Source organism: Rhipicephalus microplus, chromosome 4 (assembly GCF_043290135.1).
Source record: "Rhipicephalus microplus isolate Deutch F79 chromosome 4, USDA_Rmic, whole genome shotgun sequence".
Lineage (NCBI taxonomy): Eukaryota > Metazoa > Arthropoda > Arachnida > Ixodida > Ixodidae > Rhipicephalus > Rhipicephalus microplus.
Genome location: NC_134703.1, coordinates 137,993,623 through 138,065,711, shown reverse-complemented (window position 1 = coordinate 138,065,711; position 72,089 = coordinate 137,993,623). Strand labels below are relative to the sequence as shown.

Genomic DNA, 72,089 nt, shown 5'->3' with positions numbered 1-72,089 from the left:
ACAATGTTGAAGTATACGTTGACGTTGTAGTTTCTTGGTTTCGCCGACTTGCTTGTGGTGTGACATTGATCGTGCTGTGTCAGGATTTTTAGCAAATCCTTCGCAGGCTTCTACGACGTGAACCAATGCAGATGTTTCCGGTACAAAACAATGTGTGGGGTTTCGTGCACTTGAATCTTCTGTATTCATAAATCGTTCATTGTTGGTGGTTGCCTGAAGATTACTTGTGTCATCAGAAGTCGCACCTCTGCTTTTGTTTTCATTGTTGGCAGTAAGGTTGTATACTGGATTCACGTCACTTCGATCTTGTAATTGATTAACACTAGACGCTTCTGCAGAAGACTTTCCTTCACAAGATGCTGATTGTGAATGCTTCTGTCTTTGAGGCACTGCTGAGCTGAATGCCAAGTCAGTTTGCAAAGTACGCATGCGGCATGAAGTCTTAAATGCATCTCGGTCATTAATAGCGGATTCAATTCTTTTATGCAGCAGTGAGTTGAGCATTGGTGATATATCTGCGGATGAGGAACCAGGTGGAAGGTTGGGAACACGACCACGTGGTCTTTCCGTGAGCATGTGGCTAACTTCACCTGATGGGAATTGTAAATTCATGCTCTGTACTCGAGTGCGTGAAGGCTGCTTATGACTGCGATGACTGAGTTTGAATGCACTGAGAGTGCGTGTGCTAATCGAATCTTCATTATAGTCTTGAAACCAGATGATCATTCCTTCTTTTATCTTTTGCCAAGACTCGTCGTTGTCGAATATGTGGGTAAGGTAAAACTTAAATGCCTCACCGGTGACATAGTCGCTGAAGTTCGTAACCATCTCCCGTTCCGACCAAGATGCAGCGGCGGCATGGAGCTCGAACAGGTTGAACCAGTCCTGTACGGGTCCGTCGTCCGCTGATCCGGTGTACTTAGGGATGTCAAGGTCTTCTGATGCTGCTGTCATGATACTTGGTGGTCTTGGTGGTCCGCGTTCGGTCACTGCGTCTCGCTGAGGTCTTCGATGATGATGGCCGGGCGATGAAGTGGTTGCGAGGTCTTCATCCTGCCGACTCGTGTGACGCTATGATGACTGGGTGACGTGGCCTGGCGCAGACCCCATGTTTATTCCCAAAAGCACTTCTTCCTCCTCGGCTTCTACCAATCATCACTTCATACGTCACATATATATATATATATATATATATATATATATATATATATATATATATATATATATATATATATATATATATATATATACCAGCCGCATCAAATGTCTTTTTGGCGAAATGATTCAGCTGCTGTTGGCAGACAGTAGGCTACTTTTTCTACCATAGACGATACGCAAAATATTAGCAAATGTTATCAGTGAGCAGATTTCACTGTATAGGCATATTTTAATTAGTGCATTAACAGCGAATATGCTGACCTTTGCTTAAATTGAATATGTGCTCAGTCCATAGAGAGACTGAACAGTATTGGTAAATGTCGGATAGTATAAAGATAGTGCAGTATTGTGAAGTATTGAGAAATATCAACTACTTCAAATAATGTGATATGTTTGCCAATATTCGTTTAAAAAGCCGTGGTGAAGCGTCCCGGAGATTCAAGTAGAGAGAAGACCGAAATATATTCTCCAGTAACGAATATTCAAAGGTCTCGAAGTAATGGTAAATGTCAGCTTGTGACATCATGACAACGCATTGGCAAATGGTAGTGAGTGAAATCATGGCAAAGTGTTGACCTAGGATGGTGGGCGGAAAGGTCGCAAATTGTTGGCAATGGTGGGTTGATTGAAGGACAGCCAACTATATTCATATATGGCTTTGAGAGCAAACATGGCTACGTAATGACAAAGAATAATTAGTAGTACCAAATGATGAATAGCGATTATTTACTAATAGGTGTTTGGCAATGACTGTTAATGGCTCTTCGCTGTTTTGAAAACATATTGTCATTGAACGCAAATTTGTAGTGTCTCCCAGTGATACTTTAAATTGTTTTAGTTGTAGGAAGCGGTAAAAAAACAGCTAATACCGTAACGTTATCGACATAATCACACATACTGACCTGCTAAATTAACCAAAAAGATGTGATCTGTTAAATCGTTTTGACACCTTTTCCGGCCGCCACAAGCACTCGCTATTCGCGCGCCATCCCACTGCAAAAGTGGTGTCCTGGCGCTGGCAGTAGCTATACGTTATGGAGAAGCATTTTTCCTTGGCCTTGAAACCGCGGAAGGGCAGCGCAGAGGAAGCGTTAGCTTTTTTTTTTTTCTACCTCTCCTGTGAAGGGTGTTTCCCCACACGCCCTTCTCCTCGGGCTCATCGGGAATGACGATGAGGCCCACCGTCGATCGAACCTGCTGTGCGTGCGTGAGCAGAACCTCGCCTCCGGCGGTTTCAGCCGGCGTGATGCGTCCGTTTGGCGATGTGGTAACAATGGCGGTAACGGTGATGCACAAAAGAAAAGGATAAGCAAACTGTGAAACAGCCGCGGCCAAACTAACAAGAGGAGGCGCTGGTGGCCGGCTGATGCGCCAACCGGCGTAGCTTTTCTAACGCGTCACGTCAGCCGTTCCCATGTGCAGGCGTGGAGGTGTTGCGTCAGTCAGTACTGAAGTAATCAGCGCCACCGCCTGCCGTCGGACAGGCACCACTGTACCGGTCAGCATTCGCAGTGCAGTGGAAGAGAGAGAGAGAAAATTGAAAGGGCGCTACTAGCGTCCTATAGCTTTAACGGGGTACGGACGCCCAAGCGAGCATGTGCCGACTGCACGCGTGCCTTTCTGCCTACGCCACCTTGTTCGATGGCACTTACCTAACATTGCACTGGCGGCAAAAGGAAACGCCTGCTTTGCATTCCTCGTTTACACAAATTGTTCATTCATTTACATGGGTCCCTTCCTCTCCAAACTTGACCCTCTTCCCAAACTCTACAGCACCTCCCCGCTGTTCTCGGAGGTCCGTCTATGTATCTCGCTAGCCGAGCAGAAACGGCCAGAAAGGCGCCACGACCTTGTAATGAAATACCTTGTAATGAAGGACTCTGCTTATGCGGACAAGGGCTTGTTATCCACTGCTACTATTCACTAGTTCAGTAAGAGTTAGTAATTGTCGCTATCTCACTGTTGTTTTACGTTACTTCCAGTAAATGTTGTGTAAAATGTCCATAAAGCGATGGTTAAAGGTTTTGCCCCTGCTTTCATAAGCATGAAGGCAGCGGCGTATGTTAACGAATATGCCTTACGTAGCCAATATTGAGGTTCAGAATAATGTTTCAAAAAGAAAGAAAATATTTTTAAAAAGCTGAAGGATACGCTGAGTAGATGATTTCCGGCTTAAGGGACAAAAACGTTGTGAATTAGAAAAAATGCAGCTAGACCAGAGAAATAATTAGGTTATATAGTGAGTTTGTGAATAAATAGAAAAAAAGCCCTCAGGATGTGGAACAGAATACAGAAAAGCTTTCGTTCGGAAGTGTATGTGTAAGTGTATCGGTGAGGAAATCTGCAAGTTTTGCTTCTCATCTGTGATTCTAGATCAGCGTCAGAATGCACGCGTGGACCACTCTTTTGAGTTGCGAAGGATATGCAATAAGAAAAGCGATATTAGGAGGCTCTGGTGAATGTGCTGCATTCGAATGCATTTCCCAGAGACAAGGGGTGAGGCTCTCCTTACACATGTTGGGTGGACAAGACTCGATCATGCCTCTCGCATTGCTTTTTGTTCAATCAGCCACGTAACTACTTCTGAGAGAACAGGCATGTGCGTGCAACATTTTCTATTTCCGTTCTCCTTGCATGGTCCCCATCGTTCATTCGCGTCTTGTCGGACGAGCTCATTGCGTGGATGCACAGGTTTCGAAAGAACAAGTAGAAAACAGAAATGAGCGATTACGACAGAATAATACTGCAGGGGCACATGTACATGATTATCTGCTGATATCTTAACGCATAAGGAATAAACTAATAGGAATGTGAGCGAGGAGCATAGATGCTTTTTGTCTTTGTTGTCATTATTCGTATCAAACGCAGTAAGAATACACGTTAAAGAACAATTATTTCTGCGCGTATTCTTTGCAGAACTCAGGTATGAGTATAAGGCACAACGTATAGTCGCAGTCCCGGAGATAATATTTATTTACCCTTGAGGTTCTTCAATGTGAATCTGGTGCTATGCATACGGATGATGTTGCATTTCCTCCATCAAAATAATGCCACCGTGGGCGATTGTGTGGACGTTTTCTTCGTAAAGTGGCTTTTTATTTTCTAAGCTGATACATGAAACAACATCGGAGAACTAGAAACTGGTTGTGCGGCGGGCTATCGGATAGTCGAACGCGAAGCGTAAAAGAGGTCAGTTTGCAGGAATTCCTGTGTCAGCATCGGCATCGGCCTCATTGGTCGTTAGCAAAAATAATAATTTGATCATGACTGCGCAATAAAGAAAGACGGAAACTGAAGAAAAATAAACGTTTTCGGGTCTGAGTAGCAATTGAACACTGGCCATCAGCGTGTCAGTAAGGTGTTCAGCCACAGACGCGTGCTAGTACTTGAATACACTTCTAAAAAATGGCAGCATATTCACGGAGTGTATGATGGATAGTGGGGAGATGCATCCGTCCGCCCATTCGTTCTTGCTTCCGTCCGTCCATGCGTGCGTCTGTGTGGCCGCCCGTGCGTCCATCCGCCCGTCCGTGCGTGCGCCTGTTCGTGCGTCCGCACGTTCATCTGTGCGTCCGTGCTTTCATCCATGCAACCGCTCCTGCGTCCATCTATGCGTCCATTCGTCCATGCAGCCATCAGTGCGTCCGTCCATGCATCTGTCTGTGTGTCCGTTCGTCCACCTATTCAACACTCTAAGTACCACCATCTCGCATCTTTTCATCATATATTTCTCATAGAGAAGCACCGCCATCCAGCGGACATCCCAAGGACTGAACGAGAGGAGGCACACGCACACTTTCTTACGGCTTGCGCTTCGTGTGTACTTCCCACCTTTAACCACCTCAAGTTCATGGTATGTACTAGTTGACTGTATTCATGGCACTGCGGCCCAACGCTCGCTAAACTTTTCTAAAACTTAGGAGGTTAGGCCCAGCGAGTATAACGTAGCAACCCTTTCTTGTCTTCTGTGCCTTGTTGAACAATAAAAAATTCGCAGCGTGCGTGTTAACTAAAAGCCAAATTCCGCTGTCTCTCATTCCCCCTTAGCAGCCATTGGCATTTACATTGAACACTATCTTTTATTGTTCAACAAAGCACACAAGATATCTCCCACCGGTACCACCTTGCAGGTCAAAATGTTATACTTGTTACACACTACTACAACGGCTACGAGGGGCTAACAAGTGCCGGTATAAAGAGCTTCGCGCCTAAAATTAAATGACGGTCATGTAACAGGTGAGGTCTCTTTAATGCATGTAATATTACGTGGCAGAAGCGTTGAATAGCCCCATATTTCAAAACATTCCGAAGACATGATGAGAGGATGTTTTAAAGGCCCAGGAATTACAAAGCGTTTACACTTACTTATGATCACCAGAAAAACCATCAAGAACGTGAGCAGCTGTGTTGGTTCTTGTATTGACTTGAAGATTCGCAAAGAAATAATAAAAAGTCACATCTTTGCCACAAAGGTAAAGCAATGAACGCGATAGCAACAAATTGGAAAGTCAGACACAGAATGGAAAGCAGAACGAAACATGCCCCGCGTTCCTCACGCACAAATGACGCACGAAACACGCTCTCAAGTGCAGATGCACTCGAATGAGCGTCTCAGTTGTTACTTCGTTGTGTCTGAAAATCACGCGCTTTTCGCAAACGGGGACTGCAATGATTGCAGTGGCCTTTGTGCGCTCGGTAACTGCACCAGAATTGTTCCAGGTAGAGCCCGAGGCCAGCCAAGACTTATTATCCTCCTCTTCTCTCCACAGCGAGATGAGGGCCCGCGATGGAGCGTCACTCCCCTCCTTCAAGCGGGGCAAAACACGCGTTGGAGATTAGAATGCGCGCAGCGGCGCGATGTGGCGACGCGCGCTCACTGCGCCATCTTGCTGGTAATGCTGAGTGTGTGAGTGAGTGAGAATTTATTAGAAGGCAGAGAGGTCTGCCTGAGCTAGTTCGTTTTAGCCTGCTACTCTGTACAGGATATAAAGGAAGGAGGAAGGAAAGAGGGTTGAAGGATGATGATGGGGACAAGAAGAGGTGGTGCATATGTACAGTAGCCACTTAGTATAGCCCCCGACAGTCTATTATCTAGTCCAGTGCTTTTGATAAAGTCTAAAACAGCCTTTGAAGCAGTTTTTGACAATATATGGTCGTTCATTGCTGACAAAAAGTGGCTTTCGCTGACTGGCGTTTGTTCGACACTTGCCAACGTTGAAGTTAGCATTTTTCTTTGTGCCACGTACAGTGGGCAGTCACAAAATATATGGGCTAAAGTTTCGTGCACTTGGCAGCGCTCACCATTTGGGCTGTCCGCACGGTCGATTATAGTTGTGTGTGTTGACGAGTGAAGGCGACGCCCAGGCAAATTTGCTGCTGTGTATTAGCATGTCTTCGGCTGATTTTAGCTGGAAAAAGAAACGTCATAGTGGTTCACGCAATATTATCTCAGCCCTACCCATGTCACTGACCGGCAGCACGTGTTTGCTTGTCGAGGAACAAAAAACAAACCTTCATTACTCCCCTTTCTCTGACCCACGCTTCAGCCTAATGCCGCCAAAATGTAACAAGATACCCATGCCCTGCATATTATTGCGGTACAATCGATACATCGTAAAGGTATTTCGCTACTGAGATATAAATAACTTTTTTTGTCAAATGTATTTCAACCCAATTTTGACCGTGCACTGTGCGATGTCAGTGCACGCAGAACAGAGCAGTACCGTGATACAAACACGATAGTTCCCCCCGAGATGACCATGAGCAGTGACAAGTGGTAGAGAGCAGTGGTAAGCGATAGCTAGCCGTAGAAACAGTGAAGGACGTGCTCCTCAATGGCTCAACGGTTAACCCCTCACACTCACGATTAAAAGGACCCAAGTTCGATTCCGTGCGCCGTAGTATATTTTAGTTTTTTTATTCTTTCTTGCATTTTCATATATATAATACGTATACATATATGGTGAGTGACGTATACATATATGGTGAGTGACTGGCGGCAAAATCCAGCCGAGAGTGTCGATATAATTGCCATCGCAATATTAAAATAAATATAGAACACTTTGAAATGGCCAATGCTACACGCACTGTCGTTCATTCTCTCACGGCTTGGTTGAAGCACCCCTCGTGAACTGCATAGAGGCTAACAATTCAGAAGGCGAGGCTCACGAGGCCAGATTACACCAATGCATTTCACTATTGAAGACGAGGCTAGCTGAAACGTTGATAGATAGATAGATAGATAGATAGATAGATAGATAGATAGATAGATAGATAGATAGATAGATAGATAGAGTGGGGTTCAACGTCCCAAAATCACCATATGATTATGAGACGCGCCATAATGGAGGGCTCCGGAAATTTAGACCACCTGGGTTTAACGTGCACCCAAATCTGAGCACACGGGCCAACAACATTTACGCCTCCATCAGAAATGCAGCCACGCTGCCCGGGTTTCGATCCCGCTACCTGCGGGTCAGCAGCCGAGTACCTTAGCCACTAGACCACCGCGGCGGGGCGCCCTTCAACCTTTTGCATACAAATGTTGCTTCATACGAGGTACTACTGACATGGCGATCCTGTGCTTTGTAGTCTTGGCGGCTATCACGAAAGAAGCAGGTTCGATTCAGACGAAGTTTTTAAAAGCGAACAATTTTTTAGCGAACTTCGGTGACTTTGAGCGTATCTATCTATCTATCTATCTATCTATCTATCTATCTATCTATCTATCTATCTATCTATCTATCTATCTATCTATCTATCTATCTATCTATCTAGCCGCTTACGTTTGGGTGCTATTGTGGTCAACCCCTTGGCGTAAACCAAAATTAGCATGGGAGGGTAAGATGGTTTGGCCTATATGACGCGCTGCTCAAGACCTCAATAACATCAGAATCCTGACACGTTCGTCATCAAACACGTCCCGCCAGACAGTGGCCCATACGCACGGGCGGGTATGTGCCGCTGGTATGCAGGTATGTGCCACAGGTGATTGTCACTTAGTATCTACCCAGGAACGAAGAGAACACACATGGGTAATTTTAACGTGCGAGCGTTTAGAAATAACTGAAATCGGTAACGTCTACCCTACGAATGCAAAGAACCAATGTCAGGGTCCCAGATGGAAGCCAACCCAAGCATTCTGCGTGGCAATGAAGCATTTTACCACAGACCTACGCCAGGTCTCGGAACTACTTTTCAAATAGACGTTAATCTTCGCGAAATGTCAATAGTGGTTGCAGTCCTGCCCACACAATTTTTCCAACATTACACATGTGCTCCTTTCATACATCCGTCACGTTGGGTTAACGTCAATTATGGTAAGTTGCCATGCGCTGAAGTTGATTTATGTGGCAGTGTTCAGGCCCAGCATCCTCGCGAGCATCAGCGCTTCATATCAGCTTCTGGTGTTGCTAATACGTATGTTCCAATTGGCATCGTTGCATAAGTGCAAATAACGGGTTATATAAACATTTGCAAATCTTCAACATATGTCTGTGCGTGCAACGTTTCTTGATATATTTAGCGTCATTTCATGACGTGTCACACAATGAAAAAATTCCTACCCGGTCCCCTTCCCTCCGCATGCTTCGCATAACGTCGATTCTGTGGTACGTGGGATCTGCCGTATTTTTTTATGGACGAAATCTTAGAAGGCCGTACATGGTAGAGCATCAATGCACGTGGTGGTATGTGTTCTACATTATCCAAGAGCCCTCTGTTAGGCCGTCTCAAGTAAACTGAGCCACCTTGGAACATCAAATAAACATAAGAAACAACCTACCACACGAGGTAGTGGCTCACAAAGCTTCATATGATGATGTATGTCATCTCAAGGACAAGCTCCTGTACGTTTTTACAGCTTTTAAAATTACTCTACTCCGCTACATATGTGTGCACTGCAAAGTGGTATAGGTAGAAAACTTGTGCATTTATGTTACTTTTCCGAATCACTTCGAAAGCGCGCAAGTGTGTTTATTTTTCATTTTTGATGACTCAATTTTCTTCAAGTGCTTCAGGCCTTATCTACCACGCACTGCAGAGTGTTATTGGCTATTCAATATTTTTTATTTAAGTAGCAGACCATAATTTTCGCGCAGCTTTGCTGATTACTACATTAGCTTCACATATTATTCGGGAAGGTTATTGATGAAGAAGTTGAACAGCAAAGAAAAAAATATTTGTCATCGACGAACATCAACTGCAACAATCTTCCGTTACGACATCTTTACACCCAATAAGTACTTGTTTCTCAGATTTGAGTGCACGTTAAAGGTGCACCCCAGGTGGTCAAAATTTCCGGAGCCCTCCACTACGGCGTCTCTCATAATCATATAGTGGTTTTGGGACGTTAAACCCCACATATCAATCAATAAGTACTTGTTACCTGTCATGAAAATATCTATTCGCAATGAGTTTTAACAGACCTAATATCGTGAAGGCTTATTAAAGAGTGGAGCTAATGGCATCAGTTTTAACGTGGTAATTTCCAGATATTCTGGAATGACGGCGAGATTTCAGCTTTCACAGAAAAGTTATCAGCCGGTCCTCCCTTTTACAACGCCTGCGCCGTTGAGGTCATAAGATATCTCTTTGCTCTACTCCTCTTTGCTGAGAATCGCCGTCTTCACGTCTCTCCCCCTTTTTTCACGAATCTCAACTCGTTAGACTTGGCTTTCCTCTCACACAATTAGCCTTACACACGGCCTACATGTGGTCAGGCTTCGCTATCATATAGACAGTGTGGGTGACGAATTCCAAAGAATTTATTTCAGCCCTATAATGCTTTGATATTAACTGTCATAAAAGAAACATCGTCAGGACTGTACCTCATGTCGCCGAAAAATAGCCTTTCCAGCAATATGACATGATCTACGATTTCAAACGATTTTTGGAATTTCAGAACCATTTGCGGCAGAATAGATTGTCGTCATAAGCAGAACATATTTTGCCTGTCCTAACAAAGTTATAGTGTCACGATTGGCAATAAATCTAAATGTTCTTGGCGCTAAGACTAAATATTTTGGCTCAAGGATGCCACACATTCAAACAGGAACGTTTACCGTATTGGCTTAATATGGAAATAATACAAGATAATATTGACCTTTCTAACATTTCGTTCCAGCTTTATATAGTGGCTTAGCAGTCGCAGTCTTTGCTATATCGGAAATGACAACCGTCAGGAAAAAAACAAATCAACGTAGAAAACTTTGTCTACCAATACTTGTAGGCTTCTCCGAGGTGTGGCAACAAGTTCATCATCATCTCGGCCTCGGCGGACACATTTAGAAGAAGCCTACAAGCCAGAGGACCATGCACTCTGCGATGTCATTGCACGCAGGGCAGAGCAGTACCGCGATACAAAAGTACTGAGCTAGTGGCTCAGAGATACTTTTGGGTATATATATTTCTGTGTCGAAATAGATTTAAAATGTATTTGTATCGCAGTAGTGAAATACCTTTACGATGTATCGCTTGTACTACAATACTATGCAGGGCATTGGTATCTTGATACTTCTTATTTGGCAGCAATAGGCTGAGGCTTGGGTTGAACGGGGAGGGGGGGTGGGCTGGGCCGTAATGAAGTTTGTTTTTTGTGCCTCGACACGCAAACGCATGCCACCGGTCAGTGACCTGGACAGGGCTGGGATGATTTCGCGTGAAGCAAATAATAGCCAATGTGTTAAAGTGCACAACGCCACTGACGGCAGGATTGAGGAGCTATACGTTTGCCCACTTTTGCTGACGAAAGCCACAGTCTCTCAAGGCAAGTGTCGCACCTCTATCTTTATCGGGCGGCAAATCTTTTCAAAAGTCTTGAGTTGACGTCTAACCAACGTTGTTTAGGTGGTATCCTGTCTCAGAAGATCCTGTTGCTTAAGTAACCGTCTCTAATACACAGATCTTGAGCCTCGAATAAGTGCGTAATTTTTCTTGATATAATTTTTATGTTAGTTAGTGATTTATGTGATAATATTGATTTGCAAGTTTTAACCTGTTTAAACAACAATCTCAATTTTATACTGGGCTCATATAATGTTTTGTCGTTAGTGTTCCCGAAATCAAACAAGTATCTTAGCATTTGTAATATGGTGTCAGTATTCTTGTGTCTGTAATCCAAACTACTTTTTTCGTTTTCTTGCACAAATATTGGTAAAATACTGTCAGTGTCTGCATTTTAGGCGTTCAGTGCATTTATTTCAATATTTGTATTTTTAAATACGTTTTTGAGTACCTCTGCCCAGCCCTCAGCGAACGTTGAAGAAAACCAGATGGTCAAACTTTCCAAGGACCTCCGCTCCGGCATCTTTTATAACCATATCGTGATTTTGTGACGTGAAATCCCTGGTGATAATATTATTCCTATTAGCAAATCATTCATCTCCTGGCTGGCTAATGGGTATTAAATTTAAAATTTGTTTTCTGAGTTATTCTGCGGTAATGTGAGAAAAAACTGGCCAAGCTTGCACGAATCTTCGCCAGTTAATGTAGTACCGGCCACAGGCCCGCAGCGGCGACATGAAAACCAGTCGATGTGACAGGGCAAGAAGGACGAGCATTTATTTCCGACTCGGAAATGTATAGGAAAGTCAGACGAGATGAAGAATGAAAAAAAAAAATGGCAGCATATCCACGGAGTGAATGATGGAGAGTGGGGCGAAGCATCCGTCCGTTCAATCGTTCTTGCTTTCGTCCGTCCCTGCGTCCGTCTGTGTGACCGTCCGTGCCTCCATTCGCCCATCCGTGCGTGTGTCTGTGTGAGCGTCCGCACGTCCATCTGTGCGTCCGTCCCTGCGTTCGTCCATGCATCCGCCCCTGCGTCCGTCGATGCGTCCATCTGTCTGTGCAGCCATTCGTGTGCCCGTCCGTGCATCTGTCTGTGTGTCCGTTCGTCCACTTATTCAACACTGCAAGTACCATCATTTCACATCTTTTCATCATATATTCCTCATATAGAAGCACCACCATCCAGCGGTCATTCCAAGGACTGAACGAGGGGAGGCACACGCACACTTTCTTACGGCTGCGCTTCGTGTCTACTTCCCACCTTTAACCACCTCGAGTTCATGGTATATACTAGTTCACTGTATTCATGGCACTGCGGCTCCACGCTCGCTAAACCTTTCTAAAACCTAGGAGGTTGTGCCCAGCGAGTATAACGTAGCAACCCTTTCTTGTCAGATAGTGCTCAATGTACATGGCAATGGCTGCTAGGGGCAATGAGAGACAGGAGAATTCGGCTTTTAGGTAACATGCACGCTGCGAATTTTTTATTGTTCAACAACGCACAGAAGAAATCTCTCACCGACACCACCTTGGAGGTCAAACTGTAAGACTGGTTACACACTACGACTACTACTACGACTACGAGAGACGAATGGGTGCCGCTATAAGGAGCTTCGCCCCTAGAAGTTACAATGACGCATGCGCCAAGCGATGTCATTTGGCCTAACCTATCTGGGGCACTCCCACCCATTAGAGCTGTAGCGTTCCACGGGCTTTTTTGATTCTTGAGGACCAACGTGGCACAGGTAAGAGCGCTTTCAGAGAGGACATCAGCTTAGCATTTCGGCGTACCGTTTTCCAATTGGGGTTGTGCCTTGAGAGGTGGTTCTTCTGGAGCCGATGCTTCAATGCTTGCATCGATGTTGGATGAACATTTTCGTAATTGGTCGACATGACGTCAAACGACGCCGTTCTCCACAGCTACAGTGACGGGACGTGCACCACTCGTCCATTTTATTTCGCGCGGCGTCAACTACTTTCCTATACCGTATCTGCGCTCATAGACGGCCTCACCAGGGGCGAAGTACCAACTGGCGGACTCCACACCGGAATTATTCGACAATTTGAGGTTCCTGGGAGGAAAGCTGATTACAGTCTAGTATGCAAATGTTGGCCCAAAATTATTTCCGAAGGCGAAAACCCTGAAACCGGTGGCGAATCTTTGTAATTGCAAAGAATCCTTGACAGAGCCGCTCACAGTTTTACTTCGGGCATTCTCTTCAACCCATCGATCTTTAAATTTCGCACAACGCATTCAGCTAGTGCATTATTGGTGAGGGTAGTGAGGCGTGGTACGAATGTGCTCAATTCTATAATTAAGCAAAAATTGAGCAAATTCTGTCCCGGGGAAAAGCGCAATATTGTCGATTACTATGGTGCGCGGTCATCTAAACTGGCTGAACAAGGTTCACGATCCACCGTAGCAATATAGTGGTTGCTCGAGGTACAAAAATGGCTCCTATCAAATTGCTAGGTGATCTGCGCAACCACGACCACCTCTCCCGTAAAATTGGCCAACTGACGCCATTTCGTATCGGAGGCATGGCAAAGCTTGCACACTATTTCTGCATTATGAAGTAACCCTCTGAATGTCTCGGTTCAGGCGGGACCAACAAATGCTAGTTCTTGCCCTTGTCTTGACTGTGGGCGATCCCTGATGAGACTCGTGCAACACTTTCAATACGTTCTCACGCGCCGCTCTTGCTACCAATTCACGGTGGTCCAGAATAACATGTTCTTCTCGGCAGACAACTCATGTAGTCTTTTCTGGTATCCTGCCATTTCTCTGCTTTCATCCACGAGGGAGGGTCACCCTTCAGTGGCGTACCTGCGTCCTTTTTGTAAAACGCCATGCGTTTCAGTGAGTGTTTCAAGTATTTGGGAGACAGCACTGGCTGACCCAGCTAGTCAATGGCAAACACCATTTACGTGAGGTCTCCTGTTTTACTTTCGGGCTCCTGCAATGGTTGTGGTAAGTGTCTTGGGGCATGAGAGATTAGCATTTGTTTGCCAGGTTCACAGATGTGCTTGTACTTGTACGCCCCGAGCAAAAGTGCTCATATCTTAAGGCAGGCGGCAGCCATCACAGATTCATGGTCTGGCTCAGTAAATAAGGATAATCTATTGCGATCGTGAACTCCCGCTTCAAAAGGTATTTGCAGAACAGTGTCATGCCAAATACTAGGGCTAAATGTTCTTGCTCTTTTTGTGAGTACTTCTCTTCAACCGAACTGAGCACTTGGGAAAGAACTCAATTTCCCTGTGTACATTGTATATACTGTGAAAAAGCGTTGCACCGAAACCATAAGGGGAAGCGTCCAATTTCAACAAGGACTCCTGCTGAGGATCAAAGTAGGTTACCACTGGGGTCGAGCACGAAACCTTCTTTGCCTTCTGAATGGCCGCTTTTTCCCTTAGTTTGCCAAATCTGTTTTGCGCCTCTTTTAAGAACTTATACAAAGCTGCAAGCACACTGCAAAACATTTGACAGAAACGTATTGTGAAAAGTGGCAATTCCTAAAGAAAAATCTGCGCTTAGCAGAATCTCATGCCAACGGGGCTAGTCTAATGCGTCGACGTTCTTTTCGAGCGGATGTAGCACCTCGGCGTGAATACGATATCTAAGATATGACAATGATGATTCACAGAACCTGCACTTTCCAACACCAAGCTTGATGCCGTTCTCGCGGAATAGCTGCAACCCTGCTTAAAGATTCGCATTCTGATTGTTGTTGCTCTCGGATATCAACACTTCATCCAGATTTGCCTGTGTCCATTTTAGTTATTGCAGCTTCGATTCAGTCAGTCAGTCAGTGAGCAAACTTTATTTGGGTCCTAAGAAAATCTTTCAATGGAATATCACAGCAGCTCACGTGATGCCAAACGATGGTTTGTTGTAACAGACCAGCACCTTCGGTGTGTTTATCACTTGTGATTTCCGCAAGCTTCATCTAGCTCGAGCTGGTTGTGTAAGTGGCGAAGGTCTGACTTACCTAATCCCTTCGCTCCGCATGAGTTTGCAAAAATGTCGTCTATGACAGGCAACGGGTACTGATTAAACCTCGTATACCAGGTTTAAGGTGACCTTGAAGTCACCGCAAATGCGCACCATTTCGTCCTTCATTAAAACTCGAACAACGGGCGTTCCCCCTTCGAAATGATGTACTAGGGAAATTCACACTTTGAAATTGAAATTGACACGTAGTGACACTTTGAAATTGAGAATCAAAATGGTTTGTGAGTGCCAAAGGAATTTCGCTTCCCTTGAAGAACGTGTGGCTTGATCCGGTTTTGGTGTGAAAGTCGGGCTGGCGAATCTTCGATGGCGCCGGTGCCCGCAATGAAAAGGTCAGCGTTTTGATGGAGCGGCTTTGGAACAACCTCCCAGACTTCATTTGATATTGAAAGCAGCGGATTTACTTTGCGCATCTGGACGCGTTCATCTGTTAATTTTACAGGAGATCGCGACCGCAAACAGCGGCCATTGCAGTCGAAAACGGTCCAACTGCACTATTCTGCTACCTTCATAGAAAATGGGCAATGTTAATGCGCCAAAAGTGAAAGTTTTTCCAGATACCACGAAAGCTGAAGTTCTGACATTTGTATATAGCTGCAGCCACTGATTCCAATCGTTTCGTAGATGCTCCAAGGTTTATTTAAACTGGTAGCGTAATTTCCATTGAAGCCCATGGATACAGTAGTCGGCGGCTTGTTGCCACCGCCACCATCTACGTGAGAAGGAGACAACTAACAGCAAAAAACAAACAAAAAACAAAACTGAAATATGATGTTGCAACCGGACGCGCTAGCGAAGTCGCGCATTTTTCCTACCTGGTGGGAAAGTAAAATTTTTCTTAATTGCTGACTTGCTACGTGTTTTTATCATTACGCGATTTTATTGCGCCTCAATTGTGTCTCGCTGATTGCATGCGAGAGAGAAAAGAAACAAAAATAACAATGATAGAGGAAGCAAAGTAGTCTTGCTGGCCAAATAACGTACTTGCAATATGCACAAGAAACTTCGCAGAGGCAATTGTGAGACAAATGCTCACGAGCACAATAACGTAACTGTTCTAAAACTCACGTTGTCCAATCGTTGAAAAGTACTGAAGTGAGACAGCAGTTTTTAAAATATAGCTTTGGCAGCCGTAGACTACAGCGTCTTGTTGCTTAGCTTGTCGTGTTTACAGTCACCAAAGGCGAGGGCACGCCGACCGTGCGCCAGCGAAAGCAGTTGGCCGTCACGGGAGCGGCTGTCTACATATTCTGTGAGCTAGTTGAGCTATCAAATGCACATGAAAAACAAGTGAACTTCTGTACGTACGCACGAAAACACCACAGAAAAGTGAGCGATGTCTCTTTGACAACAGAAATGCGCCGAACCAAAGCATACGCCGACACAAGCTCTGATAGCATATTACCTGGATACCCCCCAAATCCGTTGGCCCATGTTACCTGACTGCCTGCATGTGCCCGCTGTTTTTGAACCCAAATAAAAGAAAAAATGGGCGCTTACACACATACCAAAGACCAGAGCTTTATTAAAGTAATGTGAATATTTATTGTAACAAATAAACTTAAAACTGCTGAAAATAAACGTCTAATTATTTTTTGTTTCCGCTATCACTCTCAAAAAGTGTGCCCAATGTGGCACAATATACTACCAAAACTTGGTACATAATTAAATACTTCAAGAAAATCGCCGCTTCAGGTAACCTATAAAGAAGCATTACGAGGGACACATCTCCTAACTGATTCTTTTCTATCTCATTGTTCCCACTTGCACATGAGAACCCAGGACGTCCTTTACTAGATTGGGCCTACTCACAATGCAGGCTGTAACAACCACGATTTCTTTATTGAAGTACTCTTTTATGGACACTGCACTTGTGCTTTTCTTGTGCACGTATCATTTTTTTTTACTTTTGAGAATTACGGTCGCTTCAACTATTACCTTCGGCTCACAAGATTCTGGTAATTACAACAAGGCATGTACATACGTACGTCCAAGTGCTCGTTATACGTGCTGCCCATAGTCCTTCATCGAAGGGCCATTCCGCATTCCATGTAAGAACCAATGTCTTACAAGAACAACTCGCCGTGTTAATACGGTTATGTTTTAGGCTATTTCTCACAGTTGCGACTAAGATGTTTCGGCGTATAGGCCATTGGGACCCACAAAGAGAACAAGTAAATTATGACTCGTCTCGTGCTGAGTTACACCTCTAAGCCAAGCAAGGCTGCTTCTCGTTTAGGAAGAAATAAATGTACTAGAATATAGTTCACCTCCTTCGCCCGTTCATAACGAACATATCCCGTGGTGCGACAAAAGACCTGTGGGTAGGTCTGTTGGCGCTTGCTTGCGGGCATGCAATAACCTGACGGCGATTCCCGGCTCCCTACATCAAACCTTAACTTATCCTATATGTCTGTAATAGTATACCCGCTCACAAGCATCTCAAGAGACACTCGTTTACGTTTCTTTCGCCATTCTTCCTTGATGCTCACCTCGAGCCCACAATTACACTTCTTTGGGAGACAATTGCCTGTACTCGATTAGTTCTTTCGCCTCCCGGCATGGCGCTGGCGACGCAGGCCGTGGGACAACCAACACTGCTGCACCACCACCGCGGGCGAGGTTGCATAATACCGCTGTAGACGCCACATACAGAGATCGTGACGAGTTGCCGTTCACGGCAACCTCACCGCTCCCGGCATAGTAATTACAAAGTGTATGCAGATTTCCCGGACAAATCGATTCGCCACGCGCCCGACGCGCTGACTGTGTTTAGAAGCTCGTCCTATGTATGTGTCGCCTCCGCAACACTTAACCGAGTCGTAGATGACGACGGCCGCTTGCGCAAGAATCTGTGCAAATGGAATCGATCCACCAGGGGATCTTCTGTTTATATATTGAACACTCCTACTTTTTCTTAGCCGCTGTGTATAAATTTGTAGGGCACAGCTCAGCCCTTACGTCGTGAAATAATAAGCGGTACTTGTCGTTTAGGCCTGCCTGTTTCCGCGATATATGAGAATTAAAAAAAAAAAAACACTGGGGAAAATTCTCAGCTATTAGGATACCTTGAATGGCGGTTGTTGTCTCCACGTGGAGCTCTATTTCGGTCTCTCCCGCAGATGCCCAGTGAATACTACCACATACATGCATACGCACGCGCAGACACATACGGGCATGTATGCACCACACTTTGGGAACTCGAATTAGCTACAGGCCTCTTGGATCGTATAAACACGTGGTTCAAGAAAACTCTGTCATACACCTCCTACTTTCTTTTCGCCAAAGCTGAGCTGTCAAAGCCAATCCGGCTTCCGGGTTAGTCTATATTTTTGTGGGAGAGGTAATGAAGCAGCCGAAGGGCGAGAGTAAGAACATTGTAGAAGGCGTGTAGGAAGGGAGATTAGAAGAGACGCTATCGAGGAACTCACCGAAGTTGTGTTGGCTGCCTAAAGTATCGATGAGCATCTGTGTGGGACAAGCTTGGTTGTGTACACGACGAGCGTTAAGTGAAGCAGTGGAGCACTTCAAGCTCTTAAAGTGGCACAGTGGTGGGGGAAGTGGAAGTTGAGGCATAAAGAAGAGCGAGAACTTGAGGTTCTTAATTAAGTCTGGCAGATAAAACTTTATTTTATTTATTTATTTACATATACCCTACAGGCCTCGCAGAGACATTTTGTAAGGGGGGTCAATACGAAATAAGTTAAATTTAGAATTATATCAAAAAGAAAAGTTGATATATAAAAGTAGGAACAATGTAGAATAACATAAAAACACTAAAAAGTAAAGTAAAATAATTTCTGGTACAGAAATGATCTATCATCTACTATCTTCTAGTCTAATAATTCATGTTAAATTAATTGAGCAATTCTAGTCAAATTATTTCTAGTACAACAAAACCTAAATACACAGTATCACTTTACTGATGAAATTGAATTTAAAAAAATGAGGTTGCAAAAATCAAAACAGAAAATCGACCAGCTCAGATTTATTAGAGAAATGGTTGATGAGATGCTCGTGAAATATGTTGTGATTTCACTGAAGGACATTGGTATTGGGAAGATCGTTCCACAGTCGTATGGCACGAGAGAGAGATGAGTAGTTAAAAGCATCAGTGTTGCCGTAGACGCGGCAGTAGCTGAAGTCATTGTTTAGTTCGTGCGATAACTGAAAGGGACGTATTAGATGTGGCAGTGATGATCGAGTGGCTTTAGCATATTTTTGAAAGAGGGACAAAAGGGCAATGTCACGGCTATTGTAAATGGGCGAAGTGAAAGCTCGTACTTTGGCTGCGTTACCCTAGACAAGATATTGTGAGTTCTCGTGATAAAACGACATGCCCTGTTCGTGATAGCTTCTCACTTCTGTATTAAATTTTTTATGAGTTGACAAAATGGGTGATTCGTTCTCTAACTGGGGTAGGACAAATGTTCGGTAGGCTTGCTTATGTATTGAGCTCGCATATTTGAAACAACAAATTGAGTACTCGACGCTTGCGACAAGTAAGCCTGTTCTTGATAAATGGCATGCCTTTTATGAAGATTCACATCGTCACCTGTCATTCTTGCCTACTTTCATGGTAGAGCGATTACGGCGTTCGGCTGCTGAAACCAAGTCTGTGGGTTAAATACCACTCGCTGCTGCCGCATTTCGAAGGAGGCAGAGTAATAGAGGGCCGCGTACTATGCCATGACAGGACACGTTAAAGTGTACTAAATGATCCAAATTTACAGAGCCTTATATAACAGCATTTTAAATACGAAGCAGGTTACAGCGGAGTTCCATCCGGTGTGTGGTGTGACGACCCCAAGGGCGCATGTGCGATCGCTCCCCCTGTCTCGGTTCTCAGCGCTTCCCCTCCCTCTCCCGACTTGCCGGCAAAGGCAATGAAACGCTTCCTCGGCAGTGCGGCATCCACACCTCCATTCCGCATGCGTATCATCCTCCCCCTCTCTCTCTCTGCTCTCCTACGCTCCCCCATGAAGAGCGTTCCACGTTGCATGATACAAAGCGTGTCTGTTTTGTTCCTAGTCGTTGATCGTCGCTATTGTGGCATTCTAGATTTCCACGAGACGGAGCACGTCTGCTTCAGTTATCAAGAGATCCTGTTCGATGTATCTCGCGTGTGCGTTGATCAGCCGGCTGTTTAGTAGAGCTGTAGTCATGGTTACAGCCAGCGCTGGTAACCGGCAGCATTCATGGCAGTGGTCACCACTATCAAGTGATGGTCACCGACACCGTTAGACAGGTAGAGGTTCAGACTGCTGGTGGACTTGCTTAAGGTGACGTAGACGAGTTTTTGTGGGTGCCTCTCACAACTAGTTCTAAAGTTCGTTAGTGATAGCCTCGAGGCTGTTAAAACACAACTGATTAACGAACCAGAACAGGCCCTCCAGAGAATGGAGACCACGTTTAGTCACCGCATGGAAAAAAATTGATGCTGCAATTAATCACCTGTACGATATGGAAGCTCAATCATCACCAACCCGTAAGTATAAACAAAGCAAATCTGCCGCCGCTTCCTCTCAGCACACGGAGCAGGCGAACAGCTCACAATCGAGAGTTTCCACTCCGACAACGACCCAACATTGCGAATTCTAGTAATCAACAAAATCCCGAAAGAGCAGGTTTGCTTTCTCCATCCGGAAATCAAAAATCATCCGATATCAACATATGGCAGTGTAATTGTAGAAGCATCCGAAAAAAACACTCTCAATTGGCCGCCTACCTTCAACACTCCGCTGAACCACCTCATATAGTGGCTCTGCAGGAGACGGGTTCTGGCGATGTGCAGGATTCTAATGTACTCCCCACTATTTCGTATCTGTAACTCTTTACATTCTAGGCATCTGAAGACCTCCTGTAAGCACGCGTTAAGTAGCATTGGGGAGATCGTATCGACTTGTCTTACACCCTTGTTTATTGGTATTCAGTCGCTTTCATTACGGAGCACTATGTTGACAGTTCATCCACTGTAGATTTCTTCCAGGAGGTTCAAATATTATTCGTCGACACCCTGATTCCAGTGTGTATCAATAATTGCTGATATCTGTACTGAATCAAACGCCTTCTCGTAATCTATGAAGGCTATGTATACTGATTGGGTATATTCTTAGCATTTCTATTAAATATCTCAGGAGGCAGGAATTCAAGCCAAGTCCCGTATAGTTCTTACCATTAACTATATTTCACTGAAACGAGTTCGACATCTTAGTATGAGACGCCTCTCAATCCCTCTATCCTTTCACCATTCTTCTTATCTCTCTGTTTCGTGCAATTTTCAGCACGCCTCCCTGCTTGGAGCCCTGAAACCATGTGGCTTTACTAGCAGGCAGGTGGTCTAGCATTCATGTCCAACGCGGACCTCTCCTTGTTTCTTCCCGGCAGACTCCGCCGTGCTCGCAACCAAGCGCTTTCTGGGGATGTTGTCTGCGCCGTCTGGCTGGCGCTCACCGAGCGCGATGCCCAGGAGGCAGTCGTAGCTGACGTCAGAGAACACGCGCGACGTCACGATGGGCTTTCCTTTCCGCACTCTCGCCTTTGCCATCCATGAGGAAGAGAGACAAGGAAGGGGAGCTCTTACCAACTGCGCAAACAAAATGAAAAGCAGGGCTTTCCTTTCGTTCTTTCGTGAACAGTCTCTCACTTGCCACCCCTCTCTTGCTCGAATTGCACTGTAAGCGCGAGACAGTCTCTCACTTGCCACCCCTCTCTTGCTCGAATTGCACTGTAAGCGCGAGAGGGTGGCCTCTCGAGGTCGCTCGCGCTGTTGCTACGGCCACCCACAGCGCTCTGCGAGCCATGGGTCCGAAACCCTTCTCGACTGCTTTCGCTCTTACTGCGAACGTCCAACAAAAAAGCATCAAACTTACGTATCATTTACGTGTTCGCGCAGCATCGTGCTTCCGCTTTGCTCCTTCTTCCGCATCAGGGTTCCTTCAGCACGCCAGACGCGGAAGTGGCGCCAGCTCGCGCTTGTTTTCCGTGAGAGGTGAAAGAGACATATTTATATCTTTCCGCACTACCTCCTCCTTAACTTCCTTTCTTTCCACGATTTCATTCGATAGTCCCTCCTCTCGACCTCCTCACCGACCACACCTCTTCGTACTTTCTGATGTTTTTCGGTTTCTCCCCCCTTGGGCTCTCCTCTACGCAGGCTTCCCTCCTCTGGCTGCACGCTCCCTCTTTTTCTACAGAGAGATGACTGGTGCTTTCGTCGGTGGTCTTGTAGTAATGAGTGACCTTGAATGTAGCGAAAGGCGACCTTTAATACTCTCTCCCGAAATTGAAACATTGCTTAATAAGACGGTCTGCGGTGGCGCGCGCGCGCAGCGCGCGAACTAGTTGTGCCGTGTCCGCGCTCGTGTTCAGATTTAGCAGTGACGGACATTTTTCTCTTACTAAGTTTTGTGTAACCATCACATCAGAACACGTTAAATATTACTATAGCGGCGGCGTCGTATTGATCGACCACCTCTTATTTATGGCGTAAAAGCTTTTTTCCGTCCTGCCATCGGCCCTAATGCTTACCTGTACTGTCGCTCGCCCAATCAGGCATTTTAGCATAGCACCGAGCTTTAGTCCCTTAATGATCAACATTTTGGAGTCTTTATGGGAGTCGAACACCATAGTCACAACGGGTACCTTTGTTATCGATTGTAACAAGATCACTATCACCTTTCGCGCACGCCGCTCTATTGAAGAAGTATGAAAAAGGAGCCAGTCACAGCAGGATTATACCATGGTTTTAATCGCGTAGTCTGGTTGGAGTATGCAATGGCTCAAATGAAGGTCGGAGCATTCTCAGCTTCGCATTCTCACATACCTGTCTGAACATACTATCTCGTTTTAATATACTAACCTTGCATGCTCTCCTCGCTACGCCATTGTTCTGGGGTGAAGGGGCTGGTAATGCGAGATACCGAATCGGTATGGCATCTTAAGTTCACTCTGAGCATCGTAGTAAAAAAAAACGAGCCGGGCTTGTTCCTTGTTTTGTTTTTTTCGATTCTGTGATGTCACATGTGAAATTTTGCAGTAAATAGGCGTTTTTATTGAACCTATGTAACGTTTGCAGCACTTGGAGTGACGAGTGCTGTATAGAGTAATTCGAAGGAATGGCTGAGTGACAACGTTTATAGCGGCCATTTGTGATAAATTCTCACTTATTTTTTCGAACTGTCCTTAAGGCTGAAGTTTGTGTTTTCCATACAATTGCGCAAGAATAAAATCGCTCATGCGCAAAACACAACGTAGTGTAAGAAGGAAAGCAATACAAAACCCTAAAATATTTGAAACACCAGCAACACTACTGATTCTAAATAACAACTACATTCTCGTGAAAAAACAAGCTACTTAACACTTGAATCAAAACACCACGCGAGCAGAAACGAAATGGAGCTAGCTTCGTTGGGACACACAATACTTTAAGCGGTTGTGAGCTTGCTGGAGAGACACACATAGTTAACTCACGTGCCACTTGTCTCTCATACCCGATGTAGTGGTGTAAACCAAGAGGTCGTCTATGCTAGGTATTTCGTATTGCCTGTATTTGTTTAGAGAAGTATGATTTATCAACTGCCGAGCTAACAGCTTACACGAAAAGATGAACTAGTAAACTTGCATTGAAATAAAAGTACTTCATTAAGATATACGTTTGCCAAATGCACGCTTACGTGCGTAAAATGAAATTAGTGAATACCCACAACGTGGATCATGTTTACCAAAAGGTAATAGTTTAAATTTACTTAAAAGCACCTAAAAACTGCTTGGCAGACCCACCAATGGGGTTCGCTGTAAACTAAGTCGCACAACGGGCAAACTTCGTCCCCGTTACATATCGAACTATGGCACTGCTTTTTTTTTTCATTGTTTACATGGTGACAATAATGATTGAGACTGTCAAATATTATAATTATGCTCAGCCGAAAACGGGTCATAACACTATTACACGATACGTTCTCTGACACAAGTCAAACTTTGTGATGCATGCTGCCTGGTAGATTACAACGTTTCCCTTTTACTAGCCGAGATGCATGCATGCATTCTATATCTAGTCTTCACAACTATTTACGTTACATACATGCACTATTCCTTTTAGGCGCGAAGCTCCTTATAGAGGCACCCGTTCATCCCTCGTAGCCGTTGTAGAATGTCACAAGCATAACAATTTGACCTCCAAGGTGTTGCCGGTGAAAGATTTCTTCTGTGCATTGTTGAACAATATAAATAGTGCTCAATGTACATGCAATGGCTGCTAATGGTGAATGAGAGACAGGAGCATTCGGCTTTTAGTTAACGCACACGCTGCGATTTCCATTAGCAGCCATTGGCATGTACATTGAGCACTATCTGACAAGAAAGGGTTGCTACGTTATACTGGCTGGGTGTAACCTCCTTAGTTTTAGAAAGGTTTAGCGAGCGTTGAGCCGCAGTGCCATGAATACAATGAACTAGTATATACCAAGAATGAACTCGAGGTGGTTAAAGGAGGGATGTAGATACGAAGCGCGAGCCGTAAGAAAGTGAGCGTGTGCCACACTCGTTTAGTCCTTGGAATGTACGCTGGATGGCGGTGCTTCTATATGGGGAATATGACGACTAAAGGTAACAGGAATGCAGCAGTGATGAAAAATAGGGCACTGTGGAATCACAATAGGCATGATATTGTGAGAGGAATATGGAAAGGGGTCATGGTTGTTGGGCTGACGTTCGGCAATGCGGTCTTGTGCATGAGATCAGAAGTTCAAGCAAGATTAGAAATTAAGCAACGTGGAATAGGTAGGCTTGCTTTAGGAGCTCACGGGAATACACCAAATCAGGGAGTACAAGGTGATATGGGATGGACATCATTTGAGGGCAGGGAAGCTAGCAGCAAGATAAAATTTGAGAAGCGATTGAGAGAAATGAAGGAGGAGTGTTGGGCTAGGAAGGTTTTCAGCTACTTGTACATGAAGAATGTCGATACAAAATGGAGGAAGCGAACCAGGAAGTTGACTGGTAAGTACTTAGAAAACAGCAGGTGGCCAAACCAAAAAGAACTATCGGTTAAGAAGAAAGTGAAGGAAACGGAGACTGACATGTGGAAAATGGGCATGATTAAGAAGTCCGCACTAGAGATCTATCAAACTTTTAAGCAGGAAATTGCCAAGGAAAGGATCTATGATAATACTCGGGGTAGTTCTCTACTGTTTGAGGCAAGGACGGGAGTACTGCGAACCAAGACATATCGGGCCAAATACGAAGGGGTAGACACAGTATGCAGTGCGTGTGGAGAGGGAGAAGAAACTGCCGAACACTTGATAATGTTCTGTAAAGGGCTTCACCCTATAGTTCAGGATGATGGCGCCGAGTTTTTCAAAGCACTGGATTTAGGGACCCGGAGGGCAAAATAGACTTTAAGCAAGTAGACTTAACTAGAAGGAGGTTATCTGATTGGTGGCTAAAGTCAAGGCACGAGTGAAAATTAAACTCTTCACTGCAAAGTACGAATCCTCAAACTCACTTTTTAAGGAAAAAAAAATAAATATGGTTTTGCGTTCATTAAGTATTGCGGCTTGGTGGCGCTAGCCACCGCCCGATCTAAAGGGTACAGCCATATCCATCCATCCATCCATCCAATATATGATGAAAAGATGCGAGATGGTGATACTTGGAGTGTTGAATAGATGGACTAACAGACAGATGCATGGATGGACGCATGAACAGACGCAGGGGCGGATGCATGGACGAACGCAGGGACGGACGCACGAACAGACGCACGCAAGGACGGGCGGATGGACACATGAATGCTAACACAGACGGACGCATGGACGGACGGAAGCAAGAACGAACAGATGGTCGATTGTTTCGCCTTACTCGCCATCATTCACTCCGTGGATATGCTGCCAATTTTTCATACATACATACATACATACATACATACATACATACATACATACATACATACATACATACATACATACATACATACATACATACATAAGTATGCATGTAAAGGGTTGACAACATCAAACTCGCACACATATTGGTAATCGAGTCTTTCCAATTGGAACGGTTATACCACTGCAGCGGCTCCGTTTCCGAAAGCAGCGCACTGCTCCAACACAAACGATGACAGTTATTAGTTCACTCATGAATGTTTGGTCCGTAAGTCCTTATATTGTGTTTCAGCAGCATGCTTTAGGTGTTGAGCGGTAACAGTCCACGCTCGTCTTGAATGTGTCGTTTCGTGCGTCTTATGTACTTGAGTAGCGCGTTCCAAGTTTAGAGCTGCTCAAGCTTATTTTGTATTACATTTTATATCGGAATCTTTGCTTCGACTTTGCAGCTAACTTGTGACCTTTGTTTAAATAGCGAAACTGTTCAGCAGTGCTTACTTTGTTTGACGATCGGAAAAACTATCATCATCATCATAGATGCATAGGTGCCACAGAAACATTATATATCAAACACCATTGATCCATTAAAAATGAAGAAGGTAACAGCTCAACAACAAATGGGTGTGAAATGACGACGGTGCGCCGAAAACCCCAAGTGCGTGCTTACACCAAGGTAACGGGAAAGGCAACTGCGGTGGCGAGAACACTGCGAAAGGATCGAAGACCTCCACTAACAATCACTTGTCCATCGATATAAGAGAAGCTCGAACGCTTGATTTAAACAGTAGTTTTTGTATGTTTCTGAAGTTTGGCTATACGTATGCGTCTGTGACATTTTTGATTTCACTCGAAACTGTAGTGAACTATACTCGAAACTCTGTGTACTATGAATCAACGTAGAAACCACCTAGCTGATGGCTAGCAGCTACCTGGACGCCACACAGGATCCACCTGTGTCACCTCGCTAATGCCTAGAAACAGTCTACAAGCCAGAATTGTGATCGGAATCGTCCAGTTCCGGTGCGTCCAGCCTTCCGCTGCGTTGCACAAACTTCAACATTTCAAAGTCGAAGCATTTCTCAGCGAACTTCGACGACATTGAGCATATCTAACGATCTATCTACCTGGACGCCTACGACTTTTAACTCTCCTGGCCGTTTCGATAATGGTATCGATACCAAACTTGGTATGACATAATAAGACTGTATGAAAAATATATTCAACTAGTCATAACATGAAAATCATGGCATGTATCATGAATGTCATGATTTAACTTCCATGCTCCTGCAGCCCTCGCGGTGGTTTCGTTCACATGGCATGTTCGAAAACTGGTATGGTATGGCATGATTTTATGGCAAATACAAGTGACAGACCCTAACATGAAAATCATGACATGCGTTTCATGTAAACAAATGACTACATGCCACGCTCATGATGCGCTCGCGGCCATTTCGCTAGTTTCAAATATACCAAATTTGGTATTACAGTACGTGAATGAATGACGAAGGTATGCGACTGGAGCAGATATGATAGACAAGAGATTCGTGTCATGTAACAAGATGACTACATGCCACGCTCATGATGCGCTGGCAGCCGTTTATAGCTTCACCAAATTTGGTATTCGGGAGGTCAATGGATGGCGAAGGAATGATACTGGTTCAAACATTATAAACATGAGATGCGTGTCATGTAACATGATATGCTATGCTCATAATGCGCTCGCGGCCGTATCGCTACCGTCAGATATACCAAATTTGGTATTTCAGTATGTGAATGGATGACGAAGGTATGAGACTGGTGCAAACTAGATGATCATGAGATGCAAGTCATGGAACATAACTACATGCCACGCTCATGATGCGCTCGCGGCCGTTTCGCTAGCTTAACATGTACCAAACTCGATATTACTTGACGCGAACGGACGACATAGGTAAATGACACATCCGAACATTAATCACGACGTGCGTGTCATGTAACAACATGACTACATGCCACAATGATGATGCGCTCGCGGCCGTTTTACTAGTTTCACATCTGCCAAATTCGGTATTACGTGACGCCTAGGATGACGAAGGTATGTGACTGGTGCAAACATGATAATCATAAGATGCGCGTCATGTGAGAACATGACTACAAATTACAGTCACGCTGCCAATGCATTTCGGCATGACGCGATGCGCGTGCTCGCCGGAGTTCATTTCGTCGCGTCCCGCCGGCGTTGACACGCCCGCCGCAGATCCTGCCATTTACTCGCTGGCGCGCGCCTCGCTGCATTGCTTTGACGCATGCGCGTTTCAGCGCGTCCAACGTCCCTCCGTAACGAAAAAACTCCCAAGCATTTCCCCGAGGGTGAACATGGTTAAGTGCTTATGCACGGGGTGATGCTATGAGGGATATTTATTAATTCGCACTATTATAATTATTAATCACACTATGGTGCCTTTATGGTGTAATGGTTCCTGGGAATCGCATTTTGATCACACGGGGGAGTTTACGTTAACTCACTGGCGAATGCCAACGGATTTTAACTTCACTCCCCCTCACGACCCGCTCTCGACGGGAGACTGAGAGAGAAGGCAGGCGAGCTAGAGAGAGGGGTGCGCGCGCTGCTGCAGCGAGCGAGGAGTGCGGAGGAGCGAGCGAAGGGGGAGGGGGTATAAGGCGCGTTACTGACACCGATATCAGCGTCGCGTCCGTGGCTTATTCGGTAGATCGTCGCGCTGCGGCCCGCCAAGTCCTCTTTCTTTTAAAGATAGAGAGAAGACTGCGGACGCCGCCGGCGGCGGTGGATGGTTTGGGGTCGCTTATAAAGTGTATTCACACTTAAAAGAGGGAGATGCAGTGTTGTCTGGGTAACGCATCGGCGCAAAATGCAGTGTGTCGCATTTCCGGCCGGTTGCCGCCGGGCCGTGTTGACGGACGCTGGTCGCGCCTGGCATCAGACTATAGAGTGCCCGCGTTTTGCTAACGTAGCGTCGCTGGGCCAAGCGTACGCGCGCGTCAACGCTACATTGTAGTACATTGCGTCCATCATGACGCCCTTATGGCCATTTTGCTAGCTGCACTTATACCAAGTTTGGTGTTACATGACGTCAATGGATGCGAAATATATGGCTTGTGCAAACACGATAATCCTGACACGCGAGTCATGTAAGAATATAATAACATACCACGCTCATAGCGTGCTCGCGGCCGTTTCGCTAGCTCCACATATACTAAATTTGCTATCACGTGACGTGAATAGATGACGAAGGTAAATGATAAATCCAAACATATAATCATGACACGGAAGTAATGTACGGCATCATTTACATTCACGTCGTAACGTTGTGCTGATCTTAAAGTGACATATCAACATTTATTATTCGTGCTTCGCATATCATCGATTCTCACTGTCCGTGGGATCTGCCGATTTTTTTACAATAAAAATTTTTCATAAAAAATCACAGCATATCCATAGTGAAGGACTATGCGTGGGGCGAAGCGTCCGTCAACCCGTGCGTGCTTCCGTCCGTCCTCGCGACCATCCGTGCGTCAATCCATGCGTGTGTCCGTGAGTCCGTCCATTCGTCTGTCCATCTGTTCGTGCATCCATCCGCCTGTACGTCCACGCGTCCATCCATCCGTCCGTCCGTCTGCTTGCCTGTGTGTCCGTCCAGCCGTGCTGTACTTGGAGTGTCCTATCTAGTGAACACCCCAAGTACAGCCATCTCCCATCTCGCAACCCTGTGGCACATACCCATCTAGAGCAGGTATGTGCTACCGGTGGCTACATACATACATACATACATACATACATACATACATACATACATACATACATACATACATACATACATACATACATACATACATACATACATACATACATACATACGGAGGAGCGACAGACCCATGGAACTTCGCCACTAAGGAATTCCCTCACCTCCCTGAGGGTAATTGTAAGGAAATGCGAATGCATTTCTTGAGCCGAAAGAAGATACCGTTGCTGTCTTACATTCGCCTTCACCGACCTCTGCCATTGCCTTGAGAGGCACCCAGCCAGTGAACGGTCGAGAGTGATGAGCGAGCGTACGGGAGAGTAAGGGGCCAGCGTAATCGGCTCGGCGTAGGCGTTTCACGGCGGCGTCTCGAGCCTACATTTTAGGGGCGAATCTCCTTATAGCGGCATCCGTTCGTCCCCCGTCGTATGTAACAAGTACAACATTTTGACCTCCAAGGTGGTGCCGGTGAGAGACTTCTTCTGTGCGTTGTTGAACAATAAAAAATAGTGCTCAATGTACATGTCAATGGCTGCTAATGGGGAATGAGAGACAGGAGCATTCGGCTTTTAGTTAACGCGCAGGCTGGGATCACCATTAGCAGCCATTGGCATGTACATTGAGCACATTCTGACAAGAAAGGGTTGCTACGTTATACTCGCTGGGTGTAGCCTCCTTAGCTTTAGAAAGGTTTAGCGAGCGTTGAGCCGCGATGCCATGAATACAATAAACTAGTATATACCATGAATGAAGTCGAGGTGGTTAAAAATGGGAAGTAGATACGAAGCGCAAGCCGTAAGAAAGTAAAAGCCGAATTCTCCGCCTCTCATTTCCCATTAGCAGCCATTGGAATGTACATTGAGCACTATCTGACTGAAAACGTTTGCTACGTCATACTCGCTGGGCGTAACCTCCATGGTTTTCGAAAGGTTTAGCGAGCGTTCGGCCGCAGTGCCATGAATACAGTGAACTAGTATATACCATGAATTCGAGGTGGTTAAAGGTGGGAAGTGGACCCGAAGCGCAAGCCGTAAGAAAGTGTGTGTGTGCCACCTCTCGTTTAGTCCTTGGAATGTCCGCTGGATGGCGGTGCTTCTATATGGAAAATATATGATGAAAAGATGCGAGATGGTGGTACTTGGAGTGTTGAATAGATGGACTAACGGAAACATAGACAGATGCATGGATGAACGCATGAACGGACGCAGGGGCGGCTGCATGGACGAACGCAGGGGTGGACGCACGAACAGACGCACGCACGGACGGGCTGATGGACGCATGGACGGTCACACTGACTGACGCGTGGACGGACGGGAGCAAGAACGAATGGACGGACGAATTCTTCGCCCCACTCTTTATCATTCCCTCCGTGGATATGCTGCCATTTTTCTGATGTTCTTGAAAGGTGCCCTATCAGTGAACGATCAAGAGTGAGGGGTGAGCGGATGGTAAGGGGGGCTCAAGGAGTTGAGTGAGCTAACGGCGAGAGGAATGGCGAAGCAGTGCGCCCACCTTCTCTTTCACTCCATCTCACCACATATTCTGGTTGCTAGGGGCGAGTACAAGCACGTGCGCCTACAGCTGTTGCTATGGGAGAGGGAATGAGAGCGAATAGATAACTGCCGGCGCGCGGACGCCGCGAACAACGCCAAATGCCTTACATAGGCCGACTAAGACACGCAATAAAATTAAAAAGTCGATGACAGTCAAGCTTCTGTCCTTTCCCGAAATAATTTTCAACTCAAGGTCAATATACACATAGGCAGCTCAGACCACAAACACAATGCTCACGAATACAGTGCTAGAGACTACTCATGGCTATGAAGCGAACAAACACACTCATTAAAAATATCACAGCATATTCACAAAGTTAATGATGATGAATGGGGCGAAGCTTCGGAGTGTTTTATCGGTAAGCCGTGAATAGCCTGTTTCTCTATCTGCCTGTCCATCCATCCATACGTTCGTCCGCCTCAGCTGAGGGAGTCAATCGAATTTGGTCGCGCACCACGAACTAGGACCCTCGTGGTGCATGAGCAACCTAAATCTATAGACTATTGGCTTTAGGAGCTTCGCCCCTAAAAATGTGAGGTAAAGATAGTCATGTGCAGGCGGCTGTGTGCAAATGAGAGCTTCATGGAGGGCGACATGCTGCCTGTAGGCCTCGTGTTTTAGACCCCGTGGGTTAAACGAAACAATTGCTTTTAAATTCGAATGCATTTCAAAGCCGGGGCGTGTCAGGCGTCTCTCGATGTCCGCACGCCGGCAGGTGTTATCTCTACGCTCTCTCTTCCCATCCCATAGCAACAGCCGCAAGAGCGCGCATTTATCCTCGCCCCTACCCAAGCAACAGGAGCAGGTGGTGTGGTCGAAGTATAGAGGAGAGTGAGTGGAGAGTAAGAGCGTGCTCTGGCTTGCGAGGGCGCTCACATCGAGGGAGCTCGGTGGAGCTTCCGCTTGTGTGGAGACAGTGCAGAAGAAGGTAGGTGCAGTGCTTCGCCCTTCACTCTCTCTCCTCGTTGCGTCCGACTCTCACATACGCTCGCCCGTACGTATATTGAAGCGCGCACCTAACCCTAGACAATTTGCAGGCTGATCAATATGTAAACAAATGGTTACGGTACAAATCCTCACTTCATCATCAATTTACACCGCTAAAATTACTACGCTATGTACTATTGGCGTAATAATTGCTGGCGCATCTCCTCACGATATCTTTTAGTGAGAGGGGAGACAATTTTTTAGGAGCTCGCTCCTTACGCTAGAACATTGTTCATCTATCCCTCTGTAGTAGCCACGCTCCCACTGGAGCAATTAACTGGGTAAGAATGAAACGCGATGCGCGCTTCTCTTTTCTTTTATGAGAGGGAAAGCTATGCAAGTGACGCTACGCTAGCAAAACGCGAGCTCCGATGCGCAACGCAACCAACGTGACCGGCGTTCGCTGGCGTGTCATAGTGCCATATAAATACCATTCCAAGGCACAGGGCACTTGCGACCTCCGATCAAATCCACTGATTCTCACGAAGTAAGAGGGGGGCATAGCAACGAACCTTCACAATAATAATAATAATAATAATAATAATAATAATAATAATAATAATAATAATAATAATAATAATAATAATAATAATAATAATAATAATAATAATAATAATAATAATAATAATAATAATAATAATAATAATAGTAATATTAATAATAATAATAATAATAATAATATAATAATCATAATAATAATAATAATAATAATAATGTTCAGGTTTAACGTTCTAAACATTCACAGCCACTGATACGGCACGTCTTAATATGATGATCGAGCGAATGCATGGAAGATTCATGGTTTACGAGATTTAACCTCCGGAACAAGCTCCTTCATCATTCACTTCGTGGAAAGGGCGTCAATGTTTTTTATTATATCTACATGACTGCTTTTTGCTCAGTAAAGCCTCCCTCGACTCCAATGATTGATGCCGGATTTCTGCCTACAGCACTCCTTCATACTTGACGTTAGACATTAGCAATAAGAAGGCAGATCAACGCAGAGTAGGGGAGAACTGATACATGATCCTACATACCGAACCTGACCAGAAAGAAAGCTCTAACACGTGTGCTTAGAAGAGACCGTGCAGTCATGGCTCTGCCCGCAGTAGGCACACAGTCTTCGGGGCTGCATCAACGAAGGTACGTGATCCCCCGGCAGGCACCAGATGGCGAAAGGCTTCGTGGATAGGGCTTCATAAAAGCGCTGAGCACCAGGTTAGTAATTATCACTTGTCCTCTTTACTACTTCTATTTTTCCTGTTCTCTTCTTCGCCCCCCTGTTCGGGACCTCCCACTGACTGCGACTGCATTTCGCGAAATCCATAGCGCCTAGCCAGAGGCCCCCGAAGCACCGCAGTGAAGATACATTGCCGAATGCAGAGGAGGGCAAAACATGAACAAAAGGCTCCGCTTTCAGCGGCAACACGTTTCCCACCTCACAGCGTGCGTAGCACCTCAAAGGATCTAACATATTGAGCACCACGTATTACTTTGGAAGTCACCAAGCAGAGCCCGGTTCCCGCGCGTATCACGCGCTTCAAGAAATGCAGTGTGCTGTACTAGATCCGCGAATAGTCGATCTAGCAAATAGAAGATTTTAGTTATACTTTTAAGCTTCGGGGAATTTGCAGAACACTAAAGCGAAAACAAAAACGTACTAGGTGAAGTTAGTCTTGTAAAAAAAAAGGAAAGAAAGAAAGAAAAAAAACGGAAGTGCTACTTCTAGGCTTTTTTTTATAATTTTTAGTGTTTCCGATGAGATAAAATTGGCAGATCTCACGTACAGTGGGAATACATGATATGCGAAGCAAGAATGAGAAAGGTTTATATGTCACTTTTAAGTCAGCAGAACGTTACGAGTTTGAGATAAATGATGCCGCAATGACTTCTGTGTCATGATTATCACGTTGGGATGTGCCGTTTACCTTTGTCATCCATTCACGTAACGTGATACCAAACTCAGTATATGTGAAGCTAGCGAAACAGCCGCGAACACGCTATGAGCGTGGTATGTTGTCATGTTCCTACATTACACGCGTGTTAGGATTACTATGTTCGCAACAGTCATATGCTTTCGTCATTTATTCACGTCACGTAACTTCAAAGTTGGTATATGTGCAGCGAGCAAAAAGGCCGCGATTACATCATGAAGGGCCCAATATACTCTATACTCTGACGCCAGGCGCGACCAGCACGATCAGCGTCCGTCGGCGCTGCGCGACGGCAACCAGCGCGAAAGGCGACATGCTGCATTTCGCGCCAATGCATTACCCAGACTACACTGCGTCTCCGTGTTTTCTTGACGGAGGGACGCCGGACGCGCTGAAATGCTGCGCATGTGTCAAAGCGACGCAGCAAGGCACGCGCCTGCGAGTATATGGCAGAACCGGCGCCTGGCGTCGCCGGCGTGACGCGACGAAATGAATGCCGGCGAGCGCGCGCATCGCGTCATGTCTAAATGTATAGGCGCCTTGACTGTGGCATGTATTCATGTTCTCACATGCCACGCATCTCATGATTGCCATGTTTGCACCAGTCACATACCTTCGTCATCCATTGACCTCCCGTAATACCAATTTTGGCATAAGTGAAGCTGGCGAAACGGCCGCGAGCGCATCATCAGTATGGCATGTAGTCATGCTGTTACAAGACACGCATGTCATCAGTACCATGTTTGAATGTGTCATTTACCTTTGTCGTCCGTTCGCGTAACGTAATACCTAGTTCGGTAGATGTGAAACTAGCGAAATGGCCGCCAGCGCATCATGAGCGTGGCATGTAGTCATGGTATTACATGACACGCATCTCATGATTATCATGTTTGCACCAGTCACATACCTCCGTTATCCATTCCCGTACTGTAATACCGAATTTGGTATATGTGACGCTATCAAAACGGCGTGGTATGTAGTGATGTTGGTATATGACACGCATGTCATGATTTTCAAGTGAGGGTCTGTCGCTTGTGTTCGCGATAAAATTATTTCATACCATACCAGTTTTGCAACATATGTGAACAAAATCACCGCAAGAGCTGCAGGACCATGAAATGTAAATCATCGCATTCATGACATACATATCATGATCTTGACGTTGTGACTAGTCAAATGTGTTCTTCATACAATCATGTTATGCCATACCAAGTTTGGTATCGATACCATAATCAAAACGGCCATGAAACTAAAAGTCGTAGGTGGCTAGATAGATAGATATGCTCAAAGTCGCCGAAGTTCGCTAAGAAATGCTTCGCATTTAATAGTGAAAGCAAGTCATGAAAGTAGTTAGGTACCGCTCATTTTTTTTTGTGACCAATATTATGAGACAGCGGAGATGCGTCTTCTGGACGCAGCAAAGCTTGTCAGGTTGTGTAGTCTGCGTCTAGAGGTAGCACGCTGAGTTTTTAACGATCTGATCGCAGTAAAGCACCCGCACATGACAGCTTAAGTTCAACTCTTTTCAAGCATTGTTCGGTGAAAAAGCAAATCAACTTCAGCGACACATCAAAACTGGTTGTTGCATAGCTTAGCATCACATTTGAAGATTAGAAAACTCCAGTTTCTTCAAATATGTTGTGTAAATTATAACATTACTGTTACGTCAGACCGCTATAACTTTGTTGACACACTGCATGAAATGCCAAGTTCACAATTATATATGGAATATTCCCCAGCAGCAGAAAGACTCCTATGACACACAGTAAGAAAAAATCTAATTCGCACTTGTTGATATACCAATGGTCAGTTGTTTTTTTTTTTTTCGCACTGTGCTTGACCTGGCTCGAAACACGCACAATCTAGCTCAATCTTGCAGATAAGGATGAATTTGAGCGATTAAAGGGCATTAAAACGAGAGTCCCACTCCCTTATGTTGCCGAAGTTTCGACCACCTGGGGTTCTTTAACGGGCACCCAAATCTGAGCACACGGGCCTACAACATTTCCACCTCCATCGGAAATGCAGCCGCCGCAGCCGAGATACGAACCCACGACCTGCGGGTCAGCAGCCGAGTACCTTAGCACTAGACCACCGCGGCGGGGCAAGCAGTCAGCTACAAAGAGAGTGCAAAACAGAGGTTTCAGCGCAATTCTTTTCGGTGCTGTATTGTGTACTGCATGACTTTCGCATGAATGCATGACTTCATGAATTTCAGCCCAGTTTCATTGAATCTGAAGCAACCCTTATACCTGTCCTACGGAGTGTATCTTACAGTGCCAGTAATTTAGCAACAATTCGTCCCTGATGGATGTTAAAGATTGTAATTTATGCTCACAACCCTACAATGCGCCACAATCTTGCCAATCGAACGCAGTAACCTTTTTTTCCACGTTCATTGATATAACGCATTACTGCGCACTGCTAGCCCAAAGGAGTAAACAAGGCCCCGCCGCGGTGGTCTAGTGGCTAAGGTACTTGGCTGCTGACCCACAGGGCGCGGGTTCAAATCCCGGCTGTGGCGGCTGCATTTTCGATGGAGGCGGAAATGTTGTAGGCCCGTGTGCTCAGTTTGGGTGCACGTTAAAGAACCCCAGGTGGTCAAAATTTCCAGAGCCCTCCACTACGGCGTCTCTCATAATCATATCGTGGTTTTGGGACGTTAAACCCCACAAATCAACCAAAGGAGTAAACAGCGGCTTTCAGCTTTGTCCCAAACTAGCTGATTTCACTTATCCGATCCCTAATTGTGCATTAGCCAATTTATGTTCCCAGTGAACAGATGTTTTACCATTATAAGTGCATAAGAAGTGATTTAGGAAGATGCATCTTATCACGCACATTATCACACTCGTAAACATCATCTTCATAATTAGTCTCTTTTAGGTCCACTACAGAGCCTAGGCATCCATTATTGATTTTCAAAACGTCCTCTCTAGCGATAGCCGTCTGAAGTTTATGCTACCAATTGTCTTACTTTATTCGCTTCTACTAAATCTGCCCTGTCCTAAAGTATTCACAGCTGTTTATATTCATTTGAATGTTCTGATAGTCTTTATCCGTCGTTTTTGATTGATTTGTGGGGTTTAACGTCCGAAAATCACCCTATGATTATAAAAGACGCCGTATTGAAGGGCTCTGGATATTTCGACCAGCTGGGGCTCTTTAACGTGCAGCCAAATCTGAGCACACGGGCCTACAATATTTTTTCCTCCACCAGAAATGAAGCCGCTGCAGCCAGGATTTGATTCCGCGACCAGCGGGTCAGCAGCCGAGTACCTTAGCCACTAGACCACCGCGGCTGGGCTATCCGTCCTTTTAATAACGTGTACTGTGGGAAATTTTTTTTCCCTTTTTGTCTTCTACTGATATCGACTGCAGCTTTTTGCTCACTCATGTAACGAGGTAAATATATGTGTAAAGGGCGACAGCAGATAGAATGCACGGGTGGGAGATCCAGAACAGACCATTTAAAGAAGTCATTAGGAATATTTTTCGAAAATAGTAGTATACAAATGCAGTAGTTGTACAGTAGAGAAACGTGCAAGCAGTTTGCATTAAGTGGTTCTAGAGCCCTTGTTTTGTCATAACTTGTTACGACAACCCACGATCTACATAACGGCCACTAATATTGTCGATATTTCAACGAAAAATAGCCTGCAGTAATACTTAAAGACGGGCTAGTAGGTTTTGCTGCATACCGAAGCTTTAGGGCACACACACGAGGCCACAGACAAAAGGGGCACAGGGACCAGCGCAGACGATTTACCGGCATTGGTGACAGTCTGCGCTGGTCCCTGTGCCCATTTCGTCGGTGTCTTTGTGTGTGTGCACTAAGGCGTCAATGTGAAAAATGGCCGCCTACTTACTGGCATCGGTAATTCCCCGAGAAAAATTTCAATCAGTTCTTGCGTTTATGGTAAACATTGCCCCAGCTCAGTCTTATGCCTGCATATTCATTATGCCTTTCAAGCAATGCTGAATATCATATTCATTATTCAAATGATATAATGAATGAGCACAATGTACCAGCATGCTATGTCAGCAAGTGGAGCACTTCGCATTGATTACATAGTTTTCGCTTAACGCCAGGTAGGCTGTGCATACCTTGAATTACTTCTTCCTGTTGAAATGTACGTTGATCGGCCATTAAACGTGAAAAAAGTAGGGTTGAGTGAAATTATTACACTCATCTTGGTGAACTAACTGTGTTCATGATATAAGCTTAATTTTGCTTGCAAGCAATCATAATGTGACACCTAAACCATCTTGAGAATTCACATAATCAGGGGTACGATTTTGCACTATCCATTTATCACTCGCAAAAAGACCTGTATAGTATATACTTTTTATCACTGGGTTTGTCCATTACTGTAAAACATCAGTGTTCTCCTACATCTTACGCTGATCAAACTAATAAAGTAAATTTCCTGGCTGCTTACGATACCTGATTCTATGCTTGTATTGTCCTAAAAAAACTAGTTGGACCTGTATTACATGGTATGGTGACAGTATTTCGAGATCGAGTAGAGATGTGTACAGTGAATAAATATTTTCCAGGATTTAACCATATGAAGGCTCGGCTGCTAAAAGTGCTAGGAGCATCCCGGGTCGTTCCCATCATATTAAAAAAAACATGAAGTCAGTTTGCCGAAAAAAAGAACTTTTTCGAGGCTGGTTCAAAGAAACTGACGCCACTGTCTTTTTCTCTACAATTCCACAAAATTATTTTGTTTTTTTTTATATTTTTGTTATCACGCTTACTTTCCGGATGAGTGGCTGAGCCGGCTAATCCATGCCCTGGAAACCGCCTTCTATGGGAACAAGAAGCTGCTCTTGAGGGCAACTTATTTCGCTGACGACGGGTGCAGAATGCCATCGAAGAACCAGAACCAGTTCATAAACTACATTTGGGCAGATCACTTTTTATTATTGCCCTTTTTTTATCAAAAATTATGAACATACTTTTCTTTACATATCGCATTGCTTTTTTCACCCGCATAACGCCAAGTATATGCCGCGTGGGCAGGCCACGATGTGTATGCCTAAACAGAATTTCGCTGTCGCAGACAGTGTCATTTTCTTTGATGATTGCCTGCTGAGACCCTGGTGGGACGACACTTGAAGCGTTTATGGCAGGCTGTCCCCTTTGGAAAGGCTGTTGTAGCATAACGCGCGCTGGCGAAGCTATACTTTAACACAAATCTCAGCGTTCCGAGGCGCAAACAGCGAATGCAAAAGGAGCTTTCGCCTTTGGATTAGTGTCTGTACTCGACGCTGGCAACAGAGCACTGCGCTGAGCTTGCTAATGGACGCGTGCCCGCCAGCCGGAACGTGCACCTCTCAATAGAATAAACAAGGAAGAAGTGGTAATAACAAAAAACTAAGAACAGTCTTGTTTTTTAGACTTCTCCGAGACAAACCAGTCAACAAAAGGGATGAATGCTTGCATCCAGACAACTGTATTTTTTATAGCGTTAGTTTCATTCATTGTTGATTCCAGCTTTGGTGTTCCTATCATATTCCAAATACCTCGACCTTCCTCATCACCCTTTAGTAAAAGCGAGCAACTGTGAACGTCGACAAGTGCAATGCACACGTAGCGCGGCGGACACTGGGAGCTCTTTAACGCGGACGCGTTAACAAAAGCCCTGCCGACAAAAGTATATAGGAAGAACATCTCACCAGTACTCACCTACGGAGGAAAAACCGGGCTGTTTAAACAATCATGTATCGCCAACTCACCAAATCAACCATAATGACAATTTACAAAGAGGGTTAAGCTCAGCCTAAACGGAGCAAGCAACTGAAATTAAAAAAATAAAGGGTGTTTTCCTTAAGAGACAAGAAAAGAGCAGTGTGTGTCAAGGAACAAACAAAGACTTAGGTAGCGTGTGTCGTAATGAAGAAGAATTGGCCATGTCAGGGCACGTAGCAATTAGTGTAAGCACTGCTCATTTACAGGAAAAGACTGGGCTTCAAGAGATTGATTTGATTGATTTGTGGGGTTTAACGTCCCAAAACCACCATATGATTATTAGAGACGCCGTAGTGGAGGGCTCCGGAAATTTTGACCACCTGGGGTTCTTTAACGTGCACCCAAATCTGAGTACATGGGCCTACAACATTTCCGCCTCCATCGGAAATGCAGCCGCTACAGACGGGAATTGGCCTTCAAGAGAACGGGTGGCAGAAGGTTAGCTGCCCATATGACACTAAAAAGTTTGAGGAGATGGCATCGCCGCAGAAAGCAGAGGACCCTAGTGATTGAAGAAACATGGGAAACGGTACTGATCTACACTGGGCATAGACAGTCTGATGAAGAAGAAACAAGAACTAAGTCTTGTTTTGTCGCGGAAACGAGTCCAATGTTCTGCAAGTCGAAATATTCAGTAAGCAGTATACAATGATGAAAAAAAATGTAGGGCAAAAACCAATTAGGGTCTCATAGGAAATAATATTTATTTTTCTGTAGTTATCACAATACCCTTTGCGCAAGGTTAGTATTGTAAATGAAAACTGGACGAATGACGAAACACCTCGTTCATACAGTAAGCACATATTTTATTACATTTTGTATTTGTTTGTTAAAAGTTTACATAAACTTAGCTGGAACAAACCTACTGTACGATAGTCATAAACACTGTAAATAAATAGCCTACGCTATCACTGCGGGAAAGGTTAATTAAAAAAATAAAGAGGAAACACAACGAGAGATTTTTTGTTATTTAGGAATTGACTTTGATAGTGTGGCGATAATTAGATAGATTCCAATAACCAACCACCTGCTTCAACTCTTCTCGCCACGATTATCTCGCGCACGCGCACTCCGCGTAAAGTCGCAGACCTGCCGCCCTTGTCGATTTGGAAAGTGGGCGGACTGCCCGATCCCGTTTGCCACGCACGCTATTCAATCGGCTTGATAGGCGGCTGTCCCCGCAAAAAGCCGGTGTGGAAGAAAGTGACACTGTAATACTTTTCTGCCACTCCCTGCAACAAATTAGCTCGCTGCATCGCTCGCTGCACGCTTAGCCAGTGTACACGTGTTACACTGTTACACACACGCACTCACACACCCAATTGCTTGCATATGCTTCATTCATAGGGCAACACGCCTGTCATTATGGTAATTAATGATCTCTCACCGGGCATAGCGGGTGCCGTGAGGCATTGCGAGTCGGTGAAGAAGCGGGCTTCGAGTAAGAGTGTTTAACCATTACGAGTAAAAAAGTCGTCAAAAAATACCTCTATACAGTTACCACGCTTCGAACAAAGGGCTTATAGAATAGGGGATACCGATTCTCCCAAGCGGTTAGTCGCTTCTGGAAAAAGAGCAATGCAGCGAAGCTGGTCAGCGCCTTACTCTGCAATGCCTGAGAGGTCATCTTAGTCTTCAGGAATTCGGCCTCGGTGATTGTCATTTGGGTTGCGCCACTTCTTGTTGTATTTCATCTCCATGCTATGCAAGGAAGAAACAAGGAAAAAATTAAATGAAGGAATGTTAACCAGTCTACACTTACTGGCTATCTACCATCGCCCAAGGAGGATTTAAAAAAAGGCTGGAGTGGAAATGATTGCTCAGGAGTCAAGCCGTTTTTCTGGCTAGATGGTGGCTGTGGCGGCCATCTTACTAGGGGCACGATAAAGTATCACCCTTCAGCGATTAAAAACGAAGCATTTCCCTCGCACTCGCAACGAGTTTAATGTGGAAACTTTTTCGGGTCACATAGTGCTCCAAGTGCGTCTTACAGTTACTCGTTTTCCTTAGTGAGCCTCTAATTGGAAGCAAACTTCTTTGAAGATTCAGTCATCCATACTCGTTTCTGTGTGTTATTTCGTCGGGAATAACTATCTTTCAATGTAGAACTAACGTAGCATCTACATAACATACCAAAGCCACTTGATCTTCAAGTGGACATTATCAGAAAAGAGCATGTTTCTGCCATCTTGGCATTGGCAAAAGGTGGCTTCACTTCTGGTGGCAAGGCATTGCGGGAGCTTCCACTCCAGCAATTCTTTCTTTAATCCTCCTTGCCATCGCCTCGGGAAAGAGATGAGATAGCTTCAAAGGGAGAGGTATGCAAGAGACAAAGCGTAAGCCTTACGGTGACGTTGTTTCTTGCCACATGTAGAATTCTGTTGCCTTGAAGCAATTTCGTCCACGCTTTCGTCGCATTGTTTCACTTCATTCATCAAATGCGAAACATTTTTTGCTTACTGCTGGTTCTTTGAGCATCTATCTATCTATCTATCTATCTATCTATCTATCTATCTATCTATCTATCTATCTATCTATCTATCTATCTATCTATCTATCTATCTATCTATCTATCTATCTATCTATCTATCTATCTATCTATCCATCTATCTATCTATCTATCTATCTATCTATCTATCTATTTCTGCACATAGGCCCATATAAAAACATTTGCAAAAAGATGTCAGGGCTGGCTAAGCACACTCAACACAAGTGTGCGATTATTTATTGAGATGCTCAGACAAGGATAGACGAAAGAAAATTGAGTAAGCTACATGGTCCACTTAGTAGCGTCGCCAACTGCTTGCTGTGAGACAAACCCAAGACGATCGAACAATGTGTAGGCTGTGTTTTGCTTAGCTCTGCGCCTCGTGGTGGAAAACTATAAATGATAAATAAAAAAGTCCGCACAGCATTTGAATTCTCCACCGGAAAGCGAAGAAACGCCGAAGACAGAGCAAGGCGGGCATAAAAGATGGCGTCAGAATGATCAATCTGGGTAGTGAGGTTACGACGTTTTATTCCTGCTTCACTTGTTTCCTTCGTTCCCGTCGTGTCTGCAATTTCAACTATTTCAACCACTTTAAGTATTCAGCTGTGTCTCCGCGTTATCATGGCATTATATTTTGCTTTACCGGCCCAGCCAGATCTTATTACATTCCACACCTGTCGAATAATCATTCTGTTTGAAGTCAGCGCATCGTCCCGTCACTCTTAGTCCGTGTCTTTCTCGTTCGCCACACGTTTCCACAATGTTTATTCTGGTCGTCGATTACACAATAAAGGTATAGATTCCAAACTTTTCGAGTTTATTAGCGACAGCAAATGACCCGATGTGGAGAACAGCGATAATTAGCGCTTTCAAACAGAGCTGTCAATCAGCAAAGGACTGTTAAGAGTGCCACTGATGGCGGTTAAAACATCCATTTTGACATAACTATAAAAGCTTTACTTCTTGAAGGCAACAGGCTTGCACCGACGTTCATAGAATCATTACGTTATGATTGATGCGAAGCGTTAATTTTTGTGTGCGTGCTCTGCTGTTTCTCTTTCTCCATCTTTAACCCTTTCAGCACTGATTTTTTTATTTTTGCCAGAAATATTTAATTATGTATTTTACAAATAATTATGGCCTCAGAAGACCACAAGTATAACATTTAGTGAGTAGTGCAAGTATTTATGGATTTACAGCCATGGCACACTAGATCATTATGACCCTATAGCCGTGACATTTTGAAAAATGTCAAATTTGTTGATGCTATGCCCTAGGGTGCACAAAATCTAAACTAACGTAGTCATTCAAAGCGTTTAAGCTCCTGAAACAACTTTCGGACAATCCGAAAGTGTCGCCGACCCGCCTCTGCCTGCCAGCGTCATTGTCACCAACGACCTCGGTCCAGATTCTTCCTCTTTACGGCTCCGTGGTCCACCAAAAGGAAAAAAATGGCGGTGAATATTGCAGTGGGAATAGATGAAGAAATACTTCTACAAGAATGAGTGGGCTTGATTATGTTTTGAAGGTTCTAGGAACATTTGGTACGGTGTCGTCAATCGAATAAACCAGGGTTAAAGCTCCACGATCCGATTACCCAGTGTGAGGTAGCATACCGGTCCGTCTAATCTGGTTGACATCCCTGCCTTTCCTTTCCCTACTGTTCCTTCCTTCCTCAGTAATGATGATAAACGAGGATTAATATCTACGCTGAAGTAAACCTGTGGGCAAGGAGATGGGCCTTGTATTGAGATACTGATGGTGACAAAATCATTAAATATGCAGAATAAGGCACTGATAATAGTGATAATCAGCTATGTTCATGTCAATCCTGAGCGGGATCCACCATCAAATGTACACGTGATTGTTAAGGGTGATGGGAATTTTACAGGAACACTTTGAACTTATGAGGAAGACTATATTGCGAATTAGTGATGATGACAATAATAATCGCGATGAAAAAGATTTGCCCACATGTAAAATTTCCATGTACAGTGAAGAAGGGTGGTGTTCCTGGCGCCGCGTAACGGACGTTCATGCCCTGGGTTCTAAGCGTCCTTGATTTTTTTTATTTGCATACAAACACGTGCACGAACATACAAAAAGTATGATTTAACCTTCGCCCCCAACCATCAGAGAAAACATTTTTGTATATGCCCCTGTTTCCAGCGTCGACGTATGAGGACACTCTTTTTCTTCAATACCTGAAGCTGAATTTTTCAGGTTTTCGGTTTATTCCTGCTTTCATCGTCGAATATCTTACAACGCAACAGGTTAGATACGCACAGAGAAGCGACACAGCGCTGAATCTCTCCCTGTATCTAAGCCGTCGCGCTGTAAAATATTCTACGATGAACATCCACCAACTTGACCAACTGCGATTCTATCGCCCTTTTAGTACTTATTGTCATTACATCATACATGTAAAATAAAAATATTATTTGTCGAACATGGCTAACTGTAGGAAACACAAAGTTATAAAATACCAGACTCTCTGAATTTACGGAGCCCTCCTCCACAGCGTCTCTCATATTATATCGTGGTTTTAGAACGGAAACCCTTTCCTATCAATATTACATGCTATAAACTTCGACAATGCCCCGCCGCGGTGGTCTGGTGACTAAGATACTTTGCTGCTGACCCGCCGGTCACGAGATTGAATCCTGCCTGCGGCGGCTGCATTTTCGATGAAGGCAAAAATGGTGCAGGCACGTCTGCTCAGATTTCTGCGCACGTTGAAGAACCCAAGGTGGCTTAAATTTCTGAAGCCCTCCTATACGGCGTCTCTCATAATGATATGGTGCTTTGGGGACATTAAACTCCGCATATCAATCAATAAAAACGTTTGACAAAAGGATGTGATATAGTAGGGTGTGTTAGCTTTAATTATTTTAACTTCTAGGTGAGGCTAGTGGTCCATCAAATGCCTGCAACGTCCTTTAGGTCGAGGAGGTCGAACGCTTTGACGCTACGTTACCGAGAAGCACCTGTAGCAAAAAGTCGTTTGAGCGAGCACCCTCACCACAAAAACTGAACGCACCTGACAGGCAGGTGGCGATATTGGGGCGCCTCTTCCCCGCCCGCCGTTTTAACGGCGACGAGCTGAAGAAATAATGTATATTGAGCACTGTCTGTACTCCATTGCGGTAGTTGACCTAGACGCATCGTTGATCTGCAAGAGTGTGCAAGAGAGCGAAGAAAGCAACCCGCCAAAGCCAAGTACGCAAAAACAACGAGTGCTGATGGCTGGTCGTTTCGCCCTGACTCATGTTACAAGCATTAGACAAAACATCAGACGCACTCAAAAAAGCCATCCCAGCCTTCGGCGCCTTCTCAGAAACCGATAGGCAGCTGTCCTCCAGTTCTTCACTGAGATGTAATGACTGCGACCTAAAGTACTTCACGACTCAGCCTTCCCGAAAGCTTTGCTTGATGGAGCCGTAGCCCCCACCGTTAGAGCCTCCCCGCAAGACAATTAGCATGTCTACCTGCTGAGAAAGGTAGCAGAAGATGTCCTCGAGACGGAGCAGACGTTCCTTTATCCGCGTCGTTGCTTCTGATTTAGAATCGACGCTCCCCGTTAGGTTTTCACTCATCTATAAAAAGGTACGTAATATCGTAATATCAATTGTACTCTTTATTATGAATTGTGGCAGACACAAAACAGAAACTTTATTCTACTTTCGAATAGCACTGTATGTGCCTTTATTTAGCATCTGCTCCTCCAATTTTATTAAATATTTGCAATTTTGTCCACAATTTTTCATATTATAGGAGTTCATGTTATGCAGAGCTGCAAGGCCACTTGTGCAAAACGGTTTCGCGGCCCATAAAGATCACGAAGTTAACATTTTCGTAGTGTTTCTCTCATATTATTCAGAAATAGAACTGATTTTGAAGAAAATATAATACAAAATTGCAGAAGTTTATTCTTACCAATTCATGTGTAACGTATGTTTTGTTTTGAGGAAATGATGTGTACTTCACACAGAAAGGCCGACAGACATAACAAATTTTGCACACTAACGTCAGACACCTTTACGTGCATAAATAAAGTCTCGACCTTGCTAACAGCAAGCATCCGGGATTTTTCTGGACTGTCATGACTTTTCATGCACCTTCCTGAATCCCGCACCGTTCTTATAGGGACAGCTCCATCTACAACATTCTTTTGGAAAGTCCAGTTACAATTTGTGTTATCCAACGCATCGCTAAGAACGCACCTCACACTAAGGAACACTAAGTTCACCCAAAACACAAGCACAATCAACGTTGTAGTAGCTAGCGGTGGCAATAAGAGGCATTAGTCAGTTCGGAAAAAACTTTCACGTGAAGTGAGGCAATTTTACGAGTACATTATACAGCAACTGGAAGTGCTGCAATCAGTACGTAGCAAGCTGAAGTGTTTCAAGAGGCCCCAACTATATAAAAAACAATGCCTTTGTTCGGAAGACACCACAATGATGAAGAGTGAATTTGCTGACTTGCTATGCTAGTTGAAGTAGCCCTCCCCCCCCCCCCTTACCCCACAACCCGACTTCCTTCATTGAAGAGTAGGTAACTGTGCTTGCTAAAAGTAAAATTTAAGGAACCCAAAGAAAATGATTACGTACATGCCTCTCATACTCGAAAGAAATTCTTCGATGTCTCATTTTGGGAGGTCAGCCAATGTCGTAGTTCTGAGGAAAGGGGGGGGGGGGAAGCAACAGTCGGAACGCCGTGCATTCACCTAACTCGGCGGCCACAGTCGGCGCATCGTCCTATTTGGGTACACAACAGACACGAAGCTCTTTGCTCCTCCCCATTTCAGGCGCCTGAGGCGTCAGTCTGCTGTCTTCCTGTAGGCAGCCGTCGCACCGGACACCATTCCTAGACGACACAGTTCATTCACCTTGTCTCGTCACTGAGGGTCGCCGTGCAACCTTCCCTTTCACAAGTTACACTCCCAGACGGCGCTCTAATCCAGCGCAATTACTCAGCCTATGGCAGTAGCAACAAGAGAAACAACGAAAGATGGTTTGATTTGTGGGGTTTAACGTCCCAAAACCACCATATGATTATGAGAGACGCCGTAGTGGAGGACTCCGGAAATTTTGACCACCTGGGGTTCTTTAACGTGCACCCAAATCTGAGCACACGGGCCTACGACATTTCCGCCTCCATCGGAAATGCAGCCGCCGCAGCCGGGATTTGAACCCGCGACTTGCGGGTCAGCAGCCAAGTACCTTAGCCGCTAGACCACCGCGGCGGGGCGGAAAGAACGAAAGAGGCAATTTCGGCCCTACCACGATGCACTAGCGTATCGGAGGTGTATCATGGTTATTCAGATGAGGAGTCGCACCCATTGATTTTCTTTGTGGCTCTTCCTTTCTTCATCACACATCAGGACGGACCAATCAGTCCTACATTGGCAGTTATCTTGTAGTTATAATATAAAAGCTAAAATTATAAAATTATTAGGAAATACCAAAAAAAATTTTAAAGGTATTCCCAAGTCCCTCAGGCTAATACAAGCATTCGGCCTATTTCCCACCGCACGTAACACATATCAACATGCAAGAAGAAATAGCAACTTTCCCGGTATACATGTAGCCACGAAGAAAGGTTTTTAAATGTGTAACGAAAGTTGAATGAATAGATCGAAAGTTTTTACGGCTTCGTTGAAGAATTCATTATTTTGGAAGCAAGAATAAATGTTAATTCACTTACTGTAAAGAAAGAAAATGACTTTGGTGATATTGCTCGTAGCAAAGATAGTTATGGCAACACGTACCTAAAGGAATTCCGGTAAATGTCACACATAACCAGTTCGATGTAAAGCCGTTACAACAGAATATAAACGTTACTTTAAAGTGCGCTATTGCTCTATCTAGTGAGTATCGTGAACACACCAAAGCGCCTAAAAGTTTCACTTACCTTCAGTCTGAAGTGGTTCATACGAATTGCTCGCCGTCTGTATAAGAGACGAATAGCATGAGGCAGTGCTGTACAGGGTGTTCCAGGCAACTTAGGCCAGAGTTTAAAAATACGCTGGCATACGCAATTACGACGTAACCAAATGCATGCCGTTACCTGGAGTTAGTCAGACAATTTTTTTGTGTTCTCGTATATTGTTTAAGTAGATATGTTTAATTACTAACTTTACATTAAACGAAGGTGGATAAAAAACTTCAATGAGAAAGCTGTAGATCAGTTTGCAAAACGTCCGATTAGATGGTTTTGAACTTTATATCTGTTAGGTATTAGTGTTTTTGCTAATTAAAAATGCGTGCGAAATACAAAGAAATACCACGTTACAAACCCGCTAGTGCGTCAGTGCGCACAGTGATTCTAGTGCTCCCTAACGTTCCGCGTACGAGCGGCCATGGCATTTGCCCGATTGTGCTGTCTAGGGATGCCCAAAACAATGGTGGTGGCTTTGCGATGAACACTATTTGCTATAGGTCACGAGAACGATAACCGCTGTGACTGCTTACTGCTCTCATGCACCAAGAAGCATGCCGTTCATACACGGAACGTTAGAGAGCACTAGAATAATCGGGCGCACTGACACGCGAGGCGGTTTATCAGGTGATATTGTTTTGTATTTCACGGGAATTTGTAATTAGCAGAAAAACACTAATGCTTAACATATATAAAGTTCAAAACTATCTATTCGGACATTTTGTGAACCAATCTACGACTTTCTAATTGACATATTTTAACCATCTTCATTCCTTCAAATGGTAATTATTTAAACAGATCTAATCAAACATTATTTAAGGACACAAAAGGTAGTATAACTAACTCCAGACAATGGTGAGCGACATGCATTTGGTCACGTCGTAATTGCCTGTGCGGGCATATTTTTTAAACTCTGGCTAAAGTTACCTGGGACAAACTGTATAATGCAACACGTTTCGCGTTGAGGGGTCACAGCTTCGAATGCAGGTGCTACACTGAAAATTATCTCTTTTGATTTGTTTACTTCCACCTTGTATTTATACGTTCATATGAATGTGCTCATGCACGTCACTAATGGTGTAAACTAAAGCACTATCTTTTGCAGAAGGCACAATGAACTTAGTTATGAACTATTTTAGTGCGGTTTCACATGTTCTCTTAAAGGCGCTGTTATAACATTTTAACAGAGAATAACATTTAAAAAAAGATTCTAGTTCTAACTTCAGCATATTCTGCGAAATCATATTTATGTTATGGTGAAGCTCCAAGAGCTCTCTGATAATTGGTATTGTGAAGCAATTATATCAGAGAATCGAAAACAGACGTGCCAGGTGAGGCCACGATTGATCTTGCAGCTAGAGGAAATGGGGGAGAGTCTCCCCACCTTTCAATTATTGCTTTCTCGAATAGGTACGTTTCTCAGAATAGCTGCTATCCTCGAATACTGAAACCTTGGTGCCTGCTTCGACCACTCGAAAGAATTTTCTTGCTACGGCCTGGCCTGCGATATACCCCTAACCCCTCAAAGTGCGCCAAGATTGGTATAGGCTCTTAATAGGCTACATACTCGCATATCATCGACTATCAGAAAGACTGTGGTCTGATAAAATTTCCAACAGGTTTTCGCAGCACTGTTTTTACTTAGTATTTGTAATGTAGGCACCGATATTGTGGTAATATATGTGTAACATTTAGGGCTTTCTTTATTAGCTTGACAAATAACGTCGTCTACAATAATGAGATAATATTGCAGCATTTTGCTCAGGTCACTTTGATAGTTTGATAAGAAGCGTTTTTCATGGCATGCACACGAATTCGATTGTAATTTGTACTTCTGTAGGGGCAACATCATTGAATTTTTCTGCTTATTGAGCATCATTTTTACTTTCTTGTGAAGCTAAGCAATGTGTAGTTATGTATGCCCATTACAGTCTCAGAGCTGCATTGTTAGCCAAAAGCTTCATGGACGGATCTCTCATACACACATTTGATAGCGGTGACCATCTGCATGCACTGTCTACCTCTGAATAGGCAAAGTTCTAATATTAGGAATGACTATGAACTGCACACTTGCTTTGATTTACCCATCTCTAAATTTTTTATTTTACATATAAACAAAAAAAAACTGTGTAGTTAGCATGCCGTTCATTCTGATTTTCCTACAAAACTACCTTAGTTAAAAAGCGACTGCTACATGATAACCACAGCGAGTACATGGTCTATGCGAGATGGTGCTTTCTAGCAAAACGTACGTGTATTTCACTCTGTAGTAAGAGGAACAGTTATCCATTTTTCATATTGAGAAGTTGGCGGTCTCTCACAATCTTAACTTGTGACATTCTCAATGCATAGGTATTTCTGCGCCAGCTTGGGATGAGAAATCGGTGTATCCCTTGCGCAATATGAATAGATCTAACAAAGTAACAGCATGAAACAATAATTTTGTGGGCCATGGTACGTTATGAGCCTTGTGCTTATGTTCTGTCGTGCGACTAGTGCTTCGTAACTATCTCTTCTAGTGAAAGCGCAATAACAAATCGGCGAAACATTCTTCCCCTACACGCTGCGTACAAACCCTATGCGGTGCAGTAAGTAGCCTAGCATGAAATGTGCCTAACCATGAAGCTTATGTACCAGCTTTCAGTACTCGCGTACACGACTACAGCTTACTTCAATTTAGCTGGACGTTAAAAAACGCCAGTGCGTATAAATAAATCCTGAGTCATCTACTACGATGTGTTTCGCAACAATGTTTTGTCTTTTTTGGGACGGAAAACAGTCGTTATTAACAAATCAAAAGCATTAGATTCATCATCGAAAGCAAATCAAGACAAGCGCTGCAAAAAAAAAAAATCATTTCCTTCAGACGACACCATCACGTGATGAAACCATGACGTCTTATATATCTAATGGTATGATCGAGTGCTTGATTCGGAGTGACCGAGGAACTCAGTGCCGAAGCACGCCACTCTGGCGAAGGGCAACAGAAGGGAATCTACCAATGGAACACACATGCTTCCTCTGGAGCGAACGTAAGGGTCACAATGAAACGGGGTACGTGCGTCTCTTGTCTTGCTTGAGTGGGCACGCCGCACACAGCAACGCTACGCCAGCAAAACGTGAGCTGCAACGCGAGGCGCAACCGACGCGAGCGGCGTCCGTCGACACGCCCAAAATGACGAGACAGCACGTGATATCACGTGATGCCATCACTAAATGGCATCCTCACGTGGTTAAGGGTGGGCCAATGACTGAGGCCAGGTAAAGCCACATGAGCCGCCGGCAGTTTCCAACGCCTCCGATCAAGGAGGCAGTGAGAAACCGCGTCAGGTACAGAAACCTTTTGCAGAAAGTGGAGAAGGACAACTGCATCCACTAAGAATTGAATAAAGATATGGAGGTCGTTCGCCTTCGAGTTGTTTCAGACGAGTGCACAAATGATCCCGTGACCTTTGTTCCAGTTTCCCTCACGTGCAAAACAAATGGCAAGAAGCGGAGTTTAAAAGAGCGAACTCTTTTGCAGAAATATGAATTATAATCAAACGGTAAGGCGAGCAAGGTGCACAGTAATAAGGCACATCAATGTCATTTGTAACTTCCACACAACAGAAATTCAGCGCAGAATTTAAAATCAAAGCTATTGAATTCACGGAGCAGCATTGTCCTAGACATCTTGCAACGTATTATGTTGAAGCCCACAGCGTCGATAAACCACGAGAAGTAATGTAGGGTAATGTTTCTTAATATAATACCAACTACCCTCATTTTCAAGCATCACTTTATGAATCATTTGAACTTCATGGCGAGAATTTTCAACTGATCACATTCCCCGTCGTTTTTATAGAAGCAAGCGTCAGAAGCTATACTGAGAGCGAACCTCTTGCACCACTACCTCAAGAGCGTTACACCAAACATAAAGGTCGAGTGCAAAACGACGAGGCACAGGAAACAAGTAGACTGCATAGAACACTAGCGACAAACTGACTTAATCACGAAAAAATTATCGGAAGAAATATACAGATCGTACGTCACAATCGCAGCTGCGCACATCACAAAGCTACTCATAATATAGAAACTTTAACATATTGCGGCATAGCAATCGAAATTCGCATTCCCGCAAACACACTGATGTCTGGCTGACGCAATATTCACCCTCCGAATTTATGTAGAACGCCTCTAACAGTTAACGTGCAACCGTTTCTCTGCTTCATCCTATAGCCCTTTCAGTTCATCAAACAAAGGCACACACCCACACACTGCAAATGTGCAGAAAAAACTCGCGTCCTTATTGTCTGGGAGTGTCAGCTCATGCTCCCGGGCCCACTGGTTAATAAATCTGCCACTTTGCCCGATATATGACGTGCTACAGCTAAATGGCGAATGATATACTACCACCATTACCCAGTGAACGTAACATCTAGTGTTCTTGATGGTGTGCTAGTCAGTGTGTATGCGAGAGGGTCAATGTCAATCGCTATGCCGTAGTATGTTATATATTTTGACATGATCGAGCTACTTTTTGATGTGTGCCGCGGTTATGACTTACGATATGTATATTTTTTCCTAAAAATTTTGGTAATTGAATCAGTTGGTAGAGAACATTCTAACCTGCCTGTTTCCTGTGTCTCGTCGCTTTTTTGCGCTCAGTCTTTACGTATAGACATGCTCGTTCAACTCGTTCAGCAACGTATTTTTTTATGTTACACCAATGCTGTCTATTCTAATAATGTATACGACTGAGACGAAAGAAAAAGAATCATTTATTTTCTTGAACCAGTTTTGGACCTCATTCACGTGAACGGTGGCCTGGCTAGATCAGTGAATGGAACATTGTGAAAGAGCAGGGCTTCACACGTTTCTTAAGAATAAAAACACACAGCATATCCGTGGAATTTATGATGATGAGTGGGGCGAAGCGTCCGACCGTCCTTCTGTCCATCCGTCCGTCCATCCATCCGTGACGAAGAGACAGAGGGACCGACGGATGGATGCTTCAGCCCACTCATTATTCATCATTCACTTCGTGGATTTGCTGCGAATTTTTTTATGCAAAAACTACTAACGCCATCTAGTAACATTACTTTCAAGGAGATATGCATAAAACGCCATCTAGTGAGCAATTCTTAAAACTAACTAGAAGTGGCTACTGCAACTACATATTAGTACTAGAGGAAACTACCCACATCCTATGAAGCTTCGATCTTAAAAAGGTGAACTGCTGCCGCAGGTGATTAAATTGGGCTCAATTACTGAAGGGACTGCTTAATCAGTTGCATGATTGCACGATGCTGAAATTGCAGATTTGGAATTCGAATAGAGAGATACCTGCTAAAACAGCGACGTGGGTGTCACTCCGTTGTACTTCCTCATTCTTTGCTAGCCGTACAATGCAGCTAGCAAAAAGCAGCAAGGCAACGATATTTTCACATGTATACTCATGATTCAATCTCCAAGCAGCTGCACAGTTTTAGGTGAAGTGGCATGCCGAAAATAAAGTACCACGTTGAGGTCACTGTCGTTAATAGCGGGTTGACGTATATGGAAAGGACCATGAGACAAGGGTGGGTCTCAAATGTTTTTTTTTTTTTGCGCGGAGGTTTTGCGTTGGCACACGCTCGAAATTGAGGTACGTGGTTGTAGTTACATGTAAAATACGTGCGCGATGTCTCTAGGCCACTACCTTCTAGAGTATTCGTTACGACACCCCTCCAGCTCACTGATGAGCGTGACATGTACGCCCAAGGAGCCGGCGCGCAAAGCGTAGGAGGAAGCAACAAAAAGGGAGAAGGCAGGGAGGTTAACCAGAAAGACATCCGGTTGGCTACCCTACACTGGGGGATAAAGGAAGGGGACAAGAAAGACGAGAAAGAGGGAAGAGAGGTAGTTCGTAGCGGCTGGCCGCTGTCACCGGTACGTATGGCTGCGCACGGCACATGGTGCCAGAAAACCAACGAGACGTTACTTTCTTTAGAAGCATCACTCAACTTCGAAAAATTACGTTGCAATGAAAGATCCACATCGTGGGAGTGCGTGTCGCTGTTGATCATGTACCTTTGCTACTATCATCCTTGTTTAGAAGCGCCAGTGGTATCTTAACTCTTTCGAAGGCGCCTTTTATATGAAACGCCGAAGTTATTTATACCAAAATATCCATCTCTGATATTCGTTATGTGCATGTATGCTTCCCGCATGTGGTTTCAAATGCCTTTAGGCTACCTAACAAAAAAAGACAGAATAGTTCGGGAATATTCGCGATGTTTCAAGAGTGACGCACCACCTAGGGGAATTCAGAAGTGTCCTCCCATGAATTATCAGTAGGCAGACGCTCCCAACGCTCCTTTGTTCGGTGGTGTTAGCCTCAGTGTTAACGCGTTAGCAAGAAACGAAAACAAACCACTTTGTATGATGCGTGCATCACTGAATAAACTGGACCGTTCGTCACGCGATAAATCTGATTCGTTTTTGCGAGAGGTGCAATTTTCGGGAAAATGCGTGGAAACACGCGCTTTCTAATATAGCCCGCAAATTACTCGTATCAGGTTCACTTGATTTTCTGCAGCCACGTTGAATAGTTGAGTATTAATGCCTAACGATTGCAGTTTAAACTCACATTCTTTTAGGTGCGTATAGCATATTCGTCACTGCTTTGTAGTGCATTGTTCTCATAACAGTAATTGCAAGCAGAAAGTAGTGCAGGCCCACGATTTGCGCTTCTAAATCTCTACCTACACTGCAACGCTTGTTTTGTTACGTTCGTTGATAGATGGCAGCACACTGAAAGCGATTCATTTCTTGCCTAGTATCGGAGCGAATGTTCTACGTCCCCCCCCCCCCCCCAGATAAACGTGGTGAGTGACGCCTTGTTGAGGCTGTGCAATGACACGTTGTTGGTGCTATCGAAGTCGTGCAGCGGAAAGGATTCCTGATATAATTGATATGTGAGGTTTAACGTCTCAAAACCGCCATATGATTACGAGAGACTCCGTAGAGGAGGGCTCCGGAAATTTCGACTACCTGGGGTTCTCTAACGTGCACCCAAATCTCAGTACACGGGCGTACAACATTTCCGCCTCCATCGGAAATGCAGCCGCCGCAGCCGGGATTCGATCTCGCGACCTCCGGGTCAGCAGCCGAGTACCTCAGCCACTAGACCACCGTGGCGGGGCGGCAAGAATTCCTCAGATTACTTTCAGCAGTGATGTTCAAGAAACCGTCTTGCCATCGAGGATTTTTCACTGGGCGTAGATGGTAGTAGACAGCTACGATGAACGATCAGCTGCTAGCTCGCGAGCAGTGAGCTGCACTTCCCGTCCCGGCTTGTGTTGTTTTTTTCTTTCACGCTCGTAAATCACTTTGATTGTATTTATTATATAATATCCTGCAGCGAACTCAAAACAAAAGAAACAAAGTTTTTCTTGTGCATTGCAAGTAGCCCAATTACAGTGAATAATAAAACACCGCATGCCGCCAATACGCTTGAGCTCGACCAGTGAAGCCAATTAGTTATAGAGCAATGAAATATGCAGTTACAACAACAGGCCACGCTAACTTCTCCTGCACTTTACCGGTGCCGTCCGAATAACGTTGTTGTTCAACAAATTGTGACAATTTTGATATTGCGAAAAGCGTACGCGTGTATTCGTTTCGATATCCTTATTTCGAGGCCGCCTCTTCCTACTACAAGAAGCGTCGTAAGAAGCGCAAAAGCCAGCAGCGTGAGTTTTTGCATCATGTTAAGGCTGCCGGTAGCGCGAAGCAGAAAAGCGAGCATACCGGAGTCCAGGAAATAACGCTAAGGATGGTGAACAACGTGATCGCAGAGTCATCGGAGCACCTGAGCAAAAATAGATCACTTCATCCGCATGACAAACCGCTACCTCGATCTCAAGCTTCAGTGTCATGAGCAGCAGCTTCTAATGACGCCTGGTAGCCTGGTATCTTGACAGACTCAAAGACTTTTTTGGAGCCTACTAAGCGTTGTCGGCCATCGGAGTGTGTTATAGCGAAATAAAATGAGGCATTGCCACACACGACAGCCACTGACACTGACTCTCTCAGTTGTTATATTAACGTCGATACAACTATATACGAACGTGTTCTACATCGGAAGCTACATCAAAGCTTGACTACATCGAAGATGGCTACCATCGAAGGCAATGAAACTACTAAGTGAGTCTGTGCACGTGGATGTAACTCATGACCACGCCGCTTTTTCCTCCTTTATTCATAACGCTGGCTTCGAACAGTTCACGAGCTTCAACCATTTTGCCACCATTGTTGCGTAGCGCCGGGCCTATCCCGCCGCTGACCTCCACTGTTGAGAAACGACGGACCGATCCCGCCGAAGCCACCACTGTTGCGAAAGACGGCGACGCCGACGCGGTCCCGAAGGCGCCACTGCTTTCGACCCCGCCGGAAAGGTCACCAGCCGTTTGGTAGCGTATGTTTCTCAGCTCGCGACTGCTTCTGCGCAGAGCTGAGGAGACGAGCGGACGAGACGACGGTGAGTTAAACAAGGTTTATGTACAGCATATATACAGAGGCGTTACAATTTCGGCACTGGGGCCGGCAGAGACTCGAAGAGCCGAGCTCCTCTCTCTAATACATAGGTCAGCCTTTCGCCTAAAACCGCTGATCGCGACACGCCGCAGGGCTTCTTTTATTTACACCGGGCCCAACTAAAATGTCCAATCAGAAACGCCGCTGGTCTTCAGAGCAGGCTCCTCCAATGGGGTTCGCCGCGCGATGCGTCAGGCCACCAGACATGAGGACGCCGGCTCGCTGTCACGTGCGACGCTGACTCAATGCACGTGGGCCACAGATGCGCCGCGCGTGTTCACGCCGTGGAGTTGTTCGCGCCCGGCGGGCTGCGGGCTGGCCTTGACCCAGATTGCCTGTTTCAGAGGCACGGACGTTTGACGAGGACTCGCTGGCATAACAGCACCCCCGCCGCCAGACAATGCACCGGAAAGACGAGCTGCTTCCACGGGGCTCGGATGTCAGGTGCGCTCGTTCGCCAGGTCCCTCCAGGTTCGCCTCCAGGGCCATGGGGAGAATACAGCTCCAGACTGTTCCGGGAACACATCCCATCATTGACGACGGATCCCCGCTCCACTGGCTTGTCGCCACAACTTGCTGGCCAACTTCGCTCGTCTCTTCTGACCATTTTCGGTTTCAGCACTTGTCGATGGTTCTGCAACTTGCTAAGAACGGTTCGACAACAGACAACACACGACACAAGCAAGTGCCCTCGGTCACCCGACAGAACACCAGACAAAGTATAGTACAACATATACCTATCTACGTGTTTATCGGAATTTTGTTCCCTCTACATCAAGAGGCACATGTGGGACAAAAGACCCCTAAAATGACAACTCAATTTTTTTTTTCACGTACAACAACGTAACGGATTAGAATACCACATAAAGTTGGCCCCTTGAGATCACTCTGAACGAGAGCGCTCAGCCCAGGTCGTGATGAGGTCAAAGTTTTGCCCCGAATCGCCAGCCAGAAACCGAAAGGTTGAGAAGTTACTAGCTGGAACGCACTGCTCAATGCACCTGCATTAGCGTTTACCTTTTTTTTTTTTTTAGCGAACGTCAAAGTTGCGCTGTGGAGCAACATGCTCCACTTCAGTAACCGGCCACTTTTAGGCGACGATACCTATGCGGCACCAAGAGCGGCTCACACTTTCGACGTTGCACAGGGGAACAACGATACGGCTTGCTACGGATTGACTCCTCACCGCTTAGCTCGATATCGTGTTCGATCACCCTCATGTTTCCGGGGCAGTCCGAAAACACGTCTTCAAACTCGGAACCAATCTTTCTCAGGTCCTCTTTCTCAGGTCCTCCTTCACTTAAGCTAGGCTCTAGGTTTATCTGCTCCCAAATTACTTTCGATCTCCCTTCGATCACCTCACTAGAACTCAAATTTTCTGCTTCCTCTTCCACTGAAGCCTTCAACAGCTGATTTACGACCGCTTGATGTTGAACATTGGGTTTCATCAAGTTGTAAATTTTGTGCTGCCGCCTTCCTACTTGCACCTCATAATTTGTATCGCAAGGCTTCGATAATACTTTTGCGGGCCCTTCCCAATCAACCTCAAGCTTGTTCCTTTTGGGTGGCTGCAGCCGCATTACCTGATTATCAACTTCAAAAGCGCGCTTCTTTCCCGATTTCTCGTAGTGCTCCTTCGACAGCACTTTTGCCGCGTTTTTCTGGCTTTCCACGAGCGCTTCAATCGAGAGATCCTCACTCTGCCCCCGAATGAGCGTCTCTCGATCAACTCTCGGCAGCTCGCTCCAACTTTCCGCTACAGGCGAGAGCGTTGCAACCCTCTCACTCTGACTCAATGGCGCCACGTCGTCTCCCCCAGCGCATACCGCGCCGGCCGCTCCCGCGACGGGCCGCTCGCGTGACTGCTCACATGACTCATGCGGAAAATTTCCCTTCTGGGGTTCCGTCGACCCGCCGACAAGGTCACTTGAGAGTTCACCGCATGGAACCAGGTCCAGCTTCCGCGAAAGCTTTCGCGCTTGCGATCGCGTGGGAGCCATGCACGCTAAGTTGGGGAAGAACGATTTGCCCTGCTCTTTGAGAAGCTGCTCCGAGTTGTTGGAGAAAAGATAAGAAAAACGACCATTCAGCGCGGCAGACACAGCCGCTTCGGTGCAAAGCTTACCGAACGGGCCTTCAATGACAACGGTGGCGATTGGTAAGCGAACACTCTGCTCCTCGGCGACTTGCCTGATCCACGCGCATTCTCCTGTGAAGTCATCCGGAGACACCAATGAAGGATGGACAACGTCCATGGTTGCCGCTGAGTCTCTAAGTGCTCGGCACGTTTTCTCATTGACCCTAATTTCTTGGAGATACGGCTCCAACAACCGCATGTTGTTTTCTGATTCTCGGATCGTTGCGAAGGCAAACTTTTCCTGACAGTTTCTCGCGATGTGCCCTTCCTTTTTACAGTTGTAGCAGATTAGCGGCTTCCGTTTGTTTTCCGATTCAAATGCCTGTGTGGTAGAAACCTCACTCGATTTCTCCGCTTCTGCCTGCCCTTCCCCTACACTGTCCTTAGTAAGAGATGGGTCCTTTTTGAAATTACGGTGCGGAACGGGTTTCCGTTGATCAGGTTTCCTTGAAAAGCCCTCTTTTCTCTCATCTTTTTCAACGCGCACTGCCCTGCTATGCAACTTTCGGCGAGTATAATACTCCTCAGCTAACTCAGCTGCCTTATTTAACTGTACTTCCCCAAGTCTGTCCTGCAGCCAAAGTTTAACATCCTCCTCGATGCAGCGGTAGAATTGCTCCAATGCAACGCATTCCACCACTTTATCGCGGTCGTCATAAACACCTTCGCCCTTGAGCCATTCAATTAAATCGGCTTTAAGACGAAACGCGAAGTCAACGTGTGACTCATTCCCCTTTTCAGCATACCGGAACCTTTGCCTGAAAGCCTCGGGTGACAACTTATAACGTCTCAAGAGCACTTCCTTAACCTCGTCATAGCTCTCAAACGCTTCCCTAGACAAGCAAGTTATCGCGTCGGACACTTCGCCGGGAAGAAGAGCTAGCAGGTTCCGCGCCCAAAGAGACTGCTCCAAAGCATTTCGCTCACAGACGTGTTCAAACTTGACGAGATACTTCGCCATGTCCTCGCCTACTACGAACGGTGGCAGTTGGTCCCGAATTCTGAAACCGCTGACCTGAATCGTCGGAGAAGCTACGCTAGGCGCCTGCGAACACTGTAGGATTGCCAATTCTAGTCGTTTCAACTCTAGGCGCTCTTGTCTCTCGGCCTCCTCGCGCTCGCGAGCTTCTCGCCTTTCTTCACGTTCGCGAGCTTCGCGCCTTTCTTCACGTTCGCGAGCTTCGCGCCTTTCAGCCTCTTCACGAGCTTCTCGCCTTTCAGCCTCCTCACGTTCGCGAGCTTCTACTTCTCGCCTTTCAGCCTCCTCACGGCGTGCTTTAATATCCACCCAGGCCTCATCGACTTCCTCAGCCGACACTCCCTCATCCTTCATGATCTCAAGGATCGCTTGCTTTCGTTTCGCACGGCCCAAAGTAATGCCGAGTTCCTCACAAATTTCGATGAGTTCCTTCACTTTAAGGTTCTCCATCGTTCACACTAGCCTCTTGCTGTTTGCCCCTGTTAACAATTTACTTGCCGTACCCACTATAAGTCAACTAGCAAGACGCGCAAGCAACTTTTCACTCTCCCGTGTTTACCACCTCCACATTAACTTTGGTTTCAAAGCACTTCAACTTGGCTTGAAACGATCAAAGCTCACTTCAATGCTTCACACAGCCCTTTCTCTAAACTACTACAACCTGAGCTAGAGTAGTCTGGTGAACTGAGGGGAAAACATCAGGCACTCACCGCATCGATGTCGCTGACGCCGGCCGATCCCGCAGCTGCCAACCACTGTTGCGAATCTGCCTCCGTGGCTGCCACCGATGCCACCGATGCCACCACTGTTGCGTAGCGCCGGGCCTATCCCGCCGCTGACCTCCACTGTTGAGAAACGACGGACCGATCCCGCCGAAGCCACCACTGTTGCGAAAGACGGCGACGCCGACGCGGTCCCGAAGGCGCCACTGCTTTCGACCCCGCCGGAAAGGTCACCAGCCGTTTGGTAGCGTATGTTTCTCAGCTCGCGACTGCTTCTGCGCAGAGCTGAGGAGACGAGCGGACGAGACGACGGTGAGTTAAACAAGGTTTATGTACAGCATATATACAGAGGCGTTACAATTTCGGCACTGGGGCCGGCAGAGACTCGAAGAGCCGAGCTCCTCTCTCTAATACATAGGTCAGCCTTTCGCCTAAAACCGCTGATCGCGACACGCCGCAGGGCTTCTTTTATTTACACCGGGCCCAACTAAAATGTCCAATCAGAAACGCCGCTGGTCTTCAGAGCAGGCTCCTCCAATGGGGTTCGCCGCGCGATGCGTCAGGCCACCAGACATGAGGACGCCGGCTCGCTGTCACGTGCGACGCTGACTCAATGCACGTGGGCCACAGATGCGCCGCGCGTGTTCACGCCGTGGAGTTGTTCGCGCCCGGCGGGCTGCGGGCTGGCCTTGACCCAGATTGCCTGTTTCAGAGGCACGGACGTTTGACGAGGACTCGCTGGCATAACACCATCGAATCACGACTGCCGGTTCTCCTGTTTAGTGTGGCGTGTGAATGTTCTCAAGATTTTAGCGGGGGGACGCATCTAAAGAGTGATACTAGTGGTAATTTTTCTCGTCCTTTCACTTTACTACAATGGTATGAAAGCCACACTCTGGAGAGAAAGATATCGACCAGAATCAGCTCTCGCGACCTTCCAACCTCCTGCTTAACGGCCAGAGAAGCACTGCAAGAGTGCATCCAGTGCCATTCTCTCAATAGTTGCAACATATACAGAACACCAATCTGTGCATCATGAGGGTTCTTGCGCACTCAATCTAAAAATAACCACAATAATAAGAAAATACTGCCATTCCCTGTGAGGTCACGAGAAGGAGAGGCCATGAAAGGCCGAACCAGATCCGCGCAATCGTAGCTCGAAACAGCGATACTTCCCAAGTTTAGTTCAGTTTAACTTTATGAATTGTATACCCCCGAGGACACGAAGCACGCTAGCACGCGTTCGGCACGACCTTTTCATACTGGGTCAAGGCGGTGTTTGTTATTTCTATTCGCTTTTTCATTCTCGATGTCTGCTTTCCTCTGGTTTAACTACTCGGTTTAGTCATGCCTGCTTCTCCGTAAGCTCTGACCGAATACACTCGTGATCTTCTTTTATGGCGTAGATAATGAGAGCGCTTTTGCTAAAATGCATCTTGTGTTCCAAGCTCTAGCGCATTTGCAAGCTTCGCTTATGAGACGAGCCTAAATGGAAGACGCTGAATCGTTGCATCAAGGGGCATTCAAATTTATTTGTTAAAATTATAAGAGTGGGTGCTTTTGATATGCATGTCAGAGTTGGGAAAGAAATTGCATAGGTTGGGCTAACGCGTCCTTCACGCGTGCACAATGCAATATGAACTTGCGTATCTAGTTACCACGGGTTAGTCTAGAAAATAAGTGGCGCCAATGTAATGAAGATGAAGTAGACTGGCCAGGACTCTCCTCCAAACTTCTCCCCAAGTACGATGAGCCTTATCGAGTTCTCGAAAGACTTCTCCATTTAACTACCTCATTGAGACTCTCACCCCACCTTCTGATATTCAGCGTCGTAACGCGAGGTCGTCCAGGTTCAAAGGCTAGAGCCATATTACAGATACACAGCCCCTGAGGATGACTGAGTCGCCAGGGTGGCTTCTTTTTCTCCGGGGACCAATTGTTATGTATCGCTTAATAGCTCCTGTGCAATAAATTACCCTTATACCAGGAATAGGTGACATGCGCCCATTTGTTTTTTTTTTCAACTGCTCACGCAGATTTCCAGTGGATGAAGGAATGGTCATAAGTGGGTAGGCTCAACTTCGAGGTCAGATTTTTGCGAGTCTTTTTACACTATGGTCACAGGCAACGTACAATGTTAACATCTCCCAAGTATTGCCAGAACATAATGCAATGCAATATAGAAATTTTCAGAAAAAAGAGGACACCTGTGCTTGTACCTCACAATAGAATGCGATTGCGTGTTCGCTTCTCATTTACTTCGCCTTCTGAATTGCTAGTTGGAACGCATGCCTCAATAAAATGCATGCCTTGGTGCATCCCTCAACTGCACCGTAAAGAAACGAATGACTGCACGCGTAAAATTACGCGTTTCAAGCAATCCGAGAAGACCTACGGCCAGTACAGTTGTTAAATGCCTTCTGCATCAGAATTAGTTCTTTTCCGAACCAGCGAAGGTCTCACCATGGGTCGGTGGGGCAAAAGATTAACATACGCAGTTGTCCCTTTCATTCAGGCTTTTGCAGCTGACAATGACTCAATATGTCTTAGTGGTTGGCGACGGGTGGGCATTGAAAACACCCACACTGCACTTCACAAGTTCCACGCCTGGCATGAACCGACACCTCAGGCACGCAGTGTTACGTGCGTTAAAAAAGCTTTTCATTAGGTGTCATTCAAATAGTATTTTTAAATGCGAAAAATTTCATTGCGTTCTGCAGTCACTTTCGGCGTCCGTCCGTCCGTCCGTACGGACTGTCTCTCTGTCCGTCTGTCCGTCTGTCCGTCTGTCCGTCTGTCCGTCTGTCTGTCTGTCTGTCTGTCTGTCTGTCTGTCTCTCTGTCTTTCTGTCTGTCCATTCTTCCGTCCGTCCGTCCGTCCATCTGTCCGTCCGTCCGACCGTCTGTCTGTCTGTCTGTCTGTCTGTCTGTCTGTCTGTCTGTCTGTCTGTCTGTCTGTCTGTCTGTCTGTCTGTCTGTCTGTCTGTCTGTCTAGCAGCCTACGTCTGTGTACCTTTAAAATAGCCTCCTCAAAGGGACACTGTAGAGCGACAATGACTTTCCTTAGTCTGACAAACTTCACTCTCAAAATTTTAATGGCATATGTTTTACTATCATAGGTATACACTGGCGAAAAAATGAAGGTTGATGTTTTCTTTTTAAATTCCGTGTCAAAAGTTTCTCGCGTGACATCAGAAATATAAGTAGTTTTTAAGAAAATTGGCGTGATAAAATTTCTGAAACTCTTTATGACCGGTCTACGGCCCACGTAGATGATAATGTACTTTATTTGAAGTTACGTAGGACCCAGTAGACGCCTTCAACGTGTATGACATCAGGTTGTTTGGTGCGGTAATCTGTAGTTGGCGTCTCCAACCGCATTTTTTTTTCGCTCATTGTCTCATTTACCAGGCATTATGTCACGCTATTACATGGTCTTCGGGGTCTGGTGACCTCACGTAGCTCAATGTTGTTTTCTAGGAAGTGTTACCAAAACTATTGTTCCACCAAGTTAAAATTGAACACACTGCGGTAAGTATCGTTCATTTGAGGCTGAACTGAAGAATACGTAAACACCATGTAGAGTCTCATGCTGGAAGGTTAATAACGTTTGCGCAAAAAGGACAGCAACATACAAAGAACGTCTGCGGAGCACACGAATGGCGGGAGAGATCCACAGGTGTTGCTCTGCTTAGACAGAAAGATTGAAATATACAGCTCAACAATCGTTGTTCTTGCGAAAAGCAATCCTCCATGTGGAGGGAATACAGTATTCAAAATTTTGTATGACCGAACTCATTTGCATTTCAACATCTGCGGGTACGTGCTGCAAGTCTGGGACAACTGGAATTGTTTTATTTTTTCTTGCTACTTTTTTCCCGCATTTTTCGATGACATCTGCTGAAAATGAGTCCCTCTTTGCCGACACTTGCGTAAACGCCCGTTTTCCTTCGTACATTTATATATATATATTTTTCGAGTAGGTTCATCTGCATCCTCTCACGATACTCTAACGTTTGACGCATCACTTGTGGCAGAACACAATTGTTGTTCGTGGTCGTTTGCATACGTCGAAAAGCACACAAACCTGACGACGACGACGGAAAAGCGATGGCTCATTTCGGGCCAGATGGAGACCGACGTGACAACAATACCTTCTGTCTGAACACAGACGGATGCTCGTGGCGGCTGAACCACGAAATAGCGTCGCCGAACTGCAGAACACGAGAGTCGCAGGCTATCCCGAACATACCGCGTGAATGACATGGGAGACGACAATTGTCTAAAATAAGTTGTTGCCGCGACGCTCCTTGACAGCCCACATGCCACCGTCCCCCCTCACAACGTTCCGCTCTTGAGTTTCTATGTCAACGGCTTTACGCGGGAGAAGGAATCCAATAAACGGTCGAGTAGCTCTTTTTTTCTCTATAGACATGCTTTTTCAGGGTTTCTGCAAAGCATGCTCATTGCTGGCCTACGATCCATGCAACAGCTAGGCAGCTGAGGATGATCTTAGTACGTTCAGTGAGCTTAAGGAGGCTGACCCAGTAGAAATTGCGTTGTCTTATTCTAAGCAATAGATTTTCATTACTCCACTTGCAAAGGTTAGCTCAATCATTGAGCAAGAAAGGTAAAGATGATCAGATGAGAGAATCGACAATGGTGTGTGGATGACTAAGAACAACCTGAACATACAACGAGGCCAATAAGCTGTTCGTAGGCACGAAACCTGAAACCTTCGATTAACGCGTTCGATGATCTACCTCTATTTTACGACGAAAGTCATTCTCTCATTCCAATTTAAGGGCTATATTCTAGATATCTACTTAAACCAGTGCCCCTAGTAGCCATGAAGGCAAGTGTGGAGCCATCTTTCTTTGCTTGCTGGTGTCGCCAAGCGCGTAATCTCTCCCCGAGATTTTTATGAGCCTCGGTGCTGCCTAACACTCCTAGGTTCAAATGCATGTATGGGAAGCTAGCGCCGACCAGGTGGCGCACCTACCTTTCCTCCATGCGCACCTAAGAATTACACGATGCACCACCCTGGCGATCTAGCTGAGAACTGGCTAGTAGTACGGAGCCGCTGGATAAAACTTGCTTTTTTATTCTGCGGCCGTGGTACTACGGTCACGTTTTAACGTGCCCTCTTACATGGCACGCGCGCTGAGACACGTGGTAAACGCCGTGTGGCACTACTGACTTCTTCCGATGTGCGTTTTGCTGTAGGTATTTCCGAACACGCAAGATCAGTGAGGAATCGGACACTTGGCTGAAAACAGCGACGCAGTGGGTGAGCAGCGGAGCCAGCGATTATTCTTCGCTACGGTTTCAGTGCATGATGTAGTGTGCGCGGTCGTACACTTTCGCGCGACGGTGCTGTCGAAAGGACGGACGCTGTTTGATAAGAAGAAACAGTGCGAACTTTCGATGTAGTGCTAAGCATTCTGCGGTGTAAATGTAGTATCGTGCGCCAGACGCGGCACACGGAGAACTCAGGGCACGGCACCGAAACGCCGGCCGTCAAGAAATACGCAGCAGCCGGTGGCCAAGCAGGAACTCCGTCTATATGACAAAAGCATTCTCATATATACATATTGCGACGAAGTCCTTTACACGCCTTTATTAGGCCTGGAAGATGTGGCCAAAACAGTCACCTCCGAGGCAAAGAACCGGCTGAAGGGTCCTCACCACTAACAATAAAGATGAAAGACACTAGATGATGATGGTTTTGTACAGGTGACGAAGAAGCGTGCTTTAAATGCCCACAAAATGTACAACGCCCTCTAGGCGCCCGCCAACCAGTTCCACAGAATACACAGAAGAGCATGCACAGAATACACACAAGAGCATGCACAGAATACACAGAGGAGCAAGAAAATGTGCATCATAACGCATGAACAATTACACAGTAAACACACGAAAATACTAAGGTAATACACACTTGCTAAGCAATAACAAGCACACACTGCACGTAGCACAACGAATGATTAATTAAAAATGTGTGGCATGCCGAACAACAATATAACCGCAAGGTACACTGCCAAGTAACCACCACATCATCCCCGAGAGGATGTCTACATAGTCACTGTCGTGTTTGAGTCGATGGCGTCGACGCCTGTAGTGGTGCAATATCAACGACAGGCGTCTGACCTGCCGCCGCGCACAGCAGTCCGATGGAGTGACAGAGTAGGCCCATGAACTCTGCAGTAAGCCTTCAGGCAAGTGTGTTCACATAGCATTTTCAAAGCTCGAATTGGTTTGCAGTTTGCTTGTTATGCACCCGCTTTGAAGTAATAACCATAGTTTTTCAGGTGGCACTGAGGAAGCTTTCAGCCCACTGCAGACAGCTGTTTTGAGCGAGAAGAGCACATTCACGCAGTTGGTAGTCGAAGCTCTTGCACTATATAATACAGAAGCTGTTTCACCACTCGCTTTCCTTTATGGTGTGCTCAACGGCTAGAGTAATCCCACCAAGTGCCCGTATCGAAGTTAGACTCCGTTTTTGAAGCTTACGGCGAATCGTGAAATGAATGTCTGAGGCAGTGTTAAAAGTCTTGACATAATAAGCCAGTGTAAAGCGGAGGTTAGTAATGCTAGCGGAAATGCAAACATGTCGTAGTGGTCGTGCTTTAACGAAGTCCACTCGCCGTCGTCGGCATGAGACTGTTCGCCAGCTTGCGGTTGGTCTTCGTCTAAGGCTGACACTTGAGAAAAAAAGAACGCAATTGAATAACCTGCTGGTAATTGATTTGATGGTGGTTCTGTCGTTGACATGCAGTGTAAGGTCAGTAACGCAACATGCGTAGATCATCACGGTTTTACTAGCAGTCGACGTCTTGTAGCCGGTCTCGGACTGTACATTGACAGTCAGTTATAATAGCGTATTTACTCTAGTCTGATGCGAGGATCTTTTTCTTTTCCAGCTTATTTTTACTGCAGCCGAACCTCACGTACCAAGCACCGAAATTCTATTGAATGTTCTTTCTATACCTAATTAAATATCACCCGTTTCGTTACATTAGTGGTCGTATTATAATCGAAAAAATACAGAGTGCGTAACATACGGCACGATCATTGCGCAACCGAAGTTTTCATGTGCTTTCTTGAATTTTTTCAAGGCAAGTTTTAAATAAAAAACTTGTGATGTTTTCCAGAGCACCACCCTCCGTGCATCGATGGAAATCGTCGCCGGAGGGAGTCAACTATGCATGCTCTGCATACTTTTTCCTGTAAATAAAAGGCTTCTTGTGGTAGTGGTCTTCGTGCATACAAAAATAACGCCGGCCTTGAAGCTTCTTTTTCCACGTCTAATCCTCGCTCACAGCAGCATGGTTCACGTTAGAGTTTGTACGCCCGAATGTTTCCGGCCACACTCCACAGGGCGACGTTGTATGTCTGCGGAAACTCCACTGCAGGTTCCGCATACACCCGCAAATAGACGGAAGGATGACCGCCGCCATAGATTAGTCGTAGAGCATCGATCGCATTATTCCGAGGTCGCACATTCGGTCCCTCTCGGTGGTAGGTATGTTTTCGTCTACTTCACTTCCTTAAAAATTATAACACAATTACTACAGCTAACGTCCGCAGTGAATTCTTAGACTTTCTTGGGGTTTCGTTCTAACGTTCACCTACTAGGGTTACATCAACAAGTGCTACGCTCCTTGATATATGCGCCTCAAATTTAAGTTCACAGAATATAATATCCGGGGTATTTGCGTATGACATAAGTGATCATATGCCTATCTTCTTTCTTGCACGAGTTACTTCTCAAATTGGTCAGAAAACAGAGACATCTTTCCACCGAATTAAAAACAGCAAAACTCGGGAACATTTTTTTCAGCTAGTTCAGAACATAGATTGGACCACTGTTTATAGACAAGAAAATCCTGATGATGCTTATAACACATTCATGACGCTATTGAGTACTAGCTGTGATGCGGCATTTCCACTTCAGAAGCGCTCACGTGGCAGAAATAAGAAATGCAGAAAGCCTTGGATAAATCGTGATCTTTACCGGCGCATAAAAATAAAGAATAAATTGTATCATGATTTCATCCGTTCGCGGAACACAGACGCCTTAGCTGAGTACAAGAAATACAGAAACGTTTTAAATTCAGAAATATGGAAGGCTAAACAGAACTACTATGAAAAATTATTTGAAAGCATTTACAATGACCAGATGAAGCTATGGGAGGTCATAAATGGGCTTACGAACAGAAATAAGGGTTGTAATAGGACACAGGACCTAACAATTAATGGTCAAATTTTCAGGGGTGAAAGGTTGGCCAATGTCATGAATGAACATTTCATAAATGCGGGTTCCTTTATTTTAACGGATGAAAAGCGAGATAATGCTCCAACTCCTGATAAGTCTCCTTTGCCGTATTCTATCTTTCTCGCACCCACTGATCCGGTTGAAGTAGAAAGATTAATCAGAAAAATTAAAAACAATGTTGCATCAGGGATTGATGAGATAGGTTCTGTTGAGTTAAAAATGGTGTCACCATTGATATCTAATGTCTTGGCCTATATTATCAACCTCACCCTCACTAACGGTGTATTTCCAGAGAAGCTAAAAGTAGCAAAAGTCACTGCAGTACAAAAAGGTGGTGATATCAATACTTTAGCGAACTATCGACCTATATCCGTGCTTCCAACAATATCAAAAATATTTGAAGGGGTTATTTATGATAGACTTGCATCCTTTTTTGATAAGCACCAAATAATAACAAAAAGTCAGTATGGTTTTCAAAAAAATAAATCAACAGAACAAGCTCTACTGTATATCAAAGATAAGATAATCGAAAATATGGAAAACAAAAAATGTACTCTTGGGCTCTTCCTCGATCTTCAAAAGGGATTTGACTCCATACAATTCAAATCATTGATTCATAAATTATCAAGTTATGGGGTGCTTGGAGTTGCACTACAACTGTTCAAAAGTTACCTAGAAGATCGTTATCAATATGTAAAACTGAATAACATTATTTCTGCAAAGATAAAGTTGAACCAAGGAGTCCCCCAAGGGTCTATACTGGGGCCAATATTGTTCCTTGCCTATATAAATGATATTGTCGATATACCTCATTCTCATGAACTTATAATGTACGCTGACGATACGAATGTTTTCTTTTCATCAGACAATCTAATATCACATGAGGTCAGTGTAAATAATTATCTAAGCAATCTTTCAAATTGGTTAAGGCAAAATGGACTGCGCTTGAATGCAAAAAAAAACAACCTATATGATATTCCGACCTTTAAACAAACCTATTAGTAACATAGCTGTAAAATTCGAAGGAAATTGCATCGCACATGTTAGGGAACAAAAGTTTCTTGGTGTATGGTTTCAGGAGGAATTAAACTGGAACACACATGTAAATCATCTGATCACCGCATTAGCGCGAATAGTTGGTTGTTTTTTTAGAACGATGCACTTAATCCCATTGAGGTTAAAAATAAGTATGTACTATGCACTCTTCCATTCTAAAGTAAGTTATGGGATGTTAGTCTGGGGAACGACATCACAAGGGAATTACCATAAGTTAATAACTATACAAAAGAAAATATTGCGCTGCTTTGAAAATTACAGGGGGAATCTACAAGACTTGCGCACTGCTCCACTATTCATTAAACATTCCATACTCAGAATTGATCAATTATATAATTTTAAATTACTTCAGTTAATGCAGAAGACTAAGCTATATGAAGAAAGTTGCACCGAAAGACCACACTACAGTCTGCGAGAACAAAAGAAACGAGCTCCTAGAACAAGAACCCAATATGGAAAACAAAGTATTGCTTACCAGGTACATCAGGTTTTAAATACCCTTGCAGATCAATTGAACTTTAGGGCTAGTAGTGCGAATTTCAAGAAACAAAGAACTTATTCCTAACCACCGGTCTACACTATCGAAACTGCGTAATGGAGTCTCATGCCTCTGAAAATGCTTAAATTGTTCATAAACTTCTATGTCAATTATACGAGTGTATACAGCGGAATTCATTGTATCCGCATGCATTCTGTGTATGTTTTTGAGTTGTTTCATTGATATTGCTTAGTTGTGAATTTTAACGAGAGTGACCTCTAATTCTTAAAATGTGTTATGTAACCTTCTCATGCTATTTATGTTTGAATTTTGTGTTTACAATTTCAGGTTGCTTGAAACCAATGTATTGAATATATATATATTGTTTGTCAGTGCTGATGTATAAGCTTTGCACTGTCACGGACTGTGGAGGGACAAGGGCCTTTGTCAGGCTGTTCGCCTTTAGCCCTTTGCCCCTGCAGTGAGCTCTGTATCCGGCTTATTGTAAATAAAAATACTACTACTACTACTATTGTTGCGTCTAGTGTTCTCGTATGATCATATGAGAATACTCAACGTTTATTTTTGCGCACACAATTCATTAGATATGTCGCACATATGTCGTCACAGATATTTCGACAGCGATGGCCCGCAGAGAGGCCCTAAATCACGCTGTTCGCTATGCTGGCATTTAACACTAAGCATCTGCTCTTGTCCGCCATATGGTACCTAATGCACCCAGCGAGAGCGAATCGCGTGACCACTTTCGAGTCAATTAGCTCTTCCCAAATCGCTAAGTCATAACCGAGGTGTCTCAGAATGTAGTGATTCAAGCAGTTGATACACTCCGCATTGACTCTATTTAGTGTACTGGCTTGCGTCACTTCCATTCACAGGAAAAACCTCTAGGCTGATCAAGCTAGATGTAGCAAGTAGATTTTTTACGTGCCATTGGGGTTCAAGGCTTTCTGAAATAGGTTATATCTAAATCCCCTAGTTACATATATGTGAAATGTGTGTGGTCACAATTTTGTTCTTATATATTCTTATCTCTCTTTTCGTACTTTTAATTTCACCAGTCCATTGCGGGGTAGCATCCGGGACAGTAAGTATTATGTGGCTAACCTCCATACCTTCGTTTTTTCTCTGTTTCTCTTTTTTTCTGCAGTGCATGTTAGCTGGACCGTAGAGTAAAATCACGTGGACCCTTCAAGGTGAGGTCTATACTTCCGCTTGTTTCAGGTTTTAGTTCACGGTGCCCAAGAGGAAAGCCACCCCACTACCCTCACATTAACAACTTATGCGGGGTTGTTTGCAGGCTATGTAATGGCAAGAGTGGACTCCACAACGAAAAAAACTAAACTGCCATCCTTTCGGTAGTAAGGGTCATTGCAATAACGCTAACAGTCTGACTGTCAAGGGAGACTGCATAATTTAAAATAAAACAGTCTGCCGTACATGAATATCTGATTGATATGTTCCCGTACGGCAGAGTGTTGTCGATACCGAAGTCATCAGATGCAATTACATGCTTGTCTAATAACTGAGTCAATGTATAGAAAGCAGCATACATAAACACCATACACAAAGAAAGGAATCGTGGATATGCGTGAC

General features: G+C 45.0%; 1 protein-coding gene across 1 annotated transcript; it reads right to left on the bottom strand.

Moving 5' to 3' along the window:
- Positions 1 to 56,770: 56,770 nt before the first annotated feature.
- LOC142814626 (uncharacterized) lies at positions 56,771 to 61,412 on the bottom strand. The gene is made up of 2 exons (XM_075893679.1): positions 60,178 to 61,412; positions 56,771 to 60,096 (listed from the first exon to the last, which is right to left on the bottom strand). Exons 1-2 carry the CDS (start codon positions 60,390 to 60,392, stop codon positions 57,900 to 57,902), a joined length of 2,412 nt encoding a protein of 803 aa, XP_075749794.1. The 5' UTR covers positions 60,393 to 61,412; the 3' UTR covers positions 56,771 to 57,899.
- Positions 61,413 to 72,089: the final 10,677 nt, after the last annotated feature.

Coding starts and splice junctions, on each gene's coding strand:
- LOC142814626 (XM_075893679.1), bottom strand. CDS start 60,392: ATGGAGAACCTTAAAGTGAAGGAACTCATCGAAATTTGTGAGGAACTC. Junction 60,097..60,177: donor GAACGTGAGGAGGCTGAAAG/GCGAGAAGCTCG, acceptor ACGTGAAGAAAG/GCGAGAAGCTCGCGAGCGCG.